Raw genomic sequence first — 72,089 nt, 5'->3', positions numbered from 1 at the left:
TCCAGATTTCATCAGTCAGAAAAATACTCATTTTAATAATACAGAGCTTAAGATTGTTGATCTTATGGATGCACAAACTAAATGGTGGAATGTTCACTTGATTGATCAAATTTTCTCTCCAGAGCAGAAGAAAGAAATATTAAATATTAGACCTGATGTCAATTTCGAAGATGAGATCAAGTGGACTTCAATAAGAACTGGGGTCTTTCAATGTTAGATCTACTTACAATGCAATTTTGCAGGAACAAAACCATATGAGTCAACATGATACTTCTAACACTAAGTACTGGTTGAAGTTGTGGTATTTAAAGATCCCATATAAATCCCAAGTCTTTTTATGGAAACTATGTCATGATATCCTTCCAGTTTATACCAAGATAAGCAGATATATTCAATTACAGAGTATCATGTGTAAAAGATGTGGAGAAGAGGAGTAATCTTCCACCCATTTGTTGCTCTCTTGCCCTTATGCTGCTCAAGTTTGGAGTCGAATTGATCATAATATTGCTCAAGTCATCACCAATGTGGATAATATCCAAACACGGATGAAATCTTGGATCCAACAAGACGCTGAAATATCCTTTCGAAATGCTCATACGATTAATCTTATTGTTGTTACTATGTGGATTCTTTGGAAAGCTAGGTGTGAGCTGGTCTTTGAAAGCATACAAAAGCTTCCAGAAGACATTTATTACAGAGTGATGCATTTTTGTGACACAATTAAGATAGAAATTGAAAAAGCGGGGGTCTAACAATCACACCCAATAATTCGTTTGGCAATCTGTATGGACTAACTCCAATATACTTTCAAGAGAATCAACTAGACAGTCAGACTAAATCTTAAGAAAAGTATATCAAAGAGTTATATCTCAATTTCTCAATTCAATCCGCAATCAAACAAATAGGGATTTGCGAGTCCGATTGAATATAAGAAATAACTTGGACGGTATCAAAGACCAATATCCAAGTGTCAATCAATTTAATCAACAACCCAAAGGTCGGATTCACAATTGATTGAACTTACGTACAACCTGTGATATTTCAATTATATAAACATATATAATGCGGAAAAGAAATAACACAGACACCAGAAATTTTATTAACGAGGAAACCGAAAATGCAGAAAAACCCCAGGACCTAGTCCAGAATAAACACACACTGATTATAAGCTGTTACAGCAATTTCCTACTACCTATTCGGACTAGATGTAATACCTGCTTTAGCAAAAACTCCTAGCAAAACACCGATTGTCTTTAGGAATTCTTCTCGTAAATCTTCTAGCAGAACCCAAGGCTTTCTTTAGAAGATACAACAACACGATTGATACGATTCGATTTTTGTTTGCACAAAACACTGATTTGATTTCTCTTTAGATGTAAATCAAGGTTTTGGAAATCTTGTGTTTATTTGATAAAAACAATTACTAGGTAAAAGTAATATCAAAACAAACTTGTAGATTAGAGTTTTAACTTACAATCAGTATACGTACACACAAGGAGTCCGTGAACCTGATTTTCGTAAGTGAACTTGGGCGATTCCAAAGATCAATTTCCAAGTTAAGAAAACCCTAATAATCCTACAACAAGAACAACTAGAATAAATCTAGAGATATCTTGTTTAAAACTTCTTAAGGATTTTTACGAGATACCTTAATTGAAGTTTTCATTCTATTTTCCGATTTCGACTAACAAGTGTTGGTATACGATCGGAAACTGAAATCTATCAAAACCTAGGATTTATGATCAACAACTCTTGAATGGTTTTATATCAGAAGCGAAAACCTTAGAATAGACAAGAGGTGAAAAACCTAGATTACAAGTTGTATAATCAATCACGAAGATTAATCTAACTCGGCTTTGTGATCCCCAATACAAAGACTTTTATCTCACTCTTGTTCACGGAGAACAGAAGACATGGAAAACAACCTTATGAGCTTTACACCAATTTTCCAAAGGGGATAAAACGTGTAGCACTCACGAACCCTTTATTTATAGTGAAAGGTAGTTTGAAAGCTAAGCATAGCTATTTTCCTTTTTCAAGACTCTTCTAATTTTGGGAGTCTTTCCTAAGTTACAACTCTTGCAAAAATAATTAAACAAATAATTAATTAGCAAATATTGTATTTATGTGAATAAATCACATTTTAACTTAGGCAGGAATTAAAAGTTATCACAAACACTTTAATATGGTAATGAAATATGTTTGGATTAATAGCCATCTTGCCTAGATAAGGAAACATCACCAACTTGAGCAAAAATGCATTTTAGTCACGTAATTGGGCCCAAGTCCGTGAACCGTTACAAATAATCCATGGATTGTTTCCTACTAACGACCAATAACAATTACAACAACACTTATAATTGTTACTTTAATAAATCACTCATAACTTCATCGTTATAACTCGGAATTGAGTGATTCTTGGCTCGTTGAATTCGTAAGCTCATTCACCATAACATGAGAACCTTTCCAGGGATAAAGTTTATTTTCACCAAGGTCATGAATCAAATAACCTCAAGTATATATATATAAATGTACATTTACCGTGATAGGAATTGTTCCATAGAGTGAGCATTTATATCGATAGATTAGAAAGGTAAAATTGAACAAGAATCCAAATGAAATCAATCACATACCTTTGTTGATGAAGTACTTGTTGATGTCTTATTGTAGTCTTCAATCTTCATCCTTTAAGGATAGCTTTGATTCAACTTCTTAGACCTAATCTAGTCTGAAACTATCTTTAGTATGCTAAATCAAGAATGCATTTTGGCAACTAAAATTGACAACTAACTTTACATACCAACGCTAGTGGGTTCAACCGAGAAATGCTTTAACAATCTCCCCCTTTGTCAATTTTAGTGACAAAACCATTTTACATATGGCTTGTACTTGTTAAAAGAAAAATTGACAAGCTTGATTTCCTTGGTTCTTCAACTCTACGTGTGTTCATCCTGTACTTGTTGAATACCCAGCATCAAAGTTTCATTGTATTACAACTTTGACAATAATACTACGGTGATACGTATCACTCCCCCTTAGTCAATACTTCATCTCACAATGAAAACCACTCCCCCTTACATAATTATACGTAAACCATATGTATATGTAGTGTGAACTACAAAATAATTCTCCCCCTTTTTGTCAATATAAATTGGCAAAGGTACGAAAACTGGTGGGATCCTAATGAAATTCATAGAGGGACTTCTTGACCAAAAGAAAAACATATCAACTTTACTTTAGATGATATCACAGAGTCGAAACTTAGTGACTTCATGAAGGAGTTTATTAAGATACAAGTTAACCCCTACATGTTCCACAACCACTTCTCCCCTCAAAGATATAGCAATTAAGCACAAGTTCAGTTAAGAACTCTCCTCCATAAGATGTCATTCCCGAAAGAACAACAAGAGCGACCTTACTCCAGAGATAAGGATTTATATATTGGATTTTAGAAACCCCACAAGGAGAAACGAACTAAGAACCAATCATTGAAAGTCTCTCATGAGATCGTGTTACTAAACAATAGATCTATCTCATGGTAATAATACACAATATGTAATCATGAAGATCAAGTATTATGATCATCTTTTCTTAGATACAAACTTGTATAAACAAGAATTAATATGCTTAGAAGGAAGAATAACCCTTTCCATAAGGATTTACACCAAGAATGGTTACGATAAGAGAATGAAAAATATTCTTTGACAATAAAAACCAACATCCATTGGTTTTGATTATTGCTTATAACCCGTTATGCTTAAGAATTTTAATCAAAAATCAAGTTAGGTAATTAAGAATCATATGCGTGGTATTTAACCATATTCATCTTAACCATAACTAGTTCAAATGACTCAAATGAACTAGTTAGAGAGTTGTTAAATTGCAAGGAAATCTTATGTAACTACACAAGACACAATTGAAGCAAAAACGATTTGATTCACTCGAACCGGTTCATGAACTATATAGCCACGGTTTGGATTTAGCATTCCTTAGTTAATATAAATAAGTTCATAAACAATCGTCTTTAGATATAACCAGCTTAAGTTCGCAGACTTAGTTGGCGAACTTAAGTTCCCGGAAGGAGTTTTCAAACTCCAGCAAATTTTCTCGGGTCGAGAAATTCCGTCAGTTCGCGGACTGGTTTCGTGGACTGAGTTCACGGATTTAGCTCACGCCACTATTCTGGTTCTCTTCATCAACAAAGTTCGCAAACTTCGGTTCAAGGAATAAGGACTTATACATATATGTGTTGCCACAACGATGTTTATATCCACCAATGGTTATATAATCTAAACTCTCATTTCAATCATTGAAACATTCTCAGAGGACGTTATACAGTTGTTATTCACAAACCATTTTTCGTCAAAGCAATTTTCAAAGTGATTGAAACATAACATGACTTTCGTCACTAGGTAAAGATGAACTTGGCCAAAGCAAAAGCTTATCAACACATATTTCGAGAAATAGATAGGCGAGATAGACTCAGCTCGAAACAATAAATTGTTCCACATCCTCAAAAATTACCCAACACAATATCTGCGTCCCAATTCTTTTGAAATCCTCACCGCATTTTCCAGGTCTTCTTGGTGAGGATGCACTTTCAACACAATCAGGTTGTGTTGAGGTGAACAAAATCTTGCTCACCACAGGTATTCGAAACAAAATCATGCATGGACTCTAGGAATTTAACAACTTCCTTGAAACTTTCAATAACTGTTCCATACCTTTTAAAGATGTTATCCCTTGTCGAGCTATTGTCTGGGAGATCCTTCTTAACAGTACTCGTTGTTTTATCGATCTTATTTGGTACCCATTTATGAGTAGCTTTTAAAGCAACGTATTTCTTTTTCTCCCCAATATAATTATGAAATTTCTTGGAGGGAATACTAGATGAACTGAAATTATGAGACTCAGTTTTTCTCCAGTTTGGAATATCAGATCTTGTCATCTTAACAGAATCAAATCTCGTTTTATGTCGTTTAAGATATCTGCAATTCCTCTGCAAATGACCTGGCTTTCCAAAATAAAAACAATGTTTAGTAGAATGGAAAAAGTTATGTTTAGAGTTACCTGAATGTGTATGTGCTTACTTTGGAGCTTGACAAAATTTCCTCTTTTCGTCATCGGCAGTTGGTAGAGATACTTTACTTTTGTCAACCGTGGAAGGTTTTGGTTTAGAAGAATCTTTAGCTTTGACAAATTTTACCTCTTTGCAAATACCAGGAGAGTCTATTCCTTCATTTCCCAATCCTCGTGTATCACGATGAATTCTACATGCTCCCAATATCGAGGTTAATTTTTCTGAGTTGTTATTTCTAGACAAACTCTCTTTTAAGCTCGAGTTTTCTTCTTCCAACCTTTTGACCTTTTCGAGTGCAATAACTAGATCATTCTTGGATGATTCATATTTAACACTGAGATCTTCTCGTTCTGAATCAAATAACAAGTTCATCTCAATGTTCTCCAAGTTATCTAGCTTTGCTTGAAGAGTAATTTCCCGATCTCGACCTTTGGCAATTTCTTCTTTAATTTTTCGTATTTCGTTGAGATAATCTCTTGCACCACTAGAATCAAGTTGGTCTTGCAAGTCTTTATTCCGACTACGAAGTCTGTCATATTTAACTTTCTCACTGAAAATGGTGCTTTCAGCTTCCGAGAGTTTCTGATGACATTCTTTAAGAAGATTATTAACAACTGGATCAACATGGAACACTTCTTCGTCAGAATCAGAATCAGTATCCGAAAGAATTTTTCCAGAAGCTAATGCAACCTCGCCTGCGTACTCTTGGGGATTATAATATTCAGGTCCATCATCAAGAGTAGGCAAAGAAGCTGCATATGCCGATTGTCTGTGGCTCCATCTAGGACATACTGAAGACAAGTGCCCGAAACCACGACAGTTATAACATTGTACATCATCATTAGGAGATGTTGTAACTTTAGAAAAACTCTTTTTCCTATCTCTCAAGAATTTTCTAAATTTTCGTGGAGTAACATCCTTAGTATCTGGCGAACCAGATTTATCCTTAGAGGATTCATAATTGTTTGCAGCTTTAAGAGAAATCACCTCTTTTCTAGATGCGTGTTCATTGTCAAAGATATTTAACTTTCCAACAAGAGTATTTCTGGAGATTGTGGAAAGATCGTTTGCTTCTTCAATGGAATGTTTCTTAGACTCGTATCTTGATGGTAGAGACCTGAGAATTTTCATCACAATGTCCTTTTCAGGAATAGTCTTACCCAATGCAAAAGATGCATTAACAATTTCAGACACTTTGTGATTAAACTCATCAAAGGTTTCGTCATCAGGCATGCGAAGGTTTTCCCAGTCAGAAGCTAGATTTTGAAGCCTTGCTTCTTTCTCTGCGGCATTCCATTCGAATACGATTTCTAAGATATCCCAAGCATCTCTAGACTTATTACACGTAGTCACGTGGTGCTGAAGATCTAGGGTAATGACATGGATGATAACATTTAATCCATCAGAATTTTGCTTTGCAGCAAGAATCTCATGATCATCGTAATCACCAATATCCTTTGCAACAGTTACACCGTCTACTGTAACTAATGGAGGATTATAGCCATTAACAATACGAACCCATGATTGAAAATCTCCCGCTTGAATAAAAGAGCGCATAACAATTTTCCACCATAAATAGTTCGTTCTATCGAAGACTGGCGGTACGTATATAGAGATAACACTTCTGTCCATAGAATCAAATTGCTACAAACACATACTTATGAGGTCTTAGCGTGTTTGCCTGCTCTGATACCAATTGAAAAAGCGGGGGTCTAACAACCACACCCAATAATTCGTTTGGCAATCTGTATGGACTAACTCCAATATACTTTCAAGAGAACCAACTAGACAGTCAGACTCAATCTTAAGAAAAGTATATCAAAGAGTTATATCTCAATTTCTAAATTCAATACACAATCAAACAAATAGGGATTTGCGAGCCCGAATGAATATAAGAAATAACTTGGACGGTATCGAAAACCAATATCCAAGTGTCAATCAATTTAATCAACAACCCAAAGGTCGGATTCACAATTGATTGAACTTACGTACAACCTGTGATATTTCGATTATATAAACAAATATAATGCGGAAAAGAAATAACACAGACACCAGAAATTTTGTTAACGAGGAAACCGCAAATGCAGAAAAACCCCGGGACCTAGTCCAGAATAAACACACACTGATTATAAGCTGTTACACCAATTTCCTACTACCTATTCGGACTAGATGTAATACCTGCTTCAGCAAAAAATCCTAGCACAACACCGATTGTCTTTAGGAATTCTTCTCGTAAATATTCTAGCAGAACCCAAGGCTCTCTTTAGAAGATACAACAACGTGATTGATACGATTCAATTTTTGTTTGCACAAAACACCGATTTGATTTCCCTTTAGATGTAAATCGAGGTTTTGGGAATCTTGTGTTTATTTTAATAAAAACAATTACTAGGTAAAAGTAATATCAAAACAAACTTGTAGATTAGGGTTTTAACTTACAATCAGTATACGTACACACAAGGAGTCTGTGAACCTGATTTTCGTAAGTGAACTTGGGCGATTCCAAAGATTAATTTCCAAGTTAAGAAAACCCTAATAATCCTACAACAGGAACAGCTAGAATAAATCTAGAGATATCTTGTTTAAAACTTCTTAAGGATTTCTACGAGACACCTTAATTGAAGTTTTCTTTCTAGCTTCCGATTTCGACTAACAAGTGTTGGTATAAGATCGGAAACTGAAATCTATCAAAACCTAGGATTTATGATCAACAACTCTTGAATGGTTTTATATCAGAAGAGAAACTTTAGAATAGACAAGAGGTGAAAAACCTAGATTACAAGTTGTATAATCAATCAAGAAGATTAATCCAACTCGGCTTTGTGATCCCCAATACAAAGACTTTTATCTCACTCTTGTTCACGAAGAACAGAAGACATAGAAAACAACCTTATGAGCTTTACACCAATTTTCCAAAGGGGATAAAAACGTGTAGCACTCACGAACCCTTTATTTATAGTGAAAGGTAGCTTGGAAGATAAGCATAGCTATTTTCCTTTTTCAAGACTCTCCTAATTTTGGGATTCTTTCCTAAGTTACAACTCTTGCCAAAATAATTAAACAAATAATTAATTAGCAAATATTGTATTTATGTGAATAAATCACATTTTAACTTAGGCAGGAATTAAAAGTTATCACAAACACTTTAATATGGTAATGAAATATGTTTGGATTAATAGCCATCTTGCCTAGATAAGGAAACATCACCAACTTGAGCAAAAATGCATTTTAGTCACGTAATTGGGCCCCAAGTCCGTGAACCGTTACAAACAGTCCATGGATTGTTTCCTACTAACGAACTATAACAATTAGAACAAAACTTATAATTGTTACTTTAATAAATCACTCATAACTTCATCGTTATAACTCGGAATTGAGTGATTCTTGGCTCGTTGAATTCGTAAGCTCATTCACTATAACATTAGAACCTTTCCAGGGATAAAGGTTATTGTCACCAAGGTCATGAATCAAATAACCTCAAGTATATATATACGTAAATGTACATTTACCGTGATAGGAATTGTTCCATAGAGTGAGCATTTATCTCGATAGATTAGAAAGGTAGAATTGAACAAGAATCCAAATGAAAATCAATCACATACCTTTGTTTATATAGTACTTGTTGATGTCTTCTTGTTGTCTTCAATCTTCATCTTTTAAGGATAGCTTCGATTCAACTTCTTAGACCTAATCTAGTCCGAAACTATCTTTAGTATGCTAAATAAAGAATGCATTTTGGAAACTAAAATTGACAACTAACTTGACATACCAACGCTAGTGGGTTCAACCAAGCAATGCTCTAACAGAAATAACCAGACAGGTTCCTAATAGGGATACAAATAGCACTAACCATAAGAAAGACACTTGGACTAGACCACCTGAGAATTGCTTTAAATAAAATGTTGATGCTTCCTTTGTTACATGATCTAATATTGCTGGAATGGCTCTAACTTTAAGGGTTTTTCAGGCAATCTGGTGGAGGGAAGAGCCTTAACTGACTGGGCTAGAGATGCTGAGCAAGATGAGGTGTTGGTAATGCTAGAGGCTTCTAAATGGGAAAACCAACTTCAGCAAGTCCAGCTGATAATTGAAGGTGACAACAAAAAGGTGACTGATGCTATTAATGGTAATTTAGGGAATCTAAGATGGGAGGATCAACATATCTTACTATAATAAAGAAAAGGGTGCCTTTTCAACCGTTAACCATTTTGGTGAAGCCTTTCCTAATATTACTAATATACCCTCAAATATCATTACTTACTGTGTGTATTACTTCCACAAAACAAAGGATATTTCTGTAAAATGGATACACAGAGTTTTAACATCGAATCCCCTAAAACGCAATTCCTCTACATTTTTACTCTCTTCTTCATTTCTTCTTGGACCAAAACCCAAATCAGAGAAAAGCTCCGGAGAATTTTTTTCCCCTCTTCTTCGTTTCCTCTCGAACCCTTAATCTATGTTTTCATTTTCAATTCTCTATGTAATTCATCCCCTCCTCAAAAAAAAACGAAGCAAAACAAAGAATTAGGGATTCTGATTTTTGATTTTCAATTTTTCCTTTCTCCAATTGGGGATTTTTGGGTCATCCATGAAAACGGTGGAATCATATGAAGAAGATAACTCCAACAAACTTGGGTGAAACCTCTCAAGTCCTGAGTTATGATATTGTTAAGTCCTGAATTATGATGTTTGATTTCCTTGTTTCTTTGTTTTTTACTAATTTGAAACCAAAATTAATTGTAAAAATCCATCATACCTTCTCTTGATTTCTGTCTTGACGCATGTCTCCATAGCAAATTTCATCCAAAACGTCACCAACATTGATCATACACAACGTCCAGAAACTGAACATAGATTATACTTAGTTACCCACTATGAGGAGTTAGAAATTCTCTATTTGGAGGCGTTTTAGTATAAGTAAGACTCAATGAATCAAGGTTATAGTATTTTGATTTCCCATCAGACAACTACAACTAAGTTTATGAGCTTTTGCTGCTATCGGAAATGTCAAACAAATTATTATTTTTCCCTATGGGCATATTTTCTTCAAAACTTGAATTTAATATGTTTACCTCTCTCTATTTACAGAGCCTGGCGTAATTAGAAAGCGAAACAATAATGGAACTTGGAATTGCGAGAGTTTATGATGCAAGGATTATGTAAGTGGTAGTAAGTCATCTTTGATTTCCTATTATGTAGGATATAATTCAGTTTTGCGCTGTAACTGGAAATATGCAAAACTATATAAAACGTAAGGAAATATTTTCAGTCTATGCATAACTATAGAAAATATAATTCAGTTTTGAAAGTAAGTGCATCACACATGCGTCTTTGCTAGTGATTGATAATGCAAGGAAATATTTTCAATCTATGCATGTTGTTAAAGTGTGTTTTAGTAATAGGATGTGTAATAAGGCTGCTGATAAGCTTTCCAAGTTTAGTAGAAGAAATAGTTGTAATTGTTAGAGCACTGCTCGATCGAACTCGCAAGCATTGTTATCTCAATCTTGTTTGTCAAGTTTAATTGCCAAAACTATAAGTCTTGATTTCTAGTCTACTTATAGCTAAGTCTCATATTAGGATAGAAAGTGTAGTTGAGCATTAGACTTCACGGCGTTCATCGATTGAAGACGAAGAACTACTAAGAGAAGTTCCTATGGAATGAACAAACTCAGAGTTTGTTCATTTTTCTCCCACTATGGAATGAACAAACATGAAAAATGGATGTTCAAATCAACAAATTTGTTGCTTTGAACATTGATTCGGAACATCCAGCGCGCGTCTGTGGTAAAGACGGGTGACGTTGCTACCAATGCTGGCGTTCGAAGTGAAAACGCCAGGTTTGTACGTCCAACGCGCGTTATCACTTAAAACGCTCGCATCAGTATCAAAAGCGCCAACGTCTATCCCAATGGCGCCAACGGCTCAATCTGAACGGCTGCAAAAACTTGTGATCCAACGGATACATTTTGGAAATCTATAAATACACACATTCTAAATTCACACATTCAACTCTAAATTCCTCTAAATTCACACATTCTTCTCTTCACTCTAAATTCTTGATTGAACATGTCTCGGCCCCGGTTAGTTCGGCGAGTTCCGTATGCTAAAGAAGAAGATGAATCTATTTGCAGAAATTATGTTCTTTTATCTGCTCAACTTGCTTCGGCAAACTATCCATGGGTGAATTTCTGGGCGGTTATTCACGATGGGTTCTGCAGTGACACTCATAATCCGAGTCGTCGTTCTATATGCAATATAAAACATCGTTTTGTACAATTAAGAAATAACTAAGTTAGTTTGTAGCTTTAACCATACAAGTAAATCGATATCGACTGAGAGGTGAAACTGATGCTGAGATGGTAACAAGATCTTTGGATGAATGGCGAAGATGGAAAAATGTGGCTTTTCCTTTCGAAAAATGTTTTGAAATCCTTAAGGGGTTGAAAAGTTTCAACCCCTTCTTTGTAGTTGTTGTTCCATCTAGTACTTTTTCTCATTAGTGAGGCTAATGTAATGTAGTTCGTCGTAATTTAGTGAAGCCAATGTAAAACGCTTAATTTCAAACATATGTAATTTAATTTAATTAAGACCGTCGTACTTTTAAACTAAAACTACAAATGTAGCAGAATTAAAAATTACATTAATCTCTCTAACATCGCTCATCTCTAGCTCCCTCATTATTATTTTCTGGAGCCAATAATTCAGAAAGTCCTGGGGATAGACCTGGGAAATCATCCATAGTCAACATAGTATGTAAATTTCCAAATGTTGATAGACCTGGGGATATACCTGATAGACCTGGCTGAACAAAATTAGGCGATTGGAAAGCACTCCGTGTACTCGGTCCTCCAAGCATATAAGAGGTTTGTTGTTGTGGTGGCGTTGGTGTGTAGCATTCATTTGGGTTGTAGGGCGAGAATGATGATGAAATGCACCTAGGTTCTAGCCAATATGTCTGAGGTTGAGATACATGCACAATTTGTGGTGAAGTAGTATTGTGTTGTGTTTCTCGCACCATTGTTTCTTCACTTTCTTTCCATGATCTGTCGGTTTCTTCACTTTCGTGCAATGATCTGTTGCTCCTGGTGTAATTGGAAGAATGTGACCGCCGTCCATCATCATTTGTAGTTGGACTTAAAGTTGGTTTCAATCCAAACATTGTGTATGTCTGCAATTTTCATAGTTGTTCCAAGTGCATCGCCTCTACTTGCCGAATCCGCAACTCTTCCTCACTGGCAGTAACATTGTAGTAAGGATAATCACGGTCCATACCTTGGAAAACAATGGGGATCGTGGTTGGCTCACCTTGTGAAGTGATAATTTTCATCTCCCAACGAATTTAGGGCACATTTGACGAGGATGATGAAGAACTTGCACCCTTCCTAGAATAAGTCATAAAGCTTGGCTCTTCTGGAGGTGGTTAGCTAGGAACGATATTTGGATTATGGGACATGTTTGATAACCCTGGGAAATCAAACCCATAGACGTGCATGTTCTCCGTCCCAATCACAGACTACGTAATTGACTTGTACCAGCTGACATACTGCTCTTCACTAATATTCACCATTGTATTTAGTTCATACCTCTCCCAACCGGTTCTTCTCAGCCCATAAAAATCTGATGCAAAGGTTTGCATCTGTTGTAGCGGGTTAATTGCAATTGCAAATATACCTTGTATTTGGTACTGCACTCTTTCTCCCATATACAAAACCCCTCTTAGTGATTCCGGACTGTAAAAAACAACTCTGCGTATAGAATAATCAAGAATTCTTACTCCAACATCATTACTATACTGAGGTAAATCAATGTAAGGGTGAACAACTACGTTGTTGTGGCTCCGAGTCATCTGATGTAACCTGTAAACAAAATTGGAACCCAAGAAGTCGCTGCCAGTGTTCTTCTCTAAGTTGTTCTTCATATACATGTCCAACATTGGAAATCTAACTGTCCCGTCTTTTAGGATTGGTTTACCAACACAGAAGTAGGTATACCACCAATACTGCAAATTACTCCATAATTTTAGTATTTTGACTAAATAATCTACATTTTTTCATAAAAATTATTTAAATTTAGTAATAATAATAAATTTAAAAATAATAGTTTTGATATTTACCTCTATGATGCCCCAGAAACCAGTGAAGTTTCCGTCGCCCAAGGACGCTTTATCCAGCGCACAGTACAATTCTTCTAAAATTGCAGATCCCAAGTCATTATCTGGTTCTTTATTGAGATCTTCTAACGCTTCAAGATGACCAACGTGAGCAACAGAAGTTGAGTTTGGAAAGAATGCCTGGCCCAGTACCCATAAGATAAACATCCTTTCGAGTTCAGAATAGTCCCTACATGTTCTGGGTTTCTGGGTTTGGTTAGGAAAATCTTCAAGGCCGCACATCTAATCCCACCTCCTTTCAAATCTTTATAATCTCGACGCATATCTGATTCCACAAACGAGGAACAAAGTGTCTCCCATTTACTATTTGACACCCATTCGTCTTGGTTGAATGGTGGTGGGTCTCCCATTCCACTTGGAATCCCAACAATGAAATAAAAATCAAGGGGAGTAATTCCTATTACAAGTATAATATCAACTATGATTAATTCTTTTGATTATTACTTTTTGTAAATCGAAATAAAGAAAAATTCTTACATAGCAGGCAAGCGAGCAACAAGCTGCGCCGCAAGCCTTTTTGAATTGCAAAGCCTATCCTTTTAAAAATAAACTCTCTTGAACACGGGGTCATGACATTACTGTGTATGACCTCCTGGAATCTCTTGAGGAGTCCAACTGCCTCTGGAGCCAAGAAACCAAAAGTGTCAAAAGCAAAGGGGATGAAAGCGTGCCCATTACTGATACATGCTTTCTCATGCTTCGCTATCTTAACTGAGGCAGCCCTTAACGCTGCTTGGCCAACTGTAAAAGTTCCATGTCCAATGCCTGCTAACGGACAAACCCCATTGAGGTAAATACATGCGTGCTTTCCATTAGCCCATCCAAAAATAAGAACGTCTGCTGGTCTGAGTGTGGATCTTCCCTCCAGTGGGTTTGTCAAAAAGTTGACAGACGCTTCTTTCTTCGCTGAAATACCCGCTCGCCATAATATATCATATAAAGTATCCCTCACATGATCATGTATATATTTAAAACCAGGATCTATCTTACAATGGACTGCATGTTCCCCATATGTGTCTAAGCATCCTATGAAACAAGCAGGGCAGCGTGAATCTGAGGGGTATAAAGGAATCATTAACCTATACCTAAGGATGGAACGATACTCCACAGGTGACATCTTCTGTCTAAGCCCCTCACTCGGAATAGCGAGAAGAAAGTCTTGGGCATGCGCTGCTCGCAAACAACCAAAACCAGCTTTCTGCCTGTCTGATAACTCGTAAACTCGATCCATGTCTTCAACCACTTTACCAAAAAGAGAAGTCTCCAGGTTACTTTGTGCTTTAGGGGGGCGGTGTCCTTACTGGTAAAGCTGCTAAAGCCATAATCAGGAAGAGTTGCTTGCGATGCCTCCAAGGCCTTATGGAAATTTTCATCCATGCCTTCCACTCCACCATCCCTTAATATGTGATCTTGTAGATTCCAGGATTGCACACGTGAAGCTAGAAACACATAGCATGACGCCTCCTTAGTAGTGTATAATCCAAGGCCCCCATATCTAATAAGTAGGGTGGATAACCGTCACTGTAAATCCCCAAAAAAAGGACCGCCACAAACCAAAATACCCTCTACCACCTCTCTCAATCCTTTATCAAAAATATTCACTGCTTCTGTAGTGTATTTTGGGCAGAAAATATGAAGCCCAAAAAGTAGTTTGGAGATGCCCATACACGCACGAAGAAGTAACAATTCACTCTGAGGATCGCAGATCTTGGATAAAATTTGCATTAACTCTACTGCTTTCTCAGCTCTCCTAATAGCAAGTCCCTTCACAAACCCATCATCAAGGCTGACCGCACCACCCAATAATTTGACCCCCTTACCTGGCCTTGAGATTTCAGCAGGGAACATCCCATCCCTTACCTTCGGTCCATCGCAAGAGGGCCAAAAAATTTATATTTTCTTGATATTCAATATAAGCCCCAGCCCGGCCCTTCTGTCCGAACAATAGTGAGTGCCTTGGCCACTTCTGCAGTGTCACCAATAACAATACCATCATCAAGGTACCACGCCTGTAAGGATCGCATGCACTGTTCATTTATCTTTGCTATAAGCTGATGAAGCACTAAAGCAAACAACAATGGCCCTAAAGGGTCCCCTTGCTTACTCCTGTAGACGAGTAGATATAATGGTCTCCCACATACAATCTTGCAGGTTGTCCATGTAGTTGCAGGAAATCCTACACTACACTCTTCATGTGATTTCATTATTAATCAACTCATTTTAGGTTTGTGTTCTTAATTTTATTGATTAATCTTTGGATGTTCTTACAAGAAAAGATAAATAATTCAAGAATGATCTCTGCTCTAAACTTTGTCTCTCCTATTTATCTGTTTTTTACTCAAAAAAAAGATGTCTCTCCTCTTTACAACTCGAATGACTATTTATAAGGAAATACATAGTGGATGACAGCTAATCTGTTCTTTATTTCCGGATACGGTCTGCGACATTCTCGCAACCTTACAAATATTAATTTCGCAAACTCTCTAATTTTCGCAGGACTATCATATCTTTCTCGCGATCTTAGCTGTCGTTATTTATTTTATCATTTCTGGAATTGTTCTGCGACGCGTAAGTGTTGTGTCATTAATAATTTCGCTGAAACATTATCATCGCGAGATTCTGATCCTACATCTTGCCTCTTCTCATATCTTTTCTGCGAAGTAGAGAATGATGTGAGAAATATCGCAGCTGTTCTCCTCTTTATATTCTGCATTTATTACACGTATTCTTTCTTCCATTTATTTCTCGACACGTCTTTTGTAACCGTTATTTTTTAACCGCTTATATCTTTCCGTATTAACCGTGTTTATTTTCTCGAGGAAAAATTCCCTATATATATATATTCCTTTTCACTCTCTTCTTCTTTCCTTTTATTTTCTCTGCAACTTCATCGTTTTTCTGCAAATTCCATTATTGCAACTTTTCTTCTTTCTTCTTCAACCTTTTTAAGTCCTTCTTCATCCTCATACTATTTCTTCTGTAAATCTTCATAGTTCATAATTTTCTTCGAAACAATCTCCCTGCTATCATCTTCCATGGATTCATCAAGGTTAGTTTTCTTTTTTTCTTCTTTATGAGCTTTTTCTGAATTTGATATTGTTTATTGCCTTATTTGATGTTGTTTATGTGATTCCCATACTCTTGTTATTTCAGCAAAAGCGGCTCCAACACTAGATTTACAGTTCAGAACCCTAACATTCCCAAATCGCAGAATAAAGTTGTTGCACATAAAAGAAAATCTGCGAATGAGAAGGTAGTAAGAAACATTATCCTTTTCTAATAACAATATTGTTGCCTCTGTTTCTTATCTAGATTCTAATTGGCAGGGTTATAAAGATGTCAATAAACCTCTCAAGAAATCTCGCCACCTTAAAACTGTTCCAACCTCTATTCCCTTTCACTTACTCATCTCTTCTAAATCTCATGCGACATCTTCGCAGGATAAACCTTTATCTCCAATTCGTGAAAAATCTGCCTCAGACTTCATTTCTTCAGCTGACCTTTTAATGACTGAAACTTCCCCTGATGATCCTGTTGTGAATGAAACTTCTTCTCTTCCCATTGAGAATATTTCTCAACCTTCTATTTCTACCAGTTCTCTACCTCAGTCCCTTCCTCTTTCGAAAGAAACTGTGGAAGGGATAGATACTGCCTTCAAAGTCTTATCTGAGGTTCTGGATGATGTCAAGAAGTCTTCTACTGATCCTATCAAGTCTAATGTTTGCGAAATTCTAAGCAAGCATTTGGGTTCTGATAGAGCTGCTTCGCAGACATCTTTGGAAAAAGAATGCAATGCTCTTCGTCTCGAAAATCAGAAGCTTCAGAATGTTTTACTGGATCGTGACAATCTTCGCAAGAAGAATGATGAATTGAGAGGTATAATTTCCTTATTTGTGTCTTGAATTTGCCTTTTTAATGGTTTTATCCTTCCCATACTTAATTATCCTTGAAAGCCGTCTTTCTTATGTTAAGCTTTAAACCAGAAACGAATAATGGAGAGATACCAATTTGAATCTGCTGTTGAAGAAGCCCGTGTTGATAAAGAAATTTTGATGGATCAATATAACCAATTAGATAACCTCTATTCATATTCTCTTGATCATATAAGTAATCTTTCCAATGAAAATACCCAATTAATTCAAAGACAAGATTTATTAAGTAATAAAGTATCTCGTCTTTCTTATTCTTTAACTAAAGCTAATTTAGGGATGGAAACTTTATCAGATGAAAATAAAACCTTATCTCAAGAGAAGAGAACTTATTTAAATAAGATGGCGATATCCTCGCAACAACTTAGTGTTCTTCAAAAAGTATGTGATGACCAAGAGCAATCTCTTCGCTCTTTGAGAAATGAACTTAAAGAAGTAATAGAGTCATCCCTCGCTGAAAGAGATACACTCATTCAAGGTAGAATAGCTTTAAGTGTAAAGGAAAATCAGCTTAAAGAACAATATTCCAAATTAGAAGAATCTTATTCTTCTCTTGTGAAGAAAAATGCCTTTCTTATTTCTAAAGAGAAAAATCTCCAGTCTCGACTTAAAGGTTTAGTTGGAGATAAATTTGATGACGCAATGGATCATTGGGAGAATAGTTGTATGTCTTTGATTCAACACCTTATTTCGCAAAAGGAAAGTAGTCATAATAGTTTGACTGCCTTAATTATCTTTTCTTTGTTATATCTCTTTGAACTCTTTATATTAATGAAATTTTGTATTCTATCTTTCGCAGAGTCTGAGAAGAATCTCCATTCTTCTATTTCTATTTTGGAGGCTAAATATGCCAAAATTCGCAATGAAAATGCATTGCATGTCTCTACTCTTACTGGTTCTCTCGACCGAGCGTAAAGAAGACTTGATTATCTTGCTTATTTTAAGGATATTCTAGGAATCATCAAAGAGCACTTCTTCGCCAAGTTCATCTCCGGGATGAAGTCCTTGTAAATGACATTTTATTATCCAATTCTCTTACTCCTACATCAATTGATCCTTTAGAAGTAGATGACGATGAAGTTCCTCGTCCTGCTGATAGTGATTATGATTACGAAAGCGGTGCAGAGGATAATTTCTTGGAAGATGAAGAAGAGGTTCCTTCTAAAGAAGTATCTGCTGGTGTTAATCAGAATGAGAAAGAAATTTCTCCTGAAGAAGTGATTGCTGGTGATAATAAAGATGCTAGTCATGGCGAAGATCAAAACTGAAATGAAGGAGAGGCTTGCGAGAATATTGGCGAATAATTTTTGTCATCTCTTTCTACTGAAATTAATACTGAAGCTTGAGCTTCTTATCTAGCTTTGTTTTCTTGAAATGTCTTATTTTTATCACTTTTGAGAGTTACGTTTTTCAACCAACTTTGGAGTCAACTTTTCTTTTTAATATTTTGTTGATAAGAAAGATAATGCTTCTTGTGTATTGATTCCCGTACTTGCCTCTCATTATCTTTCTTGCAAAAAAATAATTTGTTACGAATACTTATAGTTAATTTTTTTTATCATATGGTCTTATTTTGCCTTCCTAATTAAAAGTCTTATTATGCCACCTCTTGTCATTGCGACAAAATCGCAGGACGTCCTTGCACATTCATACAAAAACCCATTGATCTTGCCTTAACTTTTTCTTTTGTATTATGACCTCTTCAGGAATGTTGCGACAATATGACAGGCCTAAATATTCTTGCGAAAATAAAGCCCCATGACATTGCTGTCTTGCGACGAAATCGCAGGACGTCTTCGCACTTTCATGCGGAAACCCATTGATCCCGTCTTATCCTTTTCTTTAGTATTATTGCCTCTTCAGGATTGTTGCACAAATATGACAAGTGTTAATATCCTTGCAAATAAAAAGCCTCATGACATTTGCGTCTTAAGACACTTATCAGCTCCCTAATGGAGGGTACCGCCCTTATCTCCCCCCGGTTTGCCCCTTCAAGGAGGAGTACTTATACCATACAAGGTTATCTCCTCCCATCCAGTATTAACAACAACCAGTTGTTTTCGCAGCCTCTTATCCCTTTTACCTATAGGGCTTATGGTTACGAGACTGCACCCTAAGTGGGGTTTTCTTCAGGACGAGTGTAGTATAAGCCAAGACTTGTCAAGAATGGGAAGGTACGCTTCAAACGTCCCTGGCATTCTTGACTCAACCGTCTACCTCGGCGCCATGATCAGATTTGCACTCCTTGGGAGAGTCCTTATTACCTTAGTCACCCAACACAAGTTATATGCTTAAGCTGAGAATCCAAGGTGCCTCTCCCGGATGGGCTTTATTGACCTCAAATCTCTATGACTCAGGTTCCGGTGGCGGTGTAGCCTTTCCCTGAGCCATGCAACAGGTACCCCCTAATATGACGTACTTTAGGTCTTACATTTTCCTCTTGCGAAATTTTATTCGCGAACTAAGGTGTACGCCATAAAGGTTCGCCCCTTTCTTTTATGTCATTGTTCTGTAATTATCTCTGCGAAAATTTCGCACATCATGATCTTGTTTTGATATGAGTAATCTTGAAATTATTCTTTCAAAATCCATAAATTCTCAAAGCTTCTTACGGATAATATTTTTTTAAGTACAACCTGTTCCATGGTCTGTCTAATCTATGACCAACATCTTTCCTTCTGGATCCATTAATCTATAAGCTTCCGTTCCAACTATCTCCTTAATGTTGTAAGGTCCATCCCATTTTTTCGCTAATTTTCCACCATTTTCTCGCCGATATATAGGTGTTTCTCGCAGAACTGAATCTCCTGGTTGAAATTCGCGTATTTTGACACGTTTATTATATTCTCGGGCTAGTCTTCGCTGATAATTCTCCATATTTTGTGAAGCTTTTTCTCTTGTTTCTTCTAACTCATCAAGTTTATTTAAAATCAATCCCTCACTAAGATTTTTCTCCCAAGCTTCTCTTTTTGTTATCGGAATAACAACTTCTGTTGGTAACACCGCTTCAACTCCATATGTTAAAAAAAAGGTGACATTCCAGTAGCTTCTCTTCTAGTTGTATTATAAGCCCATACTGCATTATGTACTTGTTCGCACCATGCTATGTGATGTCCTTCCAATTTCTTCTTTAATATATATGCAATTGTTTTGTTTGTTGCTTCACTTGCCCATTAGCTTGTGGATACAAAGGAGTAGATTTTCCACATTTTATCTTGAACGCATTAAGTAGCATTTATATATTATGCCCTTCAAATTGTTTTCCATTATCAGATACCAACTGTGCAGGAATTCCGAATCTGCAAATGATATTTTCGAATATGAATGTAAAGATATCTTTGTCGCGAATATGCTGTACTGCCTTCACTTCTGTCCATTTTGTGAAATAATCTGTTGCGACTATTAAGTATCTTCTTTGTCCAGATCCTGGTAAAAATGGCCCCACAATATCTAAGCCCCATTTTCCTAAAGGCCATACACTAGTTGAAGATGACAATGGTGCTCCAGGTGCATGTATTTTCTTTCCATGCCGCTGACAATCTTCGCAACGTCTTGATATTTTTTTTGCATCTTCATGCATGTATGGCCAGTAATAACCTTGCGTTTTTACTCTATGTGCCAAAGATCTTCCTCCACTATGATTGCCAGCATCCCCACTATGTAACATTTTTAGCACCTTTTCTCCTTCCTCTCTTGTCAAACATCTGAGTGATGATCCATTAAAGGACTTTCGGTATAACAACCCATCTCTTAATTCATAATTCGTTGCACGGCTTTTTAACTTGTGTGTTTCCAATCTATTTCTTGGTGTTTCTCCTTTCGCGAAATATGCATGAAGTTCCATTCTCCAATCTGCGATATTGTTCATTTGTTCTTCTTTTTCATTGTCTATTATAATCACGTCCACGTCTTCTTCTTCTTCTTTATTGATTGATGGTGACAAAAGTGTTTGTATTTTTATGCATCTCGCAGTTGGATCTGTCATCATGCTTGAGATGAAAGCAAAAGCGTCTGCGAGTCTGTTATCCTTTCTTGAAATGTGCCTCCATCTTGTTTTTGGGATTTTCGCTGACAATTCTTCAACCAGCTTCTTGTATTTCTTCAAGGATGGTTCATTTGTAGTATACTCTCCCTTTATTTGGCGAATAACTATCTGCGAATCACTAGTGATCCTGGCATTTTCTAGTTTCATTTCTATTGCGAATCTTAAAGCATGTACCACAGCTTCATATTCTGTTTCATTATTAGTGGATGCAAATTCCAATCTGAATGAAAAAGCCATCTTTATTCCTTCTGGCGAAATTAAAACAATACCAACTCCATTGCCTTCTCCATTTGATGATCCATCTACCAATATCTCCCATCTATTTGGTTCTGTTAACAAATCTTTTGGATCTCCATGTTCTTCTTCTACCTCCATCATTTCTTCTACTGCTTCATCTTCTTCTAAAGGAAATTCTGCCAAAAAATCTGCAACAACTTGTGATTTTGGTGAAGACAAAATTTCATATTTAATATCAAAGTGGCCTACTTGTGCGTTCCATCTCTCCACTCTTCCTGATCTTTTAGAATTCTTCATCACTGATTCAATTGGTACCTTTGTTAATACCTTTATCTTGTGTGCTTGAAAGTATATGCGGAGTTTAAATGATGCATAAACTAATGCTAAAATTAATTTTTCAATCTTTGAGTAATTCTTCTCGGCACTATTAAAAGTTTTGATAATGTAATAAATGGGTTTCTCCACTCCTGCGTCTACTCGCAATAACACAACACTTAATGCATGCGACGTCGTCGCAGGAGAAATCAATAATTCTTCTCCTGATTCTGCCTTTTGTAAAATAGTTGTATTCATAAGATGTTCTTTGATTCCTTGAAAAGTTTTTTCACATTCATCTGTCCATTTAAATTTCGCACCGTTCTTGAGTATATCAAAAAAATATTTGCATTTGTCTGATGATCGTGAAATAAATCTCCCCAGTGAAGCCAGAAGCTCATTCAACTTCTGTACATCTTTTATTGTTGCTGGTGTTGACATGTCACGAATTGCTTGCACTTTTTCCGGATCAACCTGTATTCCTTCCTTTGATACAATGTAGCCTAAAATTTTTCCCGAAGCAACTCCAATAATACACTTCTCAGGATTCAATTTAATGTTATATTGCCGCATTTGTTCAAAAATCTCCCTCAGGTCTTGTACATGATCTTTAGATTCTTTACTCTTTACTAACATGTCGTCCACGTATACTTCTAATGTTTTGTGTATCCATTTTGCGAACACCTTCTCTACCATTCTTTGATATGTCGCTCCCGCGTTTCGCAAACCAAATGGCATTTTCGTGTAACAACATAATCCTCTAGGGGCAAATAAAGAAGTATGTTCTTGATCTTGTTCAGCGAGAGGGATTTGGTTATACCCTTTGTACCCATCTAAAGATGATACCCTATCATTTCCCGCTAAGGATTCCACCATTTGAGGAATATTTGGTAACTGAAAACTATCTTTGGGGCAAGATTTGTTTAAATCAGTGAAATCTATGCAGATCCTGATTCCTTTGTTTTTCTTTGGGACAATGACCATATTCGCTGTCCATTCTACGTATTTAGCTTCTCTTATAATTCCTGCCTCAAGCATTTTCTGTAGTTCTTCTTCTATTTGGGAATGGTAAGTTGTTGCAATTTTTCGTATTCTCTGTTTAAATGGTCTCACATTTTTGTTAATTTCCAATTTGTGGCATGCAATTGATGGATCAATTCCTGGTATCTCATCCATGCTTCCTGCGAAAATATCTTTGTATTCTCGCAACAAGTTAACAGTTCTTTCTTCTTCTTCTATATCCATTTTGGTTCAATTTCTCAACATTAGAGGCTCCTCTATAGTTCCAACGTTTATTTCTTTTGTTGGTTCTGCGGCAGTGTAACTGGGTTTAGGTTCTCCCATTGGTGTTGGTTCTTTTATTGTTTTTATGGGTCCTTCTCCTTCTTCCGAATTTTTGCTGGGTATTCCTTTGCCTTATTTTGCCCTTATCATATATACTCTAAATTCTTCTTCCTTCTTTGCTTCCTTTGCCAATTTTCTGCGAAATTGTTTCTTTTTTGCTTGTCCTTCATAATGTTTTACTTCAATTTGATAACATAATTTCGCATTGTCAACATCTCCTCTGATTTCACCTATTCCATTTGGAGTGGGGAATTTAATACATTGATGCAACGTTGATACCACAACTTTTATCGCATGTATCCATGATCTTCCTAATAACATATTATATGGCGATTCCATATCCACCACACACAATGTTACATGTGTTTCGGTTTCTCCAAGTGGAATTCGTACCACTATCTCTCCTTTAGGTTTTGTAGTGGATTTTCCAAAGCCGTGAACAAAATATGTTGAACTGGACATTTCTTCATCTTTATATCCCATTTCCCGGAATGCGTGATAAAATATTATATCAACTGAACTTCCTGTATCGATTAAAGTTCTGTTCAACGTCCATTCTCCTGTGGATTTTATTGTTGTCTCTTTCTCTTTTCGTGTAATAGGCACTGTGATGACCAACGGAGATGTGTGGTTCAAATTTTCTTTTGGTATTTCTTCCGCCATGAATGCAATTTTTTTCTTTTCCCAATCTTTCAAGGGTGATGTTTTTTCTACCGCCATAACTTTCCTTCCTTCAAAATTTCGTTTATGTATTCTTCCTTTGATGTTTTCATGGAATTCATTAATCATCTTTTTTATTATCATATTACACTCCAATCTTTTGACATTTTCACTAATTCTATTCATCTTTCTTCTAACTGATTCACTGATTTGTTTAATCACTTTCTTGACTTGAATATTCTCAATCAACAATCTTCAACTTTCGATCTTCAATTCCCTGTTTCTAGCGCCATTATGTAGTTGCGGGAAATCCTACACTACACTCTTCATGTGATTTCATTATTAATCAACTCATTTTAGGTTTGTATTCTTAATTTTATTGATTAATCTTTGGATGTTCTTACAAGAAAAGATAAAAGAATTCAAGAATGATCTATGCTCTAAACTTTCTCTCTCCTATTTATTTGTTTCTTACTCAAAATAAAGATCTCTCTCCTCTTTACAACTCGAATGACTACTTATAAGGAAATACATAGTGGATGAGAGCTAATCTGTCCTTTATTTTCGGATACGGTTTGCGACATTCTCGCAACCTTACAAATATTAATTTCGCAAACTCTCTAATTTTCGCAGGACTATCATATCTTTCTCGTGATCTTAGTTGTCGTTATTTATTTTATCATTTCTGGAATTGTTCTGCGACGCTTAAGTGTTGTGTCATTAATAATTTCGCTGAAACATTATCATTGCGAGATTCTGATCCTACAGTCCATACAAGTATTCAACCCACGGTAATATAGATGGACATAACTTACGTACCTCAAGAAGCATGGTTGTGCGGTCGACTAAATTGAAAGCATTGGTGAAGTCCGCAGTTAACAAAGCAAGACTAGCATCCGTATGATGTTTACTGACAAACCTGTACACAACGTGTAGAATTGCCTCAGCGCCCCCTGAGACACCCACCCCAAACTGAAAGTCATGTAAGTAAACTTCCATGTCTTTGCCAATCCCCTTCATTGCTACCTTGGACACAAGACGACGCCAAATCTTCCTAACAACAATAAGACGGATGCTTTTGTCTGGCTTAAGAAGAGGTGTCAAGGGTGCCGATGCAATGAACTCCGCAAGGTTGAGTGGACATCGACCGCTCAACCAAAAATTTACCACCCTTGTTATTGTCGTGACTAAGTCAGCAATAATAGTGGAACCTTCGCCGCAGAAAGCATCCAACAAATGTTTTTCCCGAAGGCCATCCTTTCCGCACGAAGTTCCTTTTGGAAACGACTTAATACAACTTAAAACAATCCCTTCTTCGGCTAACAAAGGTGTCTCATGTAGCGGAATGGTTGGTTTGAGTGGAGGGGCCACTATTGGATGTTTATCTTCAAGTGCTTTTCGTGTCTCCTCATTGTTTGGCGCCACCCCCGATGAGTTGATTTCCTTGACTGCAGCGGTAAAATATCCATCTGCGACTTCCCGTGAACAGGTGGAAACATTGGTTAGTCTGTTGTCTGCCTCTTTGTCATCAGCATCAACATTTTTGAAACCTCCAGGGCGTGGTATGTTTAAAACCTCTTTAACAAGCTGTTGTGTACCACCCTTTTCTCCCCAAGCTTCCAGTGCACGAAGTATTTGGGTATGTTGTAGTGTTTTATGATTCCCTGACCTGCTCTCTGCTCTCCCCTGTGGTCTGAAAACTCGCAGTGTATAGCGAGGAAGTAACAACAATGTCACCCAATTTCTCAAATTGGGTTCATCTGCAACCTTCAGAAGTGCAGCCTTCCAAGCGTGGGAAAAGTCCAGCCTACACCCTCTTGGAATGCTCTTCACAGTGCGAATAGGAGCTCGGAAAACCGCATCCAGTGTCTCAGCATTAAGATCGATGTCACTGTCAAACAGAGGTGTAACTGAGCCAGGCAGTGGTACCCCTAATATAGTTTCGACTACATCGCCAGTAACTATTTCAGGCCTAACCTCATTGTCTCCATGTTTGCACGCCCTACTCCATGCCTGTATGCTCATGCAGTCAAAACGCATCCACTGCTTTAATGTCCCCAGAGCATTCTCTAAACCAACAAACAAATCCAAGTCGCAACTGATGGCTTGTTGAATTGCGTTCTTCCTCTCCATGTTGCAGAGGTGCAATCTCTTTAAATGGGGGATTAAACATTCAAATCCCTTACTCCCTAAAAGGGCAAAGCATAACGCCCCTGTCCGTATGCATCGTTCAGGCAAGAAAACAAACAGTTGCAGAACCGACGAGCACAACATGAATGTGTGCGTCGTCACCCACAACCTTTCTACCACTGTTTTCAGAATTTTTTTTTAATGTTTTCTAGGCTTTATTCTATAAAGCGCACGCCAAGGATATCTGTCAACCCTTGCTCGGACTGCAGCCGGTAGACATGAGACATAAAAATCCTCAGATCGTTCACGATTCCCCGACACATGACCTGGGACTAATGATGTAGCAACAACTATATTTGGGTTAGCAAACTCTTCCTCTCGATTTTGAGAAAAATCTACACCTGTGTGAGGCAACGGTGCCGATTCATTTTTTCGATCTCTTTTCTTCTTTATATTATTCATCGTTCTTCTCGCTATGTTCATATTGTATTAGAAATTTTTGATTTAGAAGAGTTTTAGAAGAAGGAAATGGAAGTGGTGTGACTGAAAATAAAATGAATAGGACAAATTTATAGTGTTGAAATTCGACCGTTGGAAATATAGGCGTTAGAGAGTCGAACGTTAGAGACTTTGTGTTTAACGCCAGAGTCATAACACCGAACGCCCGCGTTTTGTCTTCCGATGCCAGAGTCTGTCTTCCGGTCGCGCGTATGATGGTCCAATGCCCTACGCTTTACCATAGTGGAAAACCCAGTTTGACCATCCACGTGGCTCAACAAATGTTTGAGTTTGGCCATTGCCATAGGAACTGCTCTAAGGGGAGCTTGTGGAACTTCATCAACAAAGGTATGTGGAGACTTGAACTCATCTATCACTCAAAAGTTTATCTACTCTATCTCCTATTTGAGACAAAAATCGTATAGCTATATAAACTTCAATTATGCACATATGATATTTCGAGCTGAGTTTAACTCGCTTACATATTTCTCGAAATATGTGTTTATAAGCTTTCGCTTTAACCAAGTTCATCTTATATTCTTGACGGAAGTCAAAGATGATCATGTGAAACACGCCTGGTAACATCTTACATGATTTGTGTGAGACAGTCATTTGATGTAGACTCGGAATGTTTCGTATTGATCATTCGATCACTTGAAAATTGCATTGAAGTTAATAGTTTGTGTGAGACAGCTATTGTCGTCTTCCGAGAATTTTTCAATGGTTGAAATGAGAGTTTAGAACAATTGGATATAATAACAGTATGCGTACTTGCATATGTGTGATCCAAGTCCGGGAACCATGGTATGCATACCCGTATGCATACTGATTGGTTTAGTAGAGGTCCGGGAACTAACTACGCATACCGGTACGCGTACTGGCGTGAGGTTCAAGTTCCAGGACTTTACTGAGTTTGGTGGTATGCGTAACCGTTCGCATACTGGCGAACCCAAACTTAGTCCGGACACTAAGGTATGCGTACCCGTTTGCATACTTGAGTGGATTATATTCTAAAATCGGTTTTTTCATGAACTAATACATTTATATATTAAAGAATGAAACCTTTTGCAAACCGTGGCTATAATGTTCATGACTTGATTCGAGCGAATCAAAATCGATTTTGCTTCAATTGTGTCTTGTATACTTCTATGAGAATATAAAAAATTGAACAACTCTAAAACTATTTTCATTTGAGTCATTTGAACTAGTTATGATTAAGATGAATGAGGTTGATATGAAAGTGTTCATATGTCTAACTTCGGTTAACTATTGTTGAGCCAAAAAAGGTGTACACGTTTAGGTACAGTTACTCATATCTAAATGAAGTCACTTTTCATTTGTGTGTAACAAGCTAAGTTCAATCTAACGGTTGAAAGATATTAGCTTGAGTCTAATCAGGTTTTCATCTAACGGTGAATATTGAATGCTTTGTTACCAAGGTAATATTGATTGCAAACCCTGATTTGAATATTATATAAAGGAGAACTCTAGCAACTGGGAAACCTAATCCCTATACCTCCTGTGTGATACTAGTTGCGACTACAGTCGATTCTCCTTTAATCTTAGGTTTATCCAAAACCCTGTAGCTTAACGACTTGAAGACTTCATTGGGATTGTGAAGCCAGACCCAACTATTTTCTCTGTAGTTGCGTGTTCTGATCTTGCTGTTTTCTATCGTGATTGAGTATTATCTTCTCTAAGATTTGATCGATATTTAATCTCCGATAGGCAAGATAAAAAGTAGTCACAAACATCTTCGTCTCATCGTTTGTGATTCCACAATATCTTGTTTCGTTACCATATGATTAAGATTATTGTGAGGTCATTGATATTTCTAGGTTGTTCTTCGGGAATATAAGTATGGTATATCAATTGGTTCCTGTTCACCTTGATTTATCAAAAGACGAAACAAAACTCATAGGTTTATCTGTGAAAGACAGATTTATCTATTCAATAGACTTTTCTGTGTGAGACAGATTGGTTTATCAAGTCTTCGACTTTGGGTCGTAGCAACTCTTAGTTGTGGGTGAGATCAACTAAGGGAATCAAGTGCATAGAGTCCTGCTGGGATTCAGAGACGTAAGGAGCGCAACTGTACCTTGATCAGTGTAAGATTGGTTAGGGCTCAACTACATTCCAGTCCGAAGTTAACTTGGAGTAGGCTAGTGTCTGTAACGGCTTAATACAGTGTGGTGTTCAAATCTGGACTAGGTCCCGGGGTTTTTCTGCATTTGCGGTTTCCTCGTTAGCAAAACTTCTGGTGTCTGTGTTATTTCTTTTCCGCATTATATTTGTTTATATAATTGAAATATCAAAGGTCGTGTGTAAGTTCAATCAATTGTGAATCCAACCTTTGGTTGTTGATTAAATTGATTGACACTTGGATATTGGTTTTTGATACCGTCCAAGTTATTTCTTATATTCAATCGAGCACGCAAATTCTTATTTGTTTGATTGCAGATTGAATTGAGAAATTGAGATATAACTCTTGGTATACTTTTCTTAAGATTGAGTGTGACTGTCTAGTTGATTCTCTTGAAAGTATATTGGAGTTAGTCCATACAGATTGTTAAGCGAAATATTGGATGTGGATGTTAGACCCCCGCTTTTTCAGTAATGCTACTTTTAAAGAGAATATCCCTGAGGAGATTAGAAATCAATTATACAAGAATAAATATATGTCAGGTGTGTTACAACTTTCTAGTCCAGTGAGAACCGTAGTCTCTCTGTGTCTACCTAGTCTGGTTGTGTTTTATTTCGCTAGTTTAGTCAGTTTGTAATCTTTTTTTTTCTGTCAAAAAAAGGAAAAAAAAAAGTATTGATGGATTCTTAGAGCTATTTCAAATAATATTTGATGGTTGACTAGTCCTGGGTTATTTGGATTCACACTCAACACAAAATCGAAGAATGGAGTAATCGGTTGCTTAATAACATGTCTTTAGATTTCCATTACACTTGCACTTCCATGATGCAAAGATGGCGTGGAATTTAGAAAATGAAATTCTTCCACCATAAAAATTTTTCTTACAAGCCAAAGGAAAAGAAGAATGTTAAATCATAGATACACAGTTTCTTAAGTGGGCTAAATAAATTAGTTATATTTCGGAATGAGCTCATTTTTGGTAGGCATGTACAACTTGGTAAAAAGAACATATCCTCAAAATATTGACTTCAAATCGGTTACAGTTTGATTTTTATTCACAAAAATAACGTCAAAAGTGTGCGATAGTGTGATAATAGAAATGTGAAGGGATCCTTCCTCGTGAATTAAACTACATTATGGCCCAACTCTATTGGAAAGTTATGGTCTGAACTCTTGAGAACCAGAATAAAAATGTCAATTTGGTTGTCCAACATGTTCTTAACCTGATTCCAACATTCTTCTCATCTACTTATACAAACATCCAAACATGGTCTTATTTTTTGTGGGACCTATTTGATTCTCATAAAATAAGCCATGCACCTTGATGGGAAGGCACACATGCACCATGACACCAACAACCCAAAGACGTGCTCAAGACCATCTATAATCAACCTTTTCTTTGTCAAACCAGAATTATTATGAGCAGTAGTTGAGCTTCAAATTTACAGCCCTAAAAATTCATAAGATGGATTAGGTTCATACAAATTAATAGTTTTTTTTTTCATAATTATAAATCCTAATTGTATCAATCGATTCTTCTTTGAGACATTCGAGACATTTCGATCGAAATCTCAACCGCTGATTTAAAAATAAGAGCCAAATAATCCATGACATTTACCGTTTAGAATAAATCACACCCTTGAAAAAACTTATACAAAGTGGATCTCGAGTTTTCCAAGGTAAGTGCAAAAAGATCCAAATGAATGAATCATGTACATGTGGTGTGGATCATTGGGAATGTTTTTTAAGTTAGAATTAACAGGCTAATTAGTGGCCTCAGAGTCATTAACTAACTTCCCTAATCAAATGGCAAAGAAAAAAACACTAAAAAAAGGAAAAAAATTGGTCAAAGACCTCAAAAAATGTATATATACACAAAATTCATGAAAACAAAAAACAACCACAAACGAGAATTTCGTCCAACAAAATATGAGAAAAGAAAGCTCTAGATGATTGTGTTGTGGACATTATTTGCTTTCACAATCAAAACCTAAAAACAGAAATTCTCTTCTCAATCATTCTTCTCTAATTCATTAATCTGTTTTGGTTTTCATTTCATTTGATATTCAAATCCCATTGTCAGAAAAGCCTTCTCCATTTTCGTTAGTCAATTCTCATTGCAATTAGCCATGGTATGTCTTTCTCCATCTCATATTTATGTTTGAATGTTCTTAAATGGGATTTTTTGTCAATGTATTTTCATACATGAATAGATCTCCATGATTTGTATTGTTGTCAATAATGGGTTATATAATAACATGAACCTGATCAGAGTATTTCTTTTTCTGCATAATTTTGTTGCATTGCTTTCTAGTCAATGCCCTACAAATTTTTGTGATGTTACATGATCCCCTGTGATCAAATTTGATCCCTATGTTGCCAATCCGATGAGTCGAAACCGATCAATCATTTTTCATTTTTTTGTTATTGGATTAGTCTTTCATTCCATGTAGCAGGCATATTAGATGAATTTAGTCAACTCTTTTTGTTATAGACGTGCACATATGTATGTTTGAATTTGACAAGTCAAATGTAAAATTCATATGCATAGTTGCCTGTGAACATCTGCCATTCATGAAATGGTCATGTTTGTTGTTGGTTGAGTGTTTGAATTTATGTTCTTGATAAATTTTTATATGGAGTATAGGCGAATTCGGCATCTGGAATGGCGGTGAGCGATGAATGTAAGCTCAAGTTTTTGGAACTAAAAGCTAAAAGGAACTACCGATTCATTGTCTTCAAGATTGAAAACCAACAAGTAGTTGTGGAAAAGCTTGGAGACCCTAGCGAAACCTATGACGATTTTGCTGCTTGTTTACCAGAGAGTGAATGTCGTTATGCTGTCTACGATTTCGATTTCACTACTAATGAAAACTGCCAGAAAAGCAAAATTTTCTTCATTGCATGGTAAAAAAAAAAACTCCTCTCCGGCCAACTTGCACCATCCATGAGCATATTTCATTGATCATAATAGCGTTTTGGACTTACTTAGAATTGTCTAATGCTTTCCCCCCCGAATGTAGGTCTCCTGACACATCAAAGGTGAGGAGTAAGATGTTGTATGCCAGCTCCAAGGATAGATTCAAGAGAGAACTGGACGGGATTCAAGTCGAATTGCAGGCAACAGACCCTAGTGAGATGAGCATGGACATCATCATAAGCCGAGCACTTTAAAGAGGAAACAACAGAACAGACATAACGTTCGGTTTCTCATGTCTCAATCTAATTGACATTCAGCTACTCCTTACTGATTCATATTTTGGGCTCTTCTTTTTTCTATTTGTATGTGTGGGATTTTAATGGCTTTTCGTTGCGTCTTTCGAATTCAAAACATTTGTCATTGAATGTGATAATATGCATTGTTTTTCTTTTTTTGTTCAGTCATTTTGATAAATTCTTTTGTGTTTCCTCTTTCACATAGATTCGAAAATATCGTGTGCTAGTGTAGTGAAAACAATTTTTTTTACTCATTTGAAACTATTTGCAAGATAAGAGAAGATGCATGATGTTTGCAGTTGTATTAGTATATTGAAGATACATTGAGATTATCTAGTTCAATTGTACCTGTGTATCTCTCTTTTGATCACTTGTTATTCGATAAAAAGCACCAACACAGCAGCTTCTAAGTCTTTAGGCCTTAAAGCACTCGGGCAAGATGGCAGATTTCTTGAGATATTACAAATTTACAGTCATAATTGAACCCGTGTGTTTTCGCGCTAATGTTTTCTCCCTTGAAAACCCGTGTGTCACTCTACTGCATATGTGACACTGATACAATGAGGAAGTGCTAGATATAGTGCTAACGTTGTTGGTGATGTATGGGCATTGAGCCGTACAGAGCTCATAAAGATACTTTGTTGCTCAAATTTGTGCTCCGTTGCTCCATCAACACCAAAACTTCTAGTGATATATGAGTCATAAGTGCTAGCTGTCCCGCGAGTTGAATCCCGCGGGTCATATCGACGGACACGCCAGGGTGGGACCCTATCCCGCGCTGCAGGGATTAACAGGAGGTAAGGTCGTTGGACGGGTTGGGGTCCCACCCTGTTGTCTCCGTCAGTATGATCCACAGGATGTAATCCGCGAGATATAAATTATTTGCAAATGGATTGTCGGGTCGCTTTGTTATACTCAATAAAGAAGTAACCTTACATGTTGTTGTGATAATGCAAGCCAAAAGAGCCATGAGAATGGTGATGCTGATGTTGATGTGGAAAGAAAGTGTCATACAACTTGGCAACACCAACACGGAAATTTTTTTGCATATGAATTTGTTACCATATTTTAAAAGTGTTGCCCAAATATAATCTAGAGTTATTAGCAGCTAATCATCAAGTACCTGATAGACCGCCGCACATTTCTTCTCCTTCAGCACCAAATTCTTCACCATTTTCACCAGGTCCATCAAATCCTTTTTCTTCACCAGATACCACAACAAACCTAAATTTCAACTAATATTATCAATGATGGTACTAAGATAAAATTACTAGGTAGAAACCAAGCAAGACTGGGGAGAAAATTAGCTCGAGAAGGAAGCTTTGGAGGTTTTAGCATGGGAGAGTTCATGAAACATCAGAAGACTGTCGAGAATGAAAGAGAGGTTGACCGGAAATTTCAAATTAGCTAGGTAGATGAAAAAAGTCGATTTTTTCAAGGAAAATTTGTCCATGACTATGAAAATCATAAGTTCACTTCAATAATGAACAACCAACAAAAACATGATGGTAACTGACTTTTGATAAGCTACAAATAGAGATGGAACAACAGTCGACATTTAACAACTCAACTGGTGATGTTGATGACGATAAATTAGAACCTCTTAATTAGATAATTGATGTATTGAGTTGAATGTTACTTCCTCTACTTAATTTTAATTTGAAATGATAACTTCTTCTTAATTTTATCTAATTCTACTCAATAAGTTTTATTTAATTATAAAACTACATTAACACCATTACATCGTATTAAAATCCCATAAGGGTAATGAGAAACTCCTCGAATATTTGAAAATGAGCTTCAGATTCAAAATTCTTTCTTTTCCATCTTCGCCACCCCTTTCGAGATCGCACAACAGTTTCATCATAGGTTTCACCCGTATCGACTTACAATCTGAACTAAAGCTATAAATTCTTCAACTTGTTTTCTTATTGCAGAAAGTTGAGAGAATAATGCCGCATGATCCCGTTTGTGAGGGTTACATGTGTCATTGCATAAGATTTCATAAACTTTACCTCAATAACTCTACTGACTAAACCATTTTGACGTCGTTCTTCACCCCTCTTCGGATAGTATATTGCATAGTAACTGCAAATAGATAAATCTACTTCTAGAGTAAAGTTAGGATTAGCATATTTTTGGAGATTAGAGGGAGAGTAGAATTTTTTCGTAGAAGGTTGGTGTAGAAGGTGTGATTTTGAAATACATATGGGTGGGTATATACATGGGACTTATTGTAAGTCGTTGGGGAAAACTAGTCGTTGGTGATAGAGTGTTTGTCGCTCGATCAACTGAATACCGCTAAGTGAAAATTGAATATTTTTACGAAAAAGATTTGATATTGAATAACATTATAGTGTTGTAATTTAGTTCTCTATCTTCATGTGCCTCATCATCAAGTTGCCACAATATCCAAACTTGCTTTTCTTCTAGGGATTCAAACTGATCCCTATGAATTTGCATCTCTTTGTCAGAATATCTCATTGATTATGAAGTTAAAAGTAAATAAACTAAGGATAAATTTTATATAAACATATGTGTGAACGAATTGATGAAGTAGGAGGCATACATACAGGTTTGAAGTAAGGGGACATACCCGTTGAAAAATAACCGTTAACAACATAATAACGATCGAGCAATGGAATCCCCAACTCTAGCGATCAACTCTCTATCAATGGTATTGCCTTTTATATTGACCGATAGAGTCTCAGTTACTACACATTATTCTCATACTAGCGCGGCTAGTTTACAAGCTAGCACCTGCTATAGCATATGGAAAACTTAGTTATTGTGCATAAGAACTAGACACTCGTTATGGGTGGGTTTGAGGCTTTTCTTAGGCCTGGATTAAGTGTAAAATTCGCACACATACTATGGCCCATCTCAAAAATTATACGGAAAAAATAAGTTTTTGTCTTGTTGAGGCTAGCTTAAGCTAGTCCTAGTCATAGTGTAGTTCCGCCCCTGGAACTGTTTTTAGGGCCTGCTGATAGACACATTTTTGTGTCTAAATTGATCTCAATACTATATATTGTTGACACTCGATTTCGTATTTATTTACAGTGTTTTTAGGTATTTTTCGGGAATAAACATTTTTTGGAAGAATTGGCTTAAAAGTGTTAAAGGCATCCTCATTTTAGATAAGAGCACCAATCTTGTTAAAGGCACCCAACAAATGGATAGAGGCACCCTCTCCTTCTTCATTTTGAAACAGATTCACGGAATTTATGGGAGATTTTAAAGATTCGAGGCAATGATATCTTCTTGCCTATTATACAGAAAGTTTCCATATCTTGAAGGTAAAAGAGATAGTATATTTATGAGTTGGTTTTTATTGAAAAGGAGAAAGAAAATCTGGGGTTTTATTTAAAAAATAATAAAAAAATATCCCTAGGATTTTATTCTAGCAAATAAAGAAGGTTTTGTAATAATCGAGAAAGAAATTATTCATGAGATATCTTTCATTAAAGAGAAGATCTGATGGAGTTATGGAAGAAGATTTTGAAAAGATGTTTGAGTAATGGGTTATTGACATATTGTGTATAAATAGGGTGCTAGTAGGACCAAATAGGATTATCAAGAGAGGGGAGTTTTGGGAGAGTAAAATCATTGTTTTATTCTTCTCATTACATTTCATCATCTTGTAAACACTTTTTGAGCCATGAATAAATATTTTAAGTGTGTTTTCGACGTGATGAGCTAAACCCCAACACTGAGACGACGGAGGAAGACGAATTTCGTATATGGGTAAAATTATTTAATTCTTTTTAAGACTTTTCCATTAATTTTAATTGAAATATGAATTGAATTAATTGGTTTTCATTTAATTTGATGAGGTATGCTTAGCTTAAATGTTTTGATACATCATGCTTAGGATTTACAACTAATCTTTTGAGAATCTACCTTGGCAAAACCAGAGTCCATGTTAATTTTATTCATTGAGCTTAAATTGTTGAGAATAAATAAATTGAACCCTATTTTATGAATTCGACTAAATCCTAGTCCCAGTAGCACTCTTCATCCTGTGACAATATTTTGTGTATATTTTTTCTTTTCTTTTAGTTTATTAATTCTTAAAATCAATCCATCAAGTCCGAGTGAACGACAACTCTATTTACCACTATATAAAATACCATCAATTTTTGGCGTTGCCGATGCGGACTTGTGTATAGATTTGTTTTTAGGTTTTGTTTTTGTTTTTATTATTTTTGTTCTTTTTTACGCGTTTTGGTATTTTTATGTTTGCTTTTAGACTTGGTTCGGAGCTTATGTAAAAGAGAAAGTGTTGAAAAGTAAAGCGAAGCCAAAGAAGGAAAGAAAAGAGAAATCCAAAGGAGTAAAAAAGAATATTTTTGTCTATAGTTAATTTATTTTTATTAGATATTTCTTATTTATTTTTTTTGAACTGTAATTAGGGTTATATTTTTGTAATACTTTATTTTATTTTATTTTATTTTTATTTATTTTTGGAATTTTTTTTGGGACTTTCTTTTGGACATTAATTTTAAAACCCTAAGGAAGGGTTAATTTAAATAAAACTGCTGCAGGGAAGGACGAAAGTTACGATACTGTCTCGGCCCCTCGGGTTCGTACACGACATCGGAGTCGTGGCCCGAGTCGACTTCAACGGTTCAACCCCAGTCTGGAACAGGAGGTAAGGTTTTCTGAACACCCGCGAATCCCCTGTCAGTGGGTTTATTTTGTGTTGAGAATGACAAACTGGTATTACAATAGCCAATACAATGAATATCCAACTGAACAATATGGACATTACTCCTTTTATGACCATAGTGTGAATAGTGGTAGGGAACGCCAACCTTATGAAGGTTATGGGCCATACCATGGTGAGCCCAAATACTATCCACACGCGCATCGGTCATTCGAGCAAGATAATTATAGTAATAGTTCTTCGTCTCTAGAGGATACAATCAAACTATTGAAAAGTAATCCTTTTTATGATCCTTCTGTTCCTATTCCTTCTTTAGAAGAGTCCCTCAGGGATTTAGCTGAGTCGACACGTAAGTTAGCTGAATCAACATGTAATTTAGCTGAGGTGAATAACGTAGTTATGGACGAAAGAGCTGCAACAACGACTGAATCTTCTTTAGATATCCTCAATAGGTTAACTGAAAACTTAGATCCAACACTAAGGGAACTTTCTTTAGAAGATACCCTTGAGAGGATAGTTGAGTCGACACGTAGACTTGAGTTAGAGACGAATGAAAGAATTGCTCGAAATAATCTGAATTTCCAACACAGTGTTCCCAGTTTCACCCTTGAAAATGATGATAGTTACTATTCACCTAATGATGAGGTTAGAAATGGAGACACTACTTTAGATGAGGTTCAACCATTTTCATGTTATTATAATGATTATGATGAGGATAATGTTGATGAAGAATTTGAAATTTGTAGGCATAGTGATCATGAATTTATTACTCCAACTGAGCTTTATAACAATCATGTTACTTCTAGTTCAAATCCAAATAATTTTAATGATATTTTACCTATTCAAAAGGATGAGGATTTGACTAGAGGTATCCCCGTTTTAGACGATGTAGTATTTCTTTTTTACGAAGCCGATGATAGTTTTGAGGAACGAGTTTATTATGAGAATATTGTTTTAGAGTCTAGCGATTTAGAAACATTATACTTAGAAAAAGAAATGAACTCGTTGAGATGAGTGAGGATGAACCCGACTTAGAAGAATCAATTGACCATTTTCAGGAATCTGATGACCTAGAAATTAGGGAATTTGTGATTAGTCTTTCTAGAGACACTGAAAACTCTAAGTTTGAGGATGATTATTATCCATATGCTTTAACTCTTAGAAAGGTACCACACTTGGGACTTAACATATATACCTCAACCATTTTACAAGATTATCTTCATACACGTTTTCCCGAACCTCATATTGTCCAGAATGAATCTCAGTTGTTAAAAACCCATCCTCTGGTTGATGTGGTTAACCCAGGCTATGATACCAAAATTGACTTTGTTTTCCCACCAAAAACTTTCCTTCCAATTGTGGGAACATATGAGTTTCAGATGTGCCAGTTATTAAGTTTTGAGACTAAACCTAATTACTTTAGAAAAATAGGGTCGACACATTTGCTTAACAATGACCACCACTGTGGTCAACACTGTGAGTCAAATCTGATTAACTTAGAGGATCCCCAATTATTCAGGTTATTGTTATGTGCTTCTAAGTTCTTAGTTGAGTACTTTCAGACTCTACAACCTGATCTTCAGGATCCTTCCTTTGAGGAAGTCCAGCCCATGAAAATATTTTATCTAGACCCAGTTATAGAACCTAAACCTGAACCACAGCTAGATGTAGTTGTCTTAAACAGGAAACTAGACAAGGGTGTGCTTTATTTGCTAATTTTCTTGGCATGTTTCAAATTACTTTTACTTGTGATATCCTTATTTGGTTTTGGTGATCCGCAGTTATTCCAGCTATTACTCTATGATTCCATAAGGCGACTAATCCTTTCTTAGTCTGGCTGAAGACTTTAAACTTAGCACTTCTTGGGAGGTAACCCAATATTATTGCGACACGGTAATATGTTTCCTTATCTCTTTTGCTTCAAGTGGTAATAGTTTCTCCTTGTTCATGTTTTTTAATTTTATCTTTAGAACATTGAGGACAATGTTAGATTTAAGTTTGGGGGTATGGGAGAAACTTTTTAGTTGCAATAAACAAACTCCAGAGCCTAGAAATCTATGCTTATTAAGGTTGGGACTAACCAATCTAAGTGGATGTGAACATCTTGGTTGTAGGAGTTGAGGAACCAATCTGATTAGATGGAAACATCTAAAGAGTCTATTCATAAAAACACAGAGCTCAGGTGTTAGAATTAAAAAGAAACATGGTAGTTTCGCCATATCTCGTTGAATCCTTTTCACCTTCTGTTTTTATTTTTCTTTTCTTATAAGTGATGGGGTGAAATAGAGTGATTGAGATACAAAAAAAAAAAAATGAAAAATGAAAAAAGTTGAGACCAGACCATCAGACCAACCGGAATAAATTCAATAAAGTCGACCACTGATGCCCTTGTATATGCCAATTGTGTTGACCTACAGTTAGGATTATCACCCGCTGGTTCCCTTGTATTATGCCAGTTGTGTTGATATTAGTCAGACCGGTATCTCAGTCCATTAGGATAGGTTTGCCTTAGTCTACATCAAAACCATCTACGTTTTTCTCTACATCCATCTTTTAATCTTTCCATGTGATTGGTTGACTCCGGTTATGATGTATAGAAACTATCTGAGTAGAGCTCTGTCACTTATATGAATTTTAGTATGCTTGAGTGCAAACTCGTGTACAACAATTGGAATTTCGCATCAGGGTACTTCCTCCTGTAGTCAATGAGAGTATGCCAACCAAGGAGATTCTTTGGGGAATAAACATTTGTTGGAAGAATTGGCTTAAAAGTGTTAAAGGCATCCTAATTTCATATAAGAGCACCAATCTTGTTAAGGGCACACAGCAAATGGATAGAGGCACCCTCTCCTTCTTCATTTTGAAACAGATTCACGGAATTTATGGGAGATTTTAAAGATTCAAGGCAAAGATATCTTCTTGCCTATTATACAGAAAGTTTCCATATCTTGAAGGTAAAATAGATAGTATATTTATGAGTTGGTTTTTATTGAAAAGGAGAAAGAAAATCTGGGGTTTTATTTAAAAAATAAAAAAAAATAATATCCCTAGGATTTTATTCTAGCAAATAAAGAAGGTTTTGTGATAATGGAGAAAGAAATTATTCATGAGATATCTTTCATTAAAGAGAAGATATGATGGAGTTATGAAAGAAGATTTTGAAAAGATGTTTGAGTAATGGGTTATTGTGTATAAATAGGGTGCTAGTAGGACCAAACAGGATTACCGAGAGAGGGGAGTTTTGGGAGAGCAAAATCATTATTTTATTCTTCTCATTACATTTCATCATCTTGTAAACACTTTTTGAGCCATGAATAAATATTTTAAGTGTGTTTTAGACGTGATAAGCTAAACCCCAACACTGGGACGACGGAGGAAGACGAATTTCATACATGGGTAAAATTATTTAATTTTTTTTAAGACTTTTGCATTAATTTTAATTGAAATATGATTTGAATTAATTGGTTGTCATTTAATTTGATGAGGTATGCTTAGCTTAAATGTTTTGATACATCATGCTTAGGATTTACAACTAATCTTTTGAGAATCTACCTTGTCAAAACCAGAGTCCATGTTAATTTTATTCATTGAGATTTAATTGTTGGGAATAAATAAATTGAATCCTATTTTATGAATTCGACGAAATCCTAGTCCCAGTAGCACTCTTCATCCTGTGATAATATTTTGTGTATATTTTTTCTTTTCTTTTAGTTTATGTGAACACAAAGATCATTGTCATCTGGGTATCCACAAATAATGCGCGCAGACTCATGACAATACAGTAAATAAGCTGCTCCTGAGGGGAATGGATTGGTTATGTCGAATCCTTGACTCAGAGTTCTAATACTCTTCCTCGTCTCATCAACCACAATCATTGTTCTTAGATCATACAATAATATAAATAGTGGATGAAGTATAAATGTACGAACAAGATATACCATAAGTATCGAATTGAACACAAAGTATAAATGCATGAATATAGATGAAACGATTAACTTATATGATTCATCACTCAGATCTCTATCTGCGGGTTTGGGTTTTTCATTATATGTATGAAGGTTACAGAAATAGTCGAATGACTTTGAGATCAACATAAGCCTGCGTAGCAGGAGGAACTTCAGTTACACTTTCTCTATCTCTCTGTCTATCTCCTATTCTCCTCTCAATGTTTTTCGGCCCTCCTCTTCACTTGGGAGAGAGGGGTATTTATAGGGAGGTTATGTGGGGTCCACTTCTGAAGCCCGTTATAACCTTATCCTCTTATGTTTTGTGCCACTCACGCAGAAGTCTTCGTGTTCTCGGCTACATCTGCGTGTTCTGTCTGGGTACGCAGTATTATCTGCGCTTCCTATACAGGCTGACTGACACGTATGTTGTTTGAGGGTATTTAATGCGGGTAGTTGAGATGTCTGTCCGCGGTAGACAGCTGTCCTCTGCCCATGTCTTGTCTGCGTCAGTCTGACTATCCTCAGACGTAGATCTTAGATCTTTCTAAGGATATGATAAAGTGACTCTTGGTTGTCCACGCGTGATATCACATCTTGATGCCCTTAGACGCATGTCCTCCACGTGTGTCTTTGTGGGCACGTGGCGGAAGATGAAATGTGTACCTACAGTATATTAATTCTTAAAATCAATCCATCAAGTCCGAGTGAACGACAACTCTATTTACCACTATATAAAATACCATCACCTACTAAGGTATGATGGTCGGCGACCATTAAGGCATATCAAGGGAATTTTTTGCTTCCGTTTCTCCACTTGGGCCGTGATGTTTGGCCACCGTCATCACATCTCAATTTTCGGACTCTTTTTCAGTTTTCCTTTCAAAATCCTAATGTCTCTTCTCAGTAGCAGGTCCAATAATTGATGGTGTTGGTTGTATATGAATGCGATGAACCATTTAAGCCCGAGTCTTATGATGGGTAGGACTTAGTAGCATGTCATGATGCTTTGGGAACGTCATCAAACCTGCAAAGAGATAGATTGGGTAATTGGGAGAATAATGATAATTTAACCCCATTTACTTTCTTAACCCCCAATTATTGTACCTCACTACTTTTATCGCTATGGTACAATTTTCATGGGGTCTAACTTTTTATACTCATGTTCTTCGCTCGAATTATGCATCAAATTTTAGGTGTTTCTTTGCATTATCCAGCACCCCAACCATGATGTGCATGTACCACAAAAGCATCTTTCTGTCACGTAAAATCAAGAAGATGATAATTATGGGTAGGAAGTTGTTAGAGCATTGTTCGGTCAAACTCGCATGCGTTGCTATCTCAAGCATGTTTGTCAATGTTAGTGATCAAAACTATAAGTCTTGATTTCTAGTCTCTTACAGCTAAGTCTCGTACTAGGATAGTAAGTGTAGTTGAGCTCAAGGACTTCATGCCGATTCATCATACAAGTAGAAATCTACTCAAGGAACCGGTGGAACTTCTCGACAAAAAGGTATGTGGAGAATTGAACTTACATGTCACTCAAAAGTCTATCTATTCTATCTCCTACTCTTGGAGACAAAAGTCGTATGCTATATATATATACTAGATCATACACATTTGGTATTTCGAGCCGAGTATACCTCGCCTATCTATATCTCGAAATATGTGTTGGTAAGATTTTCGCTTCGACCAAGTTTATCTTTACCTAGTGATGAAAGTCATGAATGTTTCAATCACTTTGAAAATTGCTTTGACGAGAAATAGTGTAACAACTATAAAACGTCCTCTAAGAATGTTTCAATGATTGGAATGAGAGTTTAGATTACATAACCAATGGATTCCTTGAGCAGAATTTTTCGAATTTTTTTGATCAAGAGAATCGGAAGTATGGCAAGTGCCAAGTCCGCGAACTCAGTCCGCGAACTGCTGAAGTTCTCAAAACCGAGAATTTCTGCTGGAGTTGACAAACTATTTGCGTGAGCCAAGTACGCGAACCCAGTCCATGAACCGGCGTAGTTCTCGAACCCGAGAATTTCTGCTGGAGTTTGTAAACTCTATCTGGTGTCTTAAGTCCGCGAACCTAGTCTGCGAACTTGAGAAGGTTATATATCTAAAGATGATTTCTGAACTTAATCTTAAAAGACTAAGGAATGCATTTGCAAACCGTGGCTATTAAAGTTCATTAACCGATTCGAGTGAACCAAATCATCTTTGCTTCAATTGTGTTTTTTGTAGTTACATAAGATTTCCGTGCAATTGAACAACTCTCTTAACTAGTTCATTTGAGTCAATTGAACAAGTTATGGTGAAGAAGAACATGGTTGGTATGAAACGCTCATATGGTTAACCTCTTTGGGTAGAATATTGTTAAACCAACAATGTACACGTTCGGGTGCGGTTAACAAATCTAGAAGCGTACAGTCATTTGTGAATGACAAGCTAAATTTTCGATCTAACGGTTGAGAAATATTAGCTCGAATCTAAGTCAGGTTTTCATCTAACGGTGAATATTGATTGCTTTGTAACTAAGGCAAAACCCTGATTTGAAAGGCTATATAAAGGAGACATATAGTATTGTGCAAAAATAATCCCCACACCTTACATGTGATACTAGTTTGCGTGCTAGAGTCGAATCTGAAAAGGCGAGGGTACCCAAATATACCTCAAGCTAAAACTTTTCCTACCTATAAGTCCTTTCTCCGAAAGTGATTGTCTATGAACTGAGTCGAGACAATACATCTAATCGGTTCACACTTCGTGTGATTGTCTATGGATACGAGATCAAGACAATACAATAACGAAGTATGTTTACTTGATACAAAGGTTCGGACTTAACCAAACACAATAGGATTGCTTATCAAGTAAATAGGAATTAACATTTGTGTAATTTACTTTAATTATAATAAAACAATTATAATGCGGAAAATAAAAGTAAATGACACAACAAGATTTTGTTAACGAGGAAACCGCAAATGCAGAAAAACCCAGGGACTTAGTCCAGAATTGAATACTCTCAGGATTAAGACGCTACACAAAATTACACTTAACTTCGTATAGTTGAGACCAAGTAACTAACCCTATAGTTCACTTAGTTCCATTTGTATTCCCACGCTTCCGACCTATGAATAAGTCACGTACTTGGAACAATCCCTTTGGTTCGTATTCCAAACAGTAAAGGAACAAGAAATCGGTTTGGTATCAACTCTATTCAACCAAGTGATATGATTCGGACAAAGGCTCTTCCGTTTATCTCAACATAAACTCCTTCGTCGGGTCTAGATCTATCTTATGTTCAATCACCCTAAGGTAATCGTTTAAGATTAAGCCAACAACACCTTTAATCCGAAGAACCGTGTTGATGCCGATCTACTCAATTAATCAATCCAATCTACCACAAGGATAAACCGATTATTAATTGGATCCTCTTTTACCGAAATAAGTATTGTGCACACCAAAGATTATAAAACCCAAGTCAGATCTTCAATATCTTCTTTGTCTTCAAATCTTCTTAAATTTTTAATAAAAACCTGCACACAATCACTTGAATCTCTTGTGATCAATCACGCACAGAACAGAGTCTGTTAACAATGGATTATCACAAGATCGTCTTTAGAACTAACAACAGTCTAAAGATCCCTGTCGAAACTATGAACTAGTTTGAGTGAATCTTATATCAGAAGAGAAGATTCTCAAGAATAAACAAACTAGGTGCAATCATATTTCAACCACCGTTAGTCAATCAAATCAATCGAAAACAAATATAAACCATAATTATCTAGTTTCCCACCAACGGGTCACGATAGAGATTTCACCTAATTAGATTACTATCCTCTCTGATAGGCGTCTACACCAGTAACAAAGACCAAAGAGGAAGTTTGTTGTTACGAAGAATTAGTTTGCTAGAAAGGCAAAATTCGTGTATTTATATACAAGGAAGTTTGGACACCAAGGAATTTCCAAAATCGAAAATATTCTCAAGATATTCATAAATGCACAGATTCGGTTTTCATAATTCCTGGAAATGCTCTGTCCAAAAACAACAATCGAAATCTCTTGGAAAATATAATTAATAAATGCACATTACCAATTTTGTAATTTCCATACAAATGAAATAAATAACCTTAATTAAAAGATTCTTAACTTATTTGTGTTTCGATCCTGGGATTCCCTTCCCTTAGGCGTTAAGGAATATCTTTGAACAATTATAGAAATAAACATTCTCAGTACGTGTTCAAAGTTTGTCGACATCTTAACTTTTTAAGTTCTCTTTCACACTTACAACCTTGAAACCTATTTGCCACACTTCCAAACAAGTTTAGAATTGGTTCATCTGAATTTCAAGAACTATGTGATTGATCAAACCAACATTCAATCACAATCATGGTTTTACGGTTCTACCAAAACAAGTTTCGGTTCTACCTCCATGTGAGTACTACGCATAGTCACACTAGCTTCCCAAAAGATTCAGTTGACTAGGTACTAGGATCGGTTCCCCACATATATATGGTATCTAAATTATATGTGTTGCACATGTTCACAAGATCGGTTCCCCTTGCTGCTGTAAACCTTGCTGCACCCCATACAAGGATCGGTTCCCCTTGATGTACTGCACCCCTTACAAGGATCGGTTCCCTTTCCCTTACAAGGATCGGTTCCCTTTACCCAAGGCAGACATAATCCGATCATACCAAGGTGATTACTTAAGATTGTTTTTACTAATAAAAGTTATACCAATACAAAAGTCAGGCTTTTTTGAATAGTTTTACCACAAACACAACAAGTTGTGAGAGGTTCTACTTTATCACACATATTGGTTGTTCATAAGATATGCAATGAATAACAAAATAAATAACACCTGGCAATTTCCTTTTCGGTTCACAAAACAAGTTTATGAACTTACTTCCTTAGAACACATGTAAACATTGTTCCCTAGGATGAAATCCTCACCTCATGCCCATACATAATCACAATAGCATTCAAATGATTATGGCGATGTCTTATCTACAAAGTTTAATGGTTAAGCACTAAACCTCGTATTGTATTCCTTTATACTATGTCTATCTAAAGTTCAAATATGCTTCGCAGTTATGTTTTCAATATGCACCACTTGAAAGATACATTAGGGAATGAAACAGTTCAAGTCAAATATCACTAACCTCAAGTGGAAGGATGATTGTTGTCGTTGTAGCTCCTTGCTTCTTCTCATCTTCAAGTCTTCGCAATACTTGTAATGTCGCATATCCTAATACTTTCAAGCTAACCTATACGAAGTTTAACTCTAGTACATAATCAAGCGACTCTTAACATGAGTGTTGATTCACTAAAATATGACAACCAAACTTGACATACCAACGCTTGGTGGGTTCAACCGAGCCATGATCTAACAATCTCCCCCTTTGTCAATTTTAGTGACAAAACTCTTACATCATATGGATAAACAAATTACAATAATTCATTACAATCCGCCTGATTCCCGATTCAACAACACAGTGAAACTACTTACATTCAATCCTTGAAAATGTCGTTGTTGACATTATAATAACAAAGAAAATACTCCTCCTAAGGAAGATAGGTAGATATTCAATTCGCATGTCTTTGTTATACCAATCTATATGATATGTTACTCCCTCTTAGTCTGTGCTTTCACTCTTTCGTTAGATAAAACATTCAAGTACCAATGTTCTTTTCCTTAGTGATACCAATTAATATAAAATCAGTGCCAGTATCACTTGTTTACTCCATATATTTCTCCCCCTTTTTGTCACAAAAATGACAAAGAAACGAAAAAATAAAGGACAACACGAAAAGAATCTTACAAATCTCAGAATAGACTTGCAAACCTGTAGAGTTAGGCACGATGGTTCCACACATCATGTTCTGATAACCAATATCAAAACCGAAACTACAAGTAGTCTTATTTTGATATGTTACCAAGGAAACAATTGCCCAAAACAATTTTTCCCATTTAGTTTAGAAAACCAAAAACAACTAATCATATTAGTTCCTTTGCTAAACCGATTGTTCAAAAACAACCGCTTAATTCGATAAGACCAAAATAAAGAATAAACTACATTTTTCTCATCAGGTTCTAATTATCCATAAACTTATACCTTTCAATTTTAAACAACCCAAATACTAGGTTAGTTAACTAGTATTTCTTTGTTTAGGCATTCGATTAGACTTGAATAACCGAAACCTCACTTTGATAAGACAAACTAAGATCAGAATTAACTTAGTTTCTTATCCTGAATCGAATTGGACTAAACAACTCATCCCGTACACATATTATTTCGTTAAGCCATAAATAATTCATACAAACCAAAATAAATCAACTTCCATAATTATTCACCTTAACTGGAAGCAATTGAAACAATAATAGACATTATAAGCACCGCAATTACACCGTACTTTTGTAAGCCTAAACGATTGATACCATACAAAAGAAAGATAACAATAGTTTTCTTAACCGGAACCAATTGAATCACACATACATCAATTGTACCGAAATTTTGTAAGCCTAAACGATTAATATCACACAATAAAGCAAGATAACAATAGTTTTTCTTAACATGAACCAATTGAAACACATATCCACACACACATCATGGAATAAATATCAATTGAACCTAAATTTCGTTAAGCAAAAGCAACAATATATATAATATAAACTCAGGCTTTTCTTAAACAGGAAAACAATTAACTAACAAGATTGTTACCTCCAATTTCGCATCCACTTCTCCAATATGATTGCATCTTCGTCGAGGGAGAATTGATATCAAAATATCACCACGTTGTCATCCTTATGCCTGAACAAAATAATAACAACATACCTCAACCATTACCAGAGAAAGGTTGAAAACCGGTTTTAACAATTGCAAGCAAAAGTTGAAAACCGTCGAAACACATATGCTTTTATGCTAAACCAAAACCGATTCAACATATTGTGACTTTTTCACATACTGTTTATATAAGAACCCCTCATAATCCTTTGATAAATCCTACCTACTAGGGCTAGAACTTAATCCCGCTAAATCAAAAAGTCACCCAAACCATGAGGGTTAACAATATATGAGATCGAATATTAAGGTAGTAAAACCAAAATAAAAAATCCCATAAACCAATTTGCAATACACCATAAATATTCGAAATAAAATCAAGTATTGAAATTGCCTCAATCTTGTAGGAAATTAAATTGCGAAACCAACGCAAAAAGAATGAGGTCATTCCGAGTTCGGACGAAGAAGTTGTGTGCAAAACAGTTTTACACTTCTTCGTAAGGGGACCTCTCACTAGGATCAGTTCCCTTACCATGACATGGTATTAGGATCGGTTCCCATGAGGGTACTAGGATAGTTTACCATGTGTTACTTGTGACAGATCACAATACTAAACTGTTTTCGACATAACTTTTGCGTACGATGTCCGAATTCAGTGATTTTTGGCTCGTTTCAACCGTAAAAACAAGAGATACACATGTATGATCAGCAGATATCGACATCATAAACTCACAATTACCGTTTCTATCAAAACCTCAAATAGAGATAGAGAGACTATGAGTATAGAAGAAAATAAATCTCCTAAAGATGTTAATTAGTCATATAATAACCGAGAGATCATGTGCTCAGTTTTTCATGTGCTTCCTCACCTTTCAAAAGATTGAGTACCAAGGTGAGTATGCATATTCTAACACAACTAGGTTGTGTTTATTTGATCCTTGTCTTGTTCGTCACGAGTGACTAAGACTGAATCATCATTCTTGACCTCTTGCTTGGTTTGTTTTCTCTTGTTCCATCTCTTGTTTTTATTCTTTGACTTGTGGTGTAGAGTGTCATTATCACAACCTTTACTAGTACAAGAGATTTCAAACATAATGTCTTTCTTTAGCCTTTCAAGAAGACTCTTATAATTATTGTCACCAACAATTAACAGCTGAGAGTCATTCTTGTGACTAACTTTTGGTCCCTTATTGGCTATGGAGGAGTTAGGGACCCATTTAGAGTTGGGTTTCGCAGGAGCAGCTTTATCCTTCACAATACCATTAAGATCATTGTCCTTTTGAATACTTTACGAAAAATCATTTCTCCAATTTGGAACATCAGATCTTGTCTTTGAATTTGAAACGTCATCTCTCTTTCGATAATTGGGTATTTTATGAGATGACATTGTCGAGTGATATGCAAATTTTGAACTATCATTATAATAATTATTTTTCCTAAACTTAGGAAAATAACGATCTGAGTTCTTATAAGGAGAAAACTTAGCCAATTCGTTTGATACAAAGGAAAGTGTATCTTGCATCTTACGAACTTTGCATTCCAATTGCAAGTGTCCTTTATTACCACAATAACAACAATTCTTAGTATAAAAATAAGAAGTATGAGTTTTTATGTTACCTTTTTGAGGATCCTCTTGTATTGGAGCTCGACGAGTTTTCTTCTTCTTCTTGTTCTTAGGCTTGACAGACTTTTCTTGTTTACAAGAAATATGAGCATCTTTGTCATCAGTGGAAGCCTCTGATTGAGAAGAATTTCTAGATTTAACAAATTTTACCTCTTTGCTAATATTTGAAGCATTTATTCCCTTATATCCCAACCCTCGTGTATCACGATGATTTCTACTTGCTTCTAACATTGAGGTCAACTTGTTTGAGCTTTCATTGGACTTTTTAAGGTCCAAATTTTCTTCTTCCAACATATTGATTTTCTCAAGAGTACTAGCTAGATCATCCTCAAGGCGTTTTTCTCATGAGAGATATACACCTTCTTTCTCTTCGAAACTCTTTTGTTGAGAGTTAATCCTTGCATCAGATTCAACAAGTTTTTCTTCAAGACCCTGTATTTATTGAGAAGTATCCTCCCTAAACTTCTTGTTATTTTGATTCACCCTTTCACTTTCAATTTTAAATGCTTTAAAAACATCCTGATTTTTCTCAAATACCTTCTTGTAAATAAGCATTTGTTGTGAGTATTTTTCTTTCAGCAAGTTATGTTCTTCATTGAGATTTTTAAACTTTAAAGTTAACTCTCGTTCTCTTTCAAGTGTTGAAAGAACACCATTAGAACAAATAACAAATTGTTTGCTCAATTCCTTTAGTTCAGATGTTTTTACACTTGATCTTTCATCAGAAATCTCTAGTATAGAACTCAAAGATATCTTGTTATCAAAAAGACATTTTTCAAAGTCTGAATCATTGATTTCGAATACAGGGCTTAACTTAGTCTCGTCTAGAGAATATTCAGACTTATTCTCAGAAGAGTAAGTAGAACTCGATGAAGAAACTCCTTTTAAGCATTTCTTAAAGTCAAAACTTTCAACGTCTTGCGATACGTTAAATGAGCCCTTCTTAAGTCATCGCTCTCGCTTAACTTTGCCTTGGCCCATATCTTATAGGTTGGATCGCATCAAACACAGATTATTAGATCTTTTCGTGTTTGCCTGCTCCGATACCAATTGAAAAGGCGAGGGTATCCAAATATACCTCAAGCTAAAACTTTTCCTACCTATAAGTCCTTTCTCCGAAAGTGATTGTCTATGGAATAAGTCGAGACAATACAACTAATCGGTTCACACTTCGTGTGATTGTCTATGGATACGAGATCGACACAATATAATAACGAAGTATGTTTACTTGATACAAAGGTTCGGACTTAACCAAACACAATAGGATTGCTTATCAAGTAAATAGGAATTAACGTTTGTGTAATTTACTTTAATTATAATAAAATAATTATAATGCGGAAAATAAAAGTAAATGACACAACAAGATTTTGTTAACGAGGAAACCGCAAATGCAGAAAAACCCAGGGACCTAGTCCAGAATTGAATACTCTCAGGATTAAGACGCTACACAAAATTACACTTAACTTCGTATAGTTGAGACCAAGTAACTAACCCTATAGTTCACTTAGTTCCGTCTGTATTCCCACGCCTCCGACCTATGAATAAGTCACGTACTTGGAACAATCCCTTTGGTTTGTATTCCAAACAGTAAAGGAACAAGAAATATGTTTGGTATCAACTCTATTCAACCAAGTGATATGAGTCGGACAAAGGCTCTTCTGTTTATCTCAACATAAAATCCTTCGTCGGGTCTAGATCTATCTTATGCTCAATCACCCTAAGGTAATCGTTTAAGATTAAGCCAACAACATCTTTAATCCGAAGAACCGTGTTGATGCCGATCTACTGAATTAATCAATCCAATCTACCACAAGGATAAACCGATTATTAATTGGATCCTCTTTTACCGAAACAAGTATTGTGCACACCAAAGATTATAAAACCCAAGTCAGATCTTCAATATCTTCTTTGTCTTCAAATCTTCTTAAATCTTCAATAAAAACCTGCACACAATCACTTGAATCTCTTGATCAATCACGCACAGAACGAAGTCTGTTAACAATGGATTATCACAAGATCGTCTTTAGGACTAACAACAGTCTAAAGATCCCTGACAAAACTCTGAGCTAGTTTGAGTGAATATTATATCAGAAGAGAAGATTCTCAAGAATAAACAAACTAGGTGAAATCAGATTTCAACCACCGTTAGTCAATCAAATCAATCGAAAACAAAGATAAACCACAATTATCTAGTTTCCCACCAACGGGTCGCGCTAGAGATTCTCAATCCCAAAGAAGACTTTAAAACTAGCGGTTATAAGAGATTTCACCTAATTAGATTACTCTCCTCTCCGATAGGCGGCTACACCAATAACAAAGACAAAAGAGGAAGTATGTTGTTACGAAGGATTAGTTTGCTAGAAAGGAAAAAGTTCGTGTATTTATAGACAAGGAAGTTTGGACACCAAGGAATTTCCAAAACCAAAAATATTCTCAAGATATTCATAAATGCACAAATTCGGTTTTCATAATTCCTGGAAATGCTCTGTCCAAAAATAACAATCGAAATCTCTTGGAAAATATAATTAATAAATGCACATTACCAATTCTGTAATTTCCATACAAATAAAATTAATAACCTTAATTAAAAGATTCTTAACTTATTTGTGTTTCGATCCTGGGATTCTCTTCCCTTAGGCGTTAAGGAATATCTTTGAACAATTATAGAAATAAACATTCTCAGCACGTGTTCAAAGTTTGTCGACATCTTAACTTTTTAAGTTCTCTTTCACACTTACAACCTTGAAACCGATTTGCCACACGTCCAAACAAGTTTATAATTGGTTCATCTGAATTTCAAGAACTATGTGATTGATCAAACCAACATTCAATCACAATCATGGGTTTACGGTTCTACCAAAACAAGTTTCGGTTTTACCTCCATGTGAGTACTATGCATAGTCACACTAGCTTCCCAAAAGATTCGGTTGAGTAGGTACTAGGATCGGTTCCCCACATATATATGGTATCTAACTTATATGTGTTACACATGTTCACAGGATCGGTTCCCCTTTGTGATGTAAACCTTGCTGCACCCCATACAAGGATCGGTTCCCCTTGATGTACTGCACCCCTTACAAGGATCGGTTCCCTTTCCCCAAGGCAGACATAATCCGATCATACCAAGGTGATTACTTAAGATTGGTTTTACTAATAAAAGTTATACCAATACAAAAGTCAGGCCTTTGTGAATAGTTTTACGAAAAACATAACAAGTTGTGAGCGGTTCTACTTTATCACACATATTGGTTGTTCATAAGATATGCAATGAATAACAAAACCAATAACACCTGGAAATTTCCTTTTCGGTTCACAAAACAAGTTTATGAACTTACTTCCTTAGAACACATGTAAACATTGTTCCCTAGGATGAAATCCTCACCTCATACCCATACATAATCACAATAGCATTCAAATGATTATGGCGATGTCTTATCTGCAAAGTTTAATGGTTAAGAAATAAACCTCGTATTGTATTCCTTAATACTATGTCTATATAGAGTTCAAATATGCTTCGAAGTTATGTTTTCAATATGCACGACTTGAAAGATACGTTAGGGAATGAAACAGCTCAAGTCAAATATTACTAACCTCAAGTGGAAGGATGATTGTTGTCGTTGTAGCTCCTTGCTTCTTCACATCTTCAAGTCTTCGCAATACTTGTAATGTCTCATGTCCTACTACTTTCAAGCTGACCTATACGAAGTTTAACTCTAGTACATAATCAAGTGACTCTTAACATGATTTTTGATTCACTAAAATATGACGACCAAACTTGACATACCAACGCTTGGTGGGTTCAATCGAGCCATGCTCTAACAGATTCTACTTAAACTTTGGTTTTCTTCTTCTAAAACCAGGTTAACGACTTAAAGACTTCATTGGGATTGTGAAGCCAGACCGATACTACTTTTATCGTAGTTGTGTGATCTGATCTTGCATCTTCTATCATAACAGTACAATCACATTTATTGGCTTGAGATCGTGAGGGTTCTCCGATAGGCAAGATATAAAAAGTAATCACAAACACCTTATTCTCATCATTGTGATTCCACGACATCTTGTTTCGCTACCATATAATTAAGATTGTTGTGAGGTGATTGATCAATCTAGGTTGTTCTTCGGGAATATAAGACCGGATTATCAATTGGTTCATGTTCACCTTGATTATTATCAAAAGACGGAACAAAAACTTTTAGGGTTTTTCTGTGGGAGACAGATTGATCCTTTGATAGACTTGTCTGTGTGAGACAGATTTGTTTATTGTTAAAGCTGCGATTTTGGGTCGTAGCAACTCTTAGTTGTGGGTGAGATCAGCTAAGGGAATCAAGTGTGCAGTGTCCTGCTGGGATCAGAGACGTAGGGAGTACAACTGTACCTTGGATCAGTGGGAGACTGATTGGGGTTCAACTATAGTCCAGTACGAAGTTAGCTTGGAGTAGGCTAGTATATGTAGAGGCTTAATACATTGTGTATTCAATCTGGACTAGGTCCCGGGGTTTCTCTACATTTGCGGTTTCCTCGTTAACAAAATTCTGGTGTCTGTGTTATTTCTATTTTTGCATTATATTTGTTTATATAATTGAAATAATACAGGTTGTCCGTTTGAATCAATCAGTTAGAAATCCGACCTTTGGTTGTTGATTGATATTGATTGATCCTTGGACATCGGTCTTTGGTACCGTCCAAGTTATTCCTTGTGTTTGATTATAGACTCGCTGATTTCTATTAGCTTGAGAGAATCAAAACAAGAGAGAGATATTAACTCCTTGAGGTACTTTTACCTAGATTGAGTCTGACTGTCTAGTTGATTCTCTAGAAAGTGTTTCGGAGTTAGTCCATACAGATTGCTAAGCGAAATATTGGGTGGTGTTGTTAGACCCCCGCTTTTTCAATTGGTATCAGAGCGAGCAAACACGTTTAAGACCTCAAAAGTCTGTGTTTGTGGCGATCTGAGGATATACAGTTTTATCTCTAATGACGCAACATCGGTTCAGAATTACTCTGATGGGTTTCAAAGTCCTGAAACCTCTAAGAAAACCTATGTTACCTGTCCTTTGTCTGAATCTGCATTTGATTGGGGAAAATCTCTTGATGAACAATTGGATGATCTTTCAGATGATAGTGATTCAGAAGAAGGGAAAAGTGTTGATGAGGAAGTTGCTCAATATATCAAGTTGTTTGATCAAGATTTGAAAGAGAAGAAGTCAACATCTTGCTTGAGAAAATACATGGATCCTCTTTGTCAAGAAAACAGAAAGTTGAGAAAACTCTTTAAAGGATATGATGGTGGGTATAGACTCCTAAAATCTATCGTTAAAGATCGTGATAAATATTTACGCACAAAAAGGTCTGAATGTGATAATCTTCTCTGAAGTCTCAGTTTGTTGAAAGAAAAACTTGTAGATGCTGATGGAAGATATGACTCTCAACAAAAATGTTTTAATGACAAAGAACTCAGTCTCCTTGCCAAAGAAAAATCCTTGGAAACTGATCTTGTTGCTGCTCTTGATAATGTAAAATCACTGGAAGAGAATCTGAGAAGGTTCAATTCGATCTCTACAAAATTATCTTCTATGATTGGAGCATGTAAAGAACATCGTGATACACGTGGTCTGGGTTATAAAGGAATAGACGGTCCAAGGACTAGTAAGATTAATTTTGTTAAAGCTAGCCAAATTTCCTCATGTGAAAAACCGCTCGCAGCATGCAATAGATCTAAAGGCAAAAATTGTTCTCCCTCTAAATCGACTCGCATAAAGACAAGCAAACTCTTGAACTGCTATTACTGCGGAAACAAAGGACATCCTGAGCATAAATGTCGTTTTCGGATTAGGAATGAAAAACTTCACAACATTCTTACATGGGTGTCTAAAGAAGTTATTAAACCTGTCCCTCATTTTGTTGGGCCAAATAACAGGCTCTACAATCAAACAGGACACCTTAGTAAGTTCCTTCTTGATTGTTCTGTTGGATCAAAAACGACCAACAAAGGTAGGAGGAAGAACAACAGCAGAGCTACTGATTTCCTAAATAACTCTGAAAAGAGAAAAAGGCATAGGAAAAGAAAGGTAAATTCCTTGTCTCGCCCTGAAGAGGAATGTGGTTCCAAGAATCTTGATCCAGACTTCATGCATATTAATAATCGGGTCACAGAACTTAAGATCAGCATAAGTAAACTCAAACGGGGCACCAAAAAGACTTGGATAGAAACTGGCTCAGGTATTTCGAATTCCTTTCTTGTTAAACCTTCTTCAACTATGATGTGTGGTTCTTCTCTAAATCCCCTTGAAGGAGAGAAAAATGAAGTCAATAATGATGGGAGAAATGCTCATCTTAATGCACTATGACTGCATAGGGTTGCATCCATCTTTTAAACAAGAAGGATGCTCTTTGTTCTCAAGTTGCTTATCTTGACAATGTTGGCAGGAGTGCTTTGAGGTTGTTTTTTTTAAGAGTTATTTATTTATTTTTTCTTCTTCTTTCCGTTCATCCCTCTCACTGACGATTGACCGCTTGTACACGTATTGGACCCACACGAACGCGATGGTTCCTAGAGTTTCTGAATGCTTTATAAATATTGTGATTCATAAGGTTAAAAGATTCAGTTGAATTCTTTTTGTACACAATGGATGAAAGCAACAAGGTTGTTGAAGTCAAGCAGGACAAGACCAATGAATTGATTGATGTCTACATAACATGCTTTCATGTTGTTGATCATGAAAACAAACTACCAGTTCAATTGTATTCACAACTGGTAGGAAATCTTCTTCATGATTTTGAAGTTTTTCGTGAGCATCTCGGGATTGCAACAAGGAATCTTGGTTTTCTGAAAAACGAACTAAAGAAGGCAACTGATGAACTCGTCCATGTTCAATCTCTCGTTGTTGACAGGGTTTAAGGTGTTTTAAATCAAGTTTCCAGTGTTACTATTGGTGCCTAGTATGTCTTCTTTTTGGCTTAGTTGGAAGAATAACTAGTGCTTTGAATAGCGATGATTGTGACTACACATAGCTATTATTTTCATCTTCTTGTTTTTAGGTTTGGTTTAAAATTCTAAAACTATTTGGAGGATGATGTTTTGCAATATTTTTGATTTTGTTATATTGCAACTCGTTATGGGATTTTTGTGTTTACGTCCGTGAACTTTGTTGTCCCATATTTTGTCAAAAGTAAAGTCGTTCACAATTGGTATTCATGTATTGGTTTAAGAATGAATAGACTTTTTGACATATACAAAAGTTAAGCCTATATTGTCAACCCTTGACGGAAAATAGGTTAAAATCTTTTGTATCCAAGGATTATTGCTATTGTATATGCTTGTGCAAAAGAATGAATCCTTGTGTATTCCATGGTATAGATCTTCATTGATCCATATTTTTGTATTACCGTAAGGCTCCGTGATGTGTCTTATGTTGAGCACGATACAACTAAGTTGATTATTTTTGATCAGCTTGGTTAGTTGTTCTGTGAGGTACGTTATGTTGAGCATTTAGAACTAAATTAATCATCTCCTTGGTTATTTAGTTATTACTCCACAAGTTCTCTTGTGTTGAGTACATGAACGATTAAGCCAGTCACTCTCTTGTATGATTAACTTAGTTGTTTCTCCGTAAGTTTATTTATGTTGAGCACAATGAATCAAATTGATCACTTTTGTGGTTAATTTGATTATATATTCTGATTAGATTATTCATGGGTTTACTTATGAATAATTTGATTGAGTGTTGGATATAAAAATCATTCTCATGGTATTAGTGTCCAATAAAATCCTTCGTTTCTCTTGAAATTAAGGCCGCTCGTTGTTGTTCCCTTGGGAATGACATCTAATGGGGGAGATTTCTTTTGAACTTGTGCTTAATGGTCATATCTTGAGGGGTGTGTGTATGTGGAATTTTAGAGGGGTTATCTTGTATCTTTAAACTCCTTGATGAATGTTGTTAGCTTCGGCAATATGATTGCATCTAAATAAGATGATGCGTGTTTCTTTCTCTCAGTCATGAAATGTCTCTTACGGAAATTTCATTATGATCCCGTTCTTGTACCTTTGTCAATTTTATTGACAAAAAGGGGGAGAATTAAAATGCAGTTCACACTACAAATACATATGGTTTTCGGATCATTGTGTAAGGGGGAGTGGTTTTCATGTGAGATGGAGTATTGACTAAGGGAGAGTGATACATATCACCATAGTATTATTATTGAAGTTGTGATACAATTGGACTTTGACACTATGTAATAATACTATGACACTGTATAACAATGATCGAGACCGATGCTTTCTCATTGATATATAGATAAGAATCTTCAACAACGGTGATGCTAAACTTACAACCTTTGGGATCATTGGAGTACTTGGAAGTGACGAAGATTTCGAGGAATGTTGAAGATTAGACATGTGGAATAGGGGCTACTAAAGTTTTATTATATTTTTTGTATTCCGTATGTATTGATAGTTTTGTCACTAAAATTGACAAAGGGGGAGATTGTTAGAGCACTGCTCTGTCAAACTCGCATGCGTTGCTATCTCAAGCATGTTTGTCAATGTTAGTGATCAAAACTATAAGTCTTGATTTCTAGTCTATTATAGAGAAGTCTCGGACTAGGATAATAAGTGTATTTGAGCTCAAGGACTTCATGTCGATTCATCATACAAGTAGAAGATCTACTCAAGGAACCGGTGGAACTTCTCGACAAAAAGGTATGTGGAGACTTGAACTTATCTGTCACTCAAAAGTCTATTTATTCTATCTCCTACTCTTTGAGACAAAAATCGTATGCTATATATATAGACTAGATCATACACATTTGGTATTTCGAGCTGAGTATACCTCGCCTATCTATATCTCGAAATACGTGTTGGTAAGCTTTTCGCTTCGACCAAGTTTATCTTTACCTAGTGACGAAAGTCATGAATGTTTCAATCACTTTGAAAATTGCTTTAACGAGAAATAGTGTAACAACTATATAACGTCCTCTAAGAATGTTTCGAATGAGAGTTTAGATTACATAACCAATGGATTCATTGAACCGAAGTTTTCGAACTTTGTTGATCAAGAGAACCGGAAGTATGACAAGTGTCAAGTCCGCGAACTCAGTCCGCGAACTGCCGAAGTTCTCAAACCCGAGAATTTCTGCTGGAATTGACAAACTACTTGCATGAGCCAAGTACGCGAACCCAGTCCGCGAACCGGCGTAGTTCTCGAACCCGAGAATTTCTGCTGGAGTTTGTAAACTCTATCCGGTGTCTTAAGTCCCCGAACCTAGTCTGCGAACTTGAGAAGGTTATATATCTAAAGATGATTTCTGAACTTAATCTTAAAAGACTAAGGAATGCATTTGCAAACCGTGGATATTAAAGTTCATGAACCGATTCGAGTGAATCAAATCATCTTTGCTTCAATTGTGTCTTGTGTAGTTACATAAGATTTTCGTGCAATTGAACAACTCTCTTAACTAGTTCATTTGAGTCAATTGAACTAGTTATGGTGAAGAAGAACATGGTTGGTATGAAACGCTCATATGGTTAACCTCTTTGGGTAGTCTATTGTTAAACCAACAATGTACACGTTTGGGTGCGGTTAACAAACCTAGAAGCGTACAGTTATTTGTGTATGACAAGTTAAGTTTTCGATCTAACGGTTGAGAAATATTAGCTTGAATCTAAATCAGGTTTTCATCTAACAGTGAATATTGATTGCTTTGTAACTAAGGCAAAACCCTGATTTGAAAGGCTATATAAAGGAGACATCTAGTATTGTGCAAAACTAATCCCCACACCTTACGTGTGATACTAGTTTGCGTGCTAGAGTCGATTCTCCTTTAACCTTTGGTTTTCTTCTTCTAAAACCAGGTTAACGACTTAAAGACTTCATTGGGATTGTGAAGCCAGAACGATATTACTTTTATCGTAGTTTTGTGATCTGATCTTGCATCTTCTATCTTAACAGTACAATCATATTGATTGGCTTGAGATCGTGAGAGTTCTCCGATAGGCAAGATATAAAAAGTAATCACAAACACCTTCGTCTCATCGTTTGTGATTCCACGACATCTTGTTTCGCTACCATACGATTAAGATTGTTGTGGGGTGATTGATTAATCTAGGTTGTTCTTCGGGAATATAAGACCGGATTATCAATTGGTTCATGTTCACCTTGATTATTATCAAAAGACGAAACAAAAACTTTTAGGGTTTTTCTGTGGGAGACAGATTGATCCTTTGATATACTTTTCTGTGTGAGATAAAAAATTTTATTGTTAAAGCCTACGATTTTGGATCGTAGCAACTCTTAGTTGTGGGTGAGATCATCTAAGGGAATCAAGTGTGCGGTATCCTGCTGGGATCATAGGCGTAGGGAGTACAATTGTACCTTGGATCAGTGGGAGACTGATTGGGGTTCAATTATAGTCCAGTCCGAAGTTATCTTGGAGTAGGCTAGTGTATGTAGCGGCTTAATATAATGTGTATTCAATCTGGACTATGTCCCGAGGTTTCTGTGCATTTGCGGTTTCCTCGTTAACAAAATTCTGGTGTCTGTGTTATTTCTATTTATGCATTATATTTGTTTATATAATTAAAATAATACAGGTTGTGCGTTTGAATCAATTAATTGGAAATCCAACCTTTGGTTGTTGATTGATATTGATTGATCCTTGGACATCGGTCTTTGGTACCGTCCAAGTTATTCCTTGTGTTTGATTATAGACTCGCTGATTTCTATTAGCTTGAGTGAATCAAAACAAGAGAGAGATATTAACTCCTTGAGATACTTTTACCTAGATTGAGTCTGATTGTCTAGTTGATTCTCTAGAAAGTGTTTCAGAGTTAGTCCATACAGATTGCTAAGCGAAATATTGGGTGGTGTTGTTAGACCCCCTCTTTTTCAGAAGTGCAATGTCACTGAATTCACCAGACCGTCTCTTGCATTTAACCACCACACTACTCAACCTACTACTGTATTTCCAAATCTCTATTTCTCTCTCGTTTAATTTCCTTCTAACTATTAAACCTCAAATTCTGATCGCATAGAAGGACTTCCTTCTTTGTCCGTTAAGATGAAGACTATGAACAACTATGCTCTTGCTGGTGGTTCAAGTGGTTTTCTTAATTCAGTTTGTAAGAAATCTTCTACCAATTAAAAGAAGGGGTTATGTTACTGATTTGGACATTCGGTAAGAGCGGAATCGGAAAGAATATCAATATGAAGAAATTATCCCAACAAACTCAATTAAAAAAAAAAATCCCTTCAGTTCATCAGTATTTGAGTGAAGATGGAATTCCTCATCTGTTTAACTTGGAACTCAGTATTCGGTTAATAAAAAAGACAAAGTCTATTTTTCTCTACTAGTATATACCAATTGCTGCATTATGTGAGTTTCCAAATTTGAAAAAATGCCAGAGTATCTTCATAAACTAGAGGAGATTATATCCTGCTAAGAAGCAACAAGTATATTGATATTGCAAAAAAATTATATGGCTTGTAATAATATTAATTACAATTCGATGTTTAAGGCTTGCATTCATTTAGTTTCTGGTGTTGATTATCTTGGTGTAGAGATACTACAATAATTACATAAATTGATTGCAATAACATCAAGGAACTTAAAAGACGCAACTCTCCATGATTGATTCACAAGGAGAACACCACAAAATCCCCAACAACCTATAGAAAAATCCAAGGCTACGCTAATATAAAACCACTTCATTTCAAACCATTCTTCTTTTTCTTCTTCTATTTCATTATCAACACTTTCTAATCCTTGTTTATCTTCAATATTGCCACCATTGCAGTCATTTAGTGGAGCACCACAGAGTCTTTCATTACCAATGAAACTCGATTCAGGCTGACCTTGTAGTTGAGCACCCACCAGAATTTTCCCTGACAAGTTGTTATACGACAAGTTCAAGTGACTTAGAAAGGTTAAGTTTACTATACTTTGAGGAACAAAACCTGAAAGTTTGTTTTTTGACAAATCAAGAGACTCCAATATGCTCATGTTGAAAATCTTGTTTGGAATTCTTCCTTTTAAATGATTACGCGATAATTCAAAGACCGTAAACCAATCTGAAAAAGCGGGGGTCTAACAACCACACCCAATATTTCGTTCGACAATCTGAATAGACAAACTCCAATATACTTTCAAGAGAATCAACTAGACAGTCAGACTCAATCTATAGAAAAGTATATCAAAGAGTTTATATCCCAATTCCTCAATTCAATCTGCAATCAACAAATAGGAATTTGCGAGCCTGGTTGAAAAACAGAAATAACTTGGATGGTATCACAAACCAATATCCAAGTGTCAATCAATTCGATCAACAACCCAAAGGTCGGATTCAAGAACTGATTGAACTTAACGCACAACCTATGCGGAAAAGAAATAACACAGGCACCAGAATTTTGTTAACGAGGAAAACCGAAAATGCCCGGGACCTAGTCCATCTTTGAACACCACACTGTATTAAGCCGCTACAGACACTAGCATACTACCAATGAACTTTGGACTGGAATGTAGTTGAGCCCTAATCAATCTCACACTGATCAAGGTACAGTTGCGCTCTTTACGTCTCTGAATCCCGGCAGGATTCTACGCACTTGATTACCTTAGCTGTTCTCACCCACAACCAAGAGTTGCTACAACCCAAAGTCGAAAACTTGATAAAAAAATATGTCCCACACTAGAAAAGTCTATTGGAATAGATAAATCTGTCTCCCACAGAAATACCTACGAGTTTTGTTCCGTCTTTTGATAAATCAAGGTGCACAGGAACCAATTGATAAACCAGACTTATATTCCCGAAGAACAGCCTAGTATTATCAATCACCTCACAATAATCTTAATCGTATGAAAGCGAAACAAGATATTGTGGAATCACAAACGATGAGACGAAGATGTTTGTGACTACTTTTAATCTTACCTATCGGAGATAAATATCAAGAAAATCTTAGGAAAGCTAATACTCAATCACGATAGTAGAAGTAAGATCAGAACACGCAACTACAGATAAAATAGTTGGGTCTGGATTCACAATCCCAATGAAGTCTTTAAGTCGTTAAACTACAGGGTTTCATGAAAACCTAAGGTTAAAGGAGAATCGACTCTAGTCGCAACTAGTATCACTTCGGAGGTGTGGGTATTAGGTTTCCCAGTTACTAGAGTTCTCTGTCATATAGTTTTCAAATCAGGGTTTGCAGTCTAAGTTACCTTGGTAACAAAGCATTCAATATTCATTGTTAGATGAAAACCTGATTAGACCCAAGCTAATATTTTTCAACCGTTAGATCGAACTTAGCTTGTTATACACAAATGAAATGTACCTTCATTTTGGTTTGAGTTACCATACCTAAGCGTGTACACTAGGTTGGCTCAACAGTAGTTAACCGAGGTTAGCTATATGAACACTCTCATATCAACCTTATTCATCCTAACCACAACTAGTTCAAATGACTCAAATGAAACTAGTTATAGAGTTTTTCAATCGCTATATTCTCATAGAAGTATACAAGAACACAATTGAAGAAAAATCGGTTTGATTCACTCGAATCAATTCATGAAAATTATAGCCACGGTTTGCAAAGAATGCATTCCTTATTATATAAATGTATTAGTTCATGAACAAACCGATTTTAGAACTTTAACCACTCAAGTATGCAAACGGGTACGCATACTTAAAGTAGCCGGTCTGAGTTTGGGTTGCCAGTATGCAAACGGGTACGCATACTTCCAAACACAGCAGAAATTTCCGGACCCAAACCCTTCGCCAGTACGCGTACGGGTATTTGTACTTAGTTACTCGGAATTTCACAACTAACAGGTATGCATACGGGTATTATTACTATAGTTCCGGTCATGGATCACATACATGCAAGAGTGCATACTATATTCATAATCCAATGATTGTGAAGTGTTCTAAACTCTATTTTAATCATTGAAACTTTCTTAGAGGGTGACAATAGCTGTTTTCACGAACTATTAGCATCAAAGCAATTTTCAAGTTATTGAAATAATCATAACGAAACATTCCAAGTCTCCACCAAATGATTGTATCACACAAACCATGTAAGATGTTACTCGGCGATTTTCACATGATCATCTTTTGACTTTCGTCAAGAATATAAGATGAACTTGGTTGAAGCGAAATCTTAGCAACACATATTTCGAGAAATATGTAAGCGAGTTAAACTCAACTCAAAATCTCAAATGTCCATAATCGAATACTATATAGTAATACGACTTTTGTCTCAATATAGGAGATATAGTAGAAATAGACTTTCCAAGTGATAGATGCGTTTTAGTCTCCACATACCCTTTTTTTGATGAAGTTTCACAATCTCTGGTTAGTAGTTCTTCGTCTTCAATTGATGAACACCGTGAAATCTAATGCTCAACTACACAATCTATCCTAGTCCGAGACATCACTATAAGTAGACTAGAAATCAAGACTTATAGTTTTGATCACTAACATTGACAAACAAGCTTGAGATATCAACCCTTGCGAGTTCGACCGAGCAGTGCTCTAACAATCTCCTCCTTTGTCAATTTTAGTGACAAAACTATCAATACATATGGATTACAAAATAAATAAACTTTGTAGCTTCTCATCCAAATGCTTGATCTCCTTGGTTCTTCAACATTACTCGAAATCTTCGTCACTTCCAAGTACTCCAATGATTCTAAATGTGTTCAACTCGGCATCATAGTAGTTGAATATCCATAGCTATAACAATGAGAAAACAGTTGCTCTCAATCATTGTTATACAGTGTCATAGTATTATTACACAACATCAAAGTTCAATTGTATCACAACTTTGACAACAATACTATGGTGATATGTATCACCCCCCCTAGTCAATGCTTCATCTCACAATGAAAACCACTCCCCTTACATAATGATCCGTAAACCATATATATTTGTAGTGTGAACTACACATTAATTCTCCCCCTTTTTGTCAATATAAATTGGCAAAGGTAAGAAAACTAGTGGGATCCTCATGAAATTTTCAAAGAGATACTTCATGACCAAAAGAGAACAACATATCAACTTGTTTCGATGATTTCACATAGTCAATACTTAGTGTATTTATCAAGGAGTTTATAAAGATACAAGAAAACTCCTACAATATTCCACAAACGCACTCCCCACAAAGATTTGACAATTAAGCACAAGTTCGATTAAGAACTCTCGCCCATAAAATGTCATTCCCGAAAAAACAACAAGAGCGACCTTACTTTTAAAAGAAAAGAAAGATTTCTTTGGACATTAACAAATCACCTGAAACATGAATTTGTATCCAAAATAATCAATTAAATTAACCACAAGAGAACCCATGTTTAATTTAATCGGAAATGCTCACATAAGAGAACTTATGGAGCCACACAGTACATACACAAAAATGTGGATCAGGGAAAGACCAATACTGCGGAATAATCAAAGATTCATTCTATTTTTTATCACTATTTGCACAATGACATATAATATACTTAATCTTTGTAAACAAAAGTTCATCCTATCTTCCATCAATATTAGCATAATGACATAATAGGCTTAACTATTGTAGTCAAAAGCTCATTCTATATTTTATCAATATTTTCATACCGACATACAATAGAGTTAACTTTTGAGCATATATGGGACAATCAAGGTTCACGGACGTAAACAACATATCCCATAAAAATTTGCAATATATAAAACCATAAAGATTAATACTGCAAAAATCATCTTCCAAATAACTTAGAATTTAAAAAAATAAATCTAAAAACATTGCAAGATGAAAACGTTGGCAATAGCTATGTGTACTCACAATAATGGCTATTCCAAACCCTAGTTATCCTTCTTAAAAACACAAGAATAAATTCTCATAAGAAGTTTTCTAGACATTGAGACCTCTGAAAAATTATTTATCGTTTCCGAACTCCTTGTCGTCAACAACCATGGGAACATAAGGTTCATCAAGAAAGGAGTCAATTTCAACAAACCTTTTAAACTGATGTCGAACCAAGGCCTTCTGAATTTCAAGAGTTCTCAAAACAATAGCCTTTATTTGCTGAATATCCTTCCTTGTTTCCTTCAACTCTTCATGAACACCAGAAAACTTCTGAGAATTTTAAGGAACAACTCTTGGCTTCCTCACATTCCTTCTTTTTCTTTTCAAAGTTGGAGGTAACGGATATTTATCTTTTTCCTTCATGATTGATGGATTAACAATCATATTAACATATTTTCCATCAGAAGACATAATGCTTGGAGTATCCATACGTACGGAATTGTGAGAGGAAATCACAAGATGATCTCAACAAGTAGTCTTATGATAAAAAGAGTTTCTAGAGGAGGAAAAAGGAATATAGGGTTACGGAACCTTTAAACACACTAGTTCACGTATGCACAACTCTCAACCCTAAAGAGGGTAGAATTGTCGAGAATAAACCTCTTTTGTTGACTAAACAGGGAAGTCGCTTCCAATATCAATTAGATATGAAAACTGACAGAATTCCAAATAGGCAAAAACACAGAAGAACCAAAAAGAAAAAAAAAAAGAAAACAAACTAATACATTTATCTTTTCCCAAAGCCTGAGGTGTGCACAATCTTGTCTCTTTTGATCAGGCACATGAGACAAGATGCACTAAGCAACACAATCAAGTCGTGCTGGGGTGAGTAATAATTTGTCCACCATATCCTTTTTGGAAGGAATTCATAGTACCATGTTTCTCAGACACTTTGGACCATACCCTTCTCTCTAGTGGTCTAGTCCATTCTTTGGAAACTAACTTCCTCGAAGATGAGATGGGTTTACATACCTCAGGTGATTTTTGAACAAGTTTGAGCTTGTTTGCTAATCAATTTGCTCTTCGTTGAAGTTTGTTGACGTATCTTATTTTGTGTTTGTACTTGAAACACTTTGAGATTTCATCACCCTTGAGAGAACATAAGAACATGTCAACATGGAAGATGGTTCAGACGCTAGAGATGTGTACGCAGCTAGACACATAGTGGAACCTGAAAAATCAGACAGAGAGTTTCTAGCAGAAACAAATAAATTAATTTTTTCTACCAGAACAGTTGAGGTTTCTTCTGAAAGAATATCAAGATTGATGTATGTATTGCTACAATTATCAAAATCAATATTTTCACAAAGAAGTGCAACACTTGACTTTTCGTCCTCATTAGAATCATAGTTATCAGACATTTCATCAAGAGTTGCAGCAAGACCTTTGTTCCCAGTGTATTTTCTGCGATTCGGATACTGATTAGCAAAATGACCAAATATTTTACACTTAAAGCACTGTGGCATATCCTCATCATCAGCTTCGTCAATATCCCTGTTTTTAGGAGGAACACGATTATGAGGTTTAACAGATGACTTAGGTTTATCTCTGGAGAACCGTTTACTATCTTCAAAAGAAGATATCTAAAATGTCTTGTGATCAAGGAGACGGACTTGTCAAGATCTTCATATGATGAATCGGTCTCAGAAAGATCATCCTCAGAGACGCAAAAACTTTTACTTTTGTCAAGTATTTTAGTGTTCTTTTGTGCTTTGAAAGCAACATCCTTTCCGGATTTGGATGTATGCTTATGATCAAAGATCTTTAACTTCCCAACCAGAGAATTCCTGGAAAGAGTTGTAAGGTTATTTCCCTCAACGATGGCATGCTTCTTAGAGTCGTATTTAGATGGAAGCGATCTGAGAATTTTCATCACAATGTCCTTTTCAGGAATAGTCTTACCCAATGCAAAAGATGCATTAACAATTTCAGACACTTTGTGATTAAACTCATCAAATGAATCTTCATCTGCCATATGAAGGTTTTCCCAATCAGAATTTAGGTTTTGAAGCCTAGCTTCTTTTTTACAGGTATTCCCTTCAAATACGGTTTCTAAGATATCCCAAGCATCTTTAGACTTCGTGCAAGTAGTCAAATGATGCTGGAGATCTGGGGTAATGGCATGGATGATAGCATTTAACCCATCAAAATTTTGCTTTGCAGCAAGAACTTCTAAAGGATCATACTCACCAATATCCTTTGGAGTAGTTACACCATTCACTGTAACTAAGGGAGGATCATAGCCATTAACAACCCTAAGTAATCACGTGCTTGAAGAAAGGAACGCATATCAATTTTCCACCATAAGTAATTTGAGCCATCGAAGATTGGTGGTACGTTTATAGAAATAACACTTCTGTCCATATTCAGATTGCTACAAACACAGACTTATGAGGTCTTAAATGTGTTTGCCGGCTCTGATACCAATTGAAAAAGCGGGGGTCTAACAGCCACACCCAATATTTCGTTCGGCAATCTGAATAGACAATCTCCAATATACTTTCAAGAGAATCAACTAGACAGTCAGACTCAATCTATAGAAAAGTATATCAAAGAGTTTATATCCCAATTCCTCAATTCAATCTGCAATCAACAAATAGGAATTTGCGAGCCTGGTTGAAAAACAGAAATAACTTGGATGGTATCACAAACCAATATCCAAGTGTCAATCAATTCGATCAACAACCCAAAGGTCGGATTCAAGAACTGATTGAACTTAACCCACAACCTGTGATATTTCCATTATATAGAAAAATATAATGCAGAAAAGAAATAACACAGAAACCAGAATTTTGTTAACGAGGAAAACCGCAAATGCAGAAAACCCCCGGGACCTAGTTCAGCTTTGAACACCACATTGTATTAAGACGCTACAGACACTAGCCTACTACCGATGAACTTCGGACTGGAATATAGTTGATCCCTAATCAATCTCACACTGATCAAGGTACAGTTGCACTCCTTACATCTCTGAACCCCAGCAGGATTCTACGCACTTGATTCCCTTAGCTGATCTCACCCACAACTAAGAGTTGCTACGACGCAAAGTCCAATACTTGATAAACAAATATGTCTCACACATAAAAGTCTATTGGAATAGATAAATCTGTCTCTCACAGAAATACCTACAAGTTTTGTTCCCTATTTTGATAAATCAAGGTGCACATGAACCAATGGATAATATGTACTTATATTCCCGAAGAACAACCTAGTATTATCAATAACCTCACAAACGATGAGACGAAGATGTTTGTGACTACTTTTAATCTTACCTATCGGAGATAAATCTCAAGCAAATCTTAGCAAAGATAATACTCAATCACAATAGTAGAAGTAAGATCAGAACACACAACTACAGAGAAAATAGTTGGGTCTGGCTTCACAAACCCAATGAAGTCTTTAAGTCGTTAACCTACAGGGTTTCGTGAAAAACCTAAGGTTATAGGAGAATCGACTCTAGTCGCAACTAGTATCACACCGGAGGTGTGGGGATTAGGTTTCCCAGTTGCTAGAGTTCTCCCTTATATAGTTTTCAAATCAGGGTTTGCAATCTAAGTTACATTGATAACAAAGCATTCAATATTCACTGTTAGATGAAAATCTGATTAGACCCAAGATAATATCTTTCAACCGTTAGATCGAACTTAGTTTGTTATACACAAATGAAATGTACCTTCATTTAGGTTTGAATAACTAGGTTGGCTCAACAGTAGTTAACCGAGGTTAGCTATATGAACTCTCTCATATCAACCTTATTCATCTTAACCACAACTAGTTCAAATAACTCAAATGAAACTAGTTACAGAGTTGTTCAATTGCTATATTTTCATAGAAGTATACAAGAACACAATTGAAGTAAAATCGGTTTGATTCACTCGAATCAATTCATGAACATTATAGCCACGGTTTTCAAAGAATGCATTCCGTATTATATAAATGTATTAGTTCATGAACAAACCGATTTTAGAACTTTAACCACTCAAGTATGGAAACGGGTACGCATACTTAAAGTAGCCGGTCTGAGTTTGGGTTCACCAGTATGAATACGAGTACGCATACTTCCAAACACAACAGAAATTTCCGGACCCAAACCCTTCGTCAGTACGCGTACGGGTATGTGTACTTAGGTACACGGAATTTCACAACTAATTTCACAAACCCCCAATTCAAAAGAAGCAGCAGAATATCTTCTCTTCTCAGTGAAATTACAACAACAAACCCCTAGAAATGCTGCCAACCATAGTCGGTACCAGTTCTCATCACAGTAACCTTCTTGTAATTCACAGCATCGCCATCTTCAATTCTCGACCAAATCCCCGAGCAGCCGCTCAATTTCATCATAGCAGTTTCCGGTAACCACTATCTCAAAACCCCATTAAAACATCTGGTAAACCCTAATTTCGATTTCTGCTTCTTCTTACTTCTCGCTTTCAAAATCAAATCCAAAATCCCATCTCAAATCTATGGCAGCTCCATTTCTCCCTATATTTCTCGATCCAGATTCTCGGTTCAAGCAACAGTCAACTGCTTTTCTTTCCTCCTCCTCTCTTTCAGGCAAATAATGTTTGAGTATGGATTTTCGGTTCAGGGTATGGGGCAAAATGAATAAGACGGGATATGGATACCCATAATCTATGATAAGGGCTACTTTTAATACTTGGCTAGTCAATTCGTGGAACTGACATGCTACTCCAAATATCACTTGCCATGTGAATGACGGTTTTTCCCTTTTTCTCTTATTTTGAGCGGTTTCCTCTTCTTTTGCTCCGAATGACTCCAAAACACCTATAAAACTCAAATTCACACATAAGATACATAATTTACATGAAAACTCGGAAAGAAGGCTTAAACAATAGATAGTAATTAAGGTGTTTACAACACCTATCAGTTTTTAGATTTTAATAAAAGTAACTAGTAAAACGAAAATATAAATATTGGTCTAAATTAATAAGGAGAAAGATGACTAGGGAATCATTCGCCGTCACTGAACCGAAGCCTAATTAAATGCAAATTTATTTCTTGTTGAACTTATATTGTTACCAACCGTAAAATAGCAATAAGCTCTGCTATCCCCCGGATTCCTACTGTCAATGGATACGGAAGCGCTCGACTACCAGATTTTATCCAACCAACCCACCAAGAATAAGCTCTCAAGGTGTAAATTAGTCGAATGCTTTACACTCTGTGAATCAGGTTGATCCCAGCAAAAGACGCATAAGCTCGGTCTGCTTACTAGTGTTATCTTTACACACAATTGCTTAACAAAATCCTTCTGTCAGCTCTTGCGATTTACTACTGTGTAAAGAGTTGATGTGACAATTACACGTATCACACAACCCTAAATTAGTAGAAGAAATATTGATTGGTTAATTTAATTGATCATTTTAAATAATCCGTCAATATTTTTAGACATTAAAAATAATAAAGATAATCAATAATAAAATAAAATTTGAAATAAACGTGGTTAAAAAAAATAATGCTTCATGATTCAGGACTTTGAAATTATCCCTAGTCAATAAGAAGTTTAGCTACTCATAATTAAACGGTACCAATAAAAAAAAGAGAGAGTTAAAGTAAAACTTAAAATGAAAACGCTCCGTCTCAATTTTTCTATTCTCGCAACAAATGTAAAGGAAGGAGTTGTTCACCTCCTTGGAAATTAATCAAAAAAAATAAGGTTTTTCTGGTTTTTCTGGTGTTCAATATAATGAGATTTTACATCACTATTTATAGCCTCCAAACCGACCAAACTCTTCCACCGTTTCACAAAACCCGCAGTGTAAAAGGATTAAAAATCCTAGCCACCCCTCTCTCTTCCTGCGATGCAAAGTTCACATGTGATAGAAAAATGAAGGTCAAATGGAATTACGACACGTAGCTTGGAGGTATATCTTCCGTACAAAAGCATCGTTGTCTTCTCACGCGCAAGGGAGAAACGAGTCCACATCAGTTAGTAAGACCAAATGACTCTGCTACGGTGCTGCATGGAATAACTTAACAAACTGAACACAAGTTACGACTAGCTCACTCTTCAACGGGACCCTGACGTAGCTAGATGTTTTCTTCTGATGCTGGTCACACATTCAATTCGATGATCCTTGTTAAACCAAATCCTCACCTTCAAAAGCTGCAACTGAGACAAGTCAGGGCTTGTCTCTTCCGGTCGGCTGCACCACACTTCTTCTTTTCTTCTACAGCAGCGTGTCTTGGCCATGGGCCCCACTCGAATTTTGTATGCGCCAATCAGTACTCCTCTTTCCCTGAATCACCGATCCATCTTCATTCCTTGTCTTTGTTCTTCATTCATTCTCCCATTGAAGACGTCCTTCCTCGTTCATGTAGATAGCCCAAAATCGAGTAACAGAACACAGCAAGCTACGCCCCTCCAGCAGAAACTCCCGTCGATCACTGCTTCTCATCAGATCATTGTCAGTTCTCGGAGTGGCAGCAACAATAGTTCATTTCCAAACTTCATCGTCTCTGTGACTTTCTCGAACAGCATCCACTCCATCAATAATGGCAGCAAGCCATAATCATCATTCACCATCGACTGCCGTTGATTCTCTTCTCGACTGCACCATTCTCGAGTTCTTCTTTTCCCATCACGTTCAACTGCCATCAATTCACAACATCCCTTTTCATCACTTCCCTGCCATGATCATCATCCCGAGCTCCAATGATAGCTACATCTCCCTGAACTTCATATCAAGCTCCATCATCACTGATAATGGTAGCAGCAGCATTAATCACGATATTGGCAGCACCAGCATAACCGAGTCTCTGAATTGAAACTCGTCACCAAGCTCGGTTTTATGGCAGCAACCAATAATCCATTTCCAAACTCGAGTATGACTGATTTAGCGAAATCAGGCTAGTACCCATGCTTTCTATCGTCCCCAGGAACCTAATGATGTGTTCAAATTTGAATATCATTGTTGATCAAATCCATCACCATCATGATCATCATGATGAACACCATTAAGAAAAGCTCATGTTCTTCATGTTCATAATAAGGATGAAGAAGAGGTGCCCTGAGTAATTAATAAGGTGCCTTTAGTATTATTCGTATTTTGGCAGCCCCCTATTGTAAAAGACTTGACTGCCTCTAGCAGTTGCTTTGAGCTTGACTGCCCCTTAACAGGAAGGTGTCCCTTAACGTTCGGTTGGGTACCAATAGCACTTTCCTTACAAATTGACCATTTTGACCTTTAGTCTTTAGTCTTATAAGTTCTTGTTTTGCTCGTAACTTCTTCATACGAACTCAAAATGACTTCGCTCTTTCGCCATTGCCCTTGTCTTCTCGTCATCTACAAAATGGAAAGTAAAAATATTGTACTTGAACGAGTTCCACTTGGTCTTTGGCCCTTCTTTACTTGTAGCTAGCTTCTTTTATTGCACAATTGAGCACACATATTCACTTCTTTTTGGATGATTCACCTAATAAAACACAAATAAGAGAAAACAAGCGTA

The 72,089-nt window shown here is 36.2% G+C and overlaps 1 protein-coding gene across 1 annotated transcript; it reads left to right on the top strand.

Moving 5' to 3' along the window:
• The first annotated feature begins 30,454 nt into the window (after positions 1–30,454).
• On the top strand, positions 30,455–31,971 carry LOC113274952 (actin-depolymerizing factor 7). The gene is made up of 3 exons (XM_026524377.1): positions 30,455–30,689; positions 31,205–31,464; positions 31,581–31,971. The coding sequence occupies exons 1-3, from the start codon at positions 30,687–30,689 to the stop codon at positions 31,729–31,731; spliced, it is 414 nt and encodes a 137-aa protein (XP_026380162.1). The 5' UTR covers positions 30,455–30,686; the 3' UTR covers positions 31,732–31,971.
• Positions 31,972–72,089: the final 40,118 nt, after the last annotated feature.

The sequence above is a fragment of the Papaver somniferum genome, chromosome 4, assembly GCF_003573695.1.
Source record: "Papaver somniferum cultivar HN1 chromosome 4, ASM357369v1, whole genome shotgun sequence".
Classification (NCBI taxonomy): Eukaryota; Viridiplantae; Streptophyta; class Magnoliopsida; order Ranunculales; family Papaveraceae; genus Papaver; species Papaver somniferum.
The sequence above is the reverse complement of the archived record's forward strand: the minus strand, read 5'-3'. Positions and strand labels throughout refer to the sequence as shown.

Bases quoted from the DNA above. Each gene is read 5' to 3' on its own strand.
- LOC113274952 (XM_026524377.1), top strand. The intron at 31,465-31,580 runs GTAAAAAAAAAA...CCCCGAATGTAG, and splicing joins AAAATTTTCTTCATTGCATG to GTCTCCTGACACATCAAAGG.